At 44.8% G+C, this 56,281-nt stretch overlaps 2 protein-coding genes across 2 annotated transcripts; one reads left to right on the top strand and one right to left on the bottom strand.

Moving 5' to 3' along the window:
- Nucleotides 1-15,686: 15,686 nt before the first annotated feature.
- On the bottom strand, nt 15,687-34,306 carry wasla (WASP like actin nucleation promoting factor a). Its single transcript, XM_038276774.1, is given in 11 exon segments — nt 15,687-16,656; nt 18,618-18,726; nt 20,009-20,452; nt 20,454-20,605; nt 21,180-21,333; nt 22,809-22,851; nt 25,724-25,925; nt 29,609-29,705; nt 29,797-29,883; nt 31,812-31,946; nt 33,706-34,306. Coding segments are annotated over 11 exon segments (1,590 nt in total). The 5' UTR covers nt 33,811-34,306; the 3' UTR covers nt 15,687-16,594.
- Nucleotides 34,307-44,951: 10,645 nt separating this feature from the next.
- On the top strand, nt 44,952-55,002 carry hyal6 (hyaluronoglucosaminidase 6). The gene is made up of 4 exons (XM_038276775.1): nt 44,952-45,101; nt 49,057-50,018; nt 53,757-53,846; nt 54,026-55,002. Exons 2-4 carry the CDS (start codon nt 49,083-49,085, stop codon nt 54,479-54,481), a joined length of 1,482 nt encoding a protein of 493 aa, XP_038132703.1. The 5' UTR covers nt 44,952-45,101; nt 49,057-49,082; the 3' UTR covers nt 54,482-55,002.
- Nucleotides 55,003-56,281: the final 1,279 nt, after the last annotated feature.

Below are 56,281 nucleotides of genomic sequence, written 5' to 3' on the forward strand. Positions count from 1 at the left end.
AAAAGGGAAACAAAAAAAAAAGGAAACCCCAAAAACTTTATTGTTTTTAAAAAATTGGGGGCAAAGTTGAGTTGAAAATTTGCAGTTAAAAGAAAAACCTTGCTTTTGTGGACAGTTCCAGCATCAGCTTGGGCCCTTACACCGGAGCTTATGGAATATCTGTGATGATACGTTGCAGAAATAAGAAAAACAAAATGGGAACAAACAGGAACAGACACTTAAGAGTCATAAACTGTCAGATGCAGCCTGCTACAGAGACAACATCAACCACTAATTCGTATAAACTGGCTTTATTAAACATTAGATCTCTGTCAGGAAAATCCCTTTTAATTAATGACTTTATTATTGACAATAATGTTGATGTTATGTTTTTAACAGAAACGTGGTTACATGGACTTAATGAAGCACATATTCTGTTGGAGTCTTCTCCTCCAAACTATAATGTTCTTTGCGAGAGCAGACAGCAAAGGAAAGGTGGAGGAGTGGCAACATTGTGGCAACATTCCCTTTAATGACTCACTGAAGTATAAAAAGGTGTTTTTGGGAAAATTTGACTCTTTTGAACATTTGGCTCCTCAGGTAAAGAGCCTGGTACAAACTATGTTTCTAAATGTTTACAGGCCTCCTAAGTCCACGTCAAACTTTTTTAATGATTTTAGTGACCTCCTGTCTGTGATATGCGTTGATTATGACTGTTTAATTATAGTGGGAGACTTTAACTTTCATGTTGACAACCCTGAAGACAGAAGTGCAAAAGAACTGTGTGACACACTTAGAAACTTTGGTTTAATCCAACATGTTAAACAACCAACGCACAAACAGGGACATATTTTAGACTTGATCATCACTAAAGGTCTGAAGATTTCTAAAGTCAGTGTTACTGATGTTGCCCTATCCCATCACTTTTCTGTTACCTTTGAGGGCATAGTTTCCAGTGACTCATTTAACCAAAGGGACATCATAAGAAAACGCACCTTTAAGGAAAATGCCACAGAAACTTTTATTCAAGCTTACTCTGCTACTTCAACCTTGGGGTGCAACTCAGTAGATGAGCTAGTAGATAACTTTCAGTCTAAAGTCTCAGACATCATTAGCTGCATTGCTCCAATTAAAGTGAAAGTCTTTTCCGGAAAGAAAAAATCTCCTTGGAGAAGTGCTCCAGCAGTTAGAAGTGAAAAAAAGGGAGTGTCGAAAAGCTGAACGCAGGTGGAGAAAGACGAGACTCCTGGTTCACTATGACATCTATAAAGAGAGACTTTACAAATATAACTTACAACTGAAAAATGCAAGAGAATCTTTCGTCTCTGAAATCATTAACAAGAACATTAATAATACTTGTGCGTTATTTGCCACAGTCGACAAGCTAACAAATCCTCCTGTGTCCGTGGCTCCTGAACTCCACTCCACCAGGGCCTGCAATGAATTTGCTAATGTCTTTACTGAGAAAATCCTAAAGATCAGAGGATCAGTTTATACATCCATATCAAGTTCAGTACCAAAGTTGTCTCCAACGGGAATTAATCTTGACCAAATGTCCCAATTCAGCCAAATAAACTATAAAAGCTTAGAGGAAATTATTCAACAGCTAAGTTCCTCCTCCTGCTGCCTTGATGTTCTACCCACAGCTTTGTTTAAGAAAGTTTTGCCTGTCATAGCGTCTGATTTGACTCAGATAATAAACACGTCCCTTCTGTCAGGTGTTTTCCCGCAGTCTCTAAAAACAGCAAATATCAAACCACTACTGAAAAAGAACAGTTTAGACAAACTACTACTCCAGAACTACAGGCCCATATCAAACCTCCCCTTTATCAGTAAGATTATTGAGAAAGCAGTGTTTCAACAGTTAAACACTTTCTTAGATATGACCAGCCGCTTTGACGTGTTCCAGTCAGGTTTCCATGCTCACCACAGTACAGAGACCGCCCTTATCAAGGTGTTTAATGACATCCGTATAAATACAGACTGCGGAAGAACAACAGTGCTGGTACTATTGGACCTCCGTGCAGCATTCGATACTGTAGATCACTCCATCCTGTTAGAGCACCTGGAAAACTGGTCGGCCTCTCTGGTACAGCTCTCAACTGGTTTAAATCCTACCTAAAGGACAGGGACTTTTTTGTGTCAGTAGGCAACTTTACATCAGAGATGACAAAAATCACATGTGGGGTTCCCCAAGGGTCCATCCTGGGTCCCCTCCTATTCAATATCTACATGCTCCCTCTTGCTCAGTTAATAAAAAACAACAACATCAGCTACCATAACTATGCAGACAACACACAGCTTTACATCACCATGTCACCAGGTGACTATGAACCAATTCAAGCACTGAGGAAATGCTTAGAAGAAATTAATGCCTGGATGTGCCATAATTTTCTTCAACTGAATAAAAACAAAACTGAAGTAATAATCTTTGGACCAATAGAGGAGAGATCTAAAGTTAGCACACAGCTTCAGTCGCTTCAGCTAGTAACCACTGATCAGGCCCGAAATCTAGGTGTAGTACTGGATTCAGACTTGAACCTCCAAAAGCATTTAAAGACAATTACAAGGTCATCTTTCTATCACCTGAAGAACATTTCCAGGATTAAAGGACTAATGTCTCTGCATGATCTGGAAAAACTAATCCATGCGTTTATTTTTAGTCGAGTTGATTACTGCAACGGTGTTTTCACAGGTCTGCCTAAAAAGTGGATCAGACAGCTGCAGCTGATCCAGAACGCTGCTGCCCGTGTCCTCAGTAAGACTAAGAAAGTAGAGCACATCACCCCGGTTCTAAAGTCCTTACCCTGGCTCCCTGTATTAAGAGAATAGACTTTAAAATACTTCTGTTAGTCTATAAATCTCTGAATGGCTTAGCACCTAAATACATCACAGACTTGCTATCAGTGTATCAACCCTCCAGACCACTCAGGTCTTCTGGCTCCAGCCTGCTCTGCATACCTAGAACCAGAACTAAACACGGAGAAGCAGCATTTAGTTCCTATGCTCCACTTATCTGGAACAAACTTCCAGAAAACTGTAAAAGTGCAGAAATCCTGAGTTCCTTTAAATCAAGACTAAAAACACATTTTTTTGGGATTGCCTTCGACTGTTCTAGTTAAACAGTTCATCCATCCATCCATCCATCCATCCATCCATCCATCCATCTTCCTCCGCTTATCCGGGGTCGGGTCGCGGGGGCAGCAGCTTAAGAAGGGAGGCCCAGACTTCCCTCTCCCCAGCCACTTCTTCCAGCTCTTCAGGAGGAACCCCAAGGCGTTCCCAGGCCAGCCGAGAAACATAGTCTCTCCAGCGTGTCCTGGGTCTTCCCCGGGGCCTCCCCCCGGTGGGACGTGCCCGGAACACCTCACCAGGGAGGCGTCCAGGAGGCAACTGGCTCCTCTCGACGTGGAGGAGCAGCGGCTCTACTCCGAGTCCCTCCCGGATGACCGAGCTTCTCACCCTATCTCTATGGGAGAGCCCAGCCACCCTACGGAGGAAACCCATTTCGGCCGCTTGTATCCGCGATCTCGTTCTTTCGGTCATGACCCAGAGTTCATGACCATAGGAACGTAGATCGACCGGTAAATTGAGAGCTTCGCTTTTTGACTCAGCTCTCTCTTCACCACAGTTCAACTAAAACATATTTTCTTTAATCCAACTGTTTTTAATATTCTTTTTTTGTTTCTGCATTTTTTATTGTATTTTATTTATTTTTAATTTTTTTATTTTTTCCTACTTGCTTTGATTCTGTTTTATCTTCCTGTATTTTAATCATGTAAAGCACTTTGCATTGTCTTTGTACTTAATTGGGCTATACAAATAAATTTGCCTTGCCTTGCCTTGACGCTATCCTAACTGTTGTAATTACATAGTAATGGATCAAACACACAACTGTAATTGTAAAACATAGTGAAAAGTTGAGTTGACTGCAGTGTAAATGAAAACCTTGACCTTTGTGCTCAACTGTCCTACTGTAATCAAGGCCTCTTTTTACCATTTGAGGTGCAGTAAAGTCAATGAGATACTTAAATCCATTTGGAACAATCCAGTAATAAGCCACAAAATAAACAACATGCCAGGCCTCTGGACCAGGGACCTTCAGTTCTTCAGTCTGACGCTGTCCCAACTGTTGAAATGACATATTAATGGATCAAAGACCTAGCTGTATTTGTAAAATATAGTGTAAAGGTGAGTTGACTGCAGTGTAAATGAAAACCTTGACTTTTGTGCTCAACTGTCCTTGTATGTTAAAAGTTCTGTTTTTGCCATTTCAGGTGAAGCAAAGCCCTTGAGATACTTAGGCCCCTTTGGAAGTGCAAGTACTCGGCTACATCCGGAAGTGCAACATTGACATTTGCCAAAACCCGGGATTGAACCAGGGACCTTCAGATCGCCGCTCTCCCAACTGAGCTATTTTGACACGTGTGCTTTGATCAAAGGACTGCCAGCGCACTCGTCACATCAATATCATGTACATATCGGATTTCTCCTATCCTACACATTGTGCAGAATCCTTCATTGTATTTTGGATTAGAAAGGTGATGACAGAAGCTGGGTTCCTTTCCTTGTTTTGATGAATTCTGATATGAATGATGAAAAAGTGACAATTTCAAAGTGTAGCTATCACTGCAGGGCTTAATCTTTATCAACTAAATGTGGGGATTTAATACCTGATCTGATTTAATACCTGAATATGACATGTTACCAATTAGCACCCCCTCCTTGAACCGCCACATTAACGTGGTGGAGGGGTTTCAGTGCCTGGGTGATCCCAGAGGCTATGTTGTCGGGGGCTAAATGCCCCTGGTAGGGTCTCCCAAGGCAAACAGGCTGTGGGTGACAGGTCAGACGAACAGCAGTTCAAAAACCCTTATGACAAGGACTACAACGAGGCAATTGACGTCGCCCGGTATGGCCAGGCCTGGGGTTGGGGTTCGTCGGCGAGCGCCTGGTGGTCGGGTTCTTCCTCGCGGGACCCGCCCGGGCCCAGCCCGAAGGAGCGACGGAGGCTATCCCCCAGTGGGCCCACCACCTGCAGGGGGAACCATGAGGGACTGGTGCAGAGGATTAGGCGGCAGCCAGAGGTGGAGACCTTGGTGACCTGATCTGCGGGCACTTAGACTGGCTCTGGGGACGTGGAATGTCACCTCACTGGCGGGGAAGGAGCCCGAGCTTGTGCAGGAGGTGGAGTGATACCAGCTAGAAATAGTTGGGCTCGCCTCTACGCACAGACAGGGCTTTGGAACCCAGCTCCTTGAGAGAGGCTGGACTCTCTTCTACTCCGGAGTTACCTGCGGGGAGAGGCGGAGGGCGGGGGTGGGGCTGCTGGTCTCCCCCCAGCTCAGCCGTTTCGTGTTGGAGTTCACCCCAGTAGACGAGAGGTTCGCATCCCTTCACCTTCGGGTTGAAGGGAGGACTCTGACAGTTGTTTCAGCCTATGGGCCGAACGGCAGTATGGAATACTTGGCCTTGTTAGCATCCCTGGGGAGAGCATTAGAAAGTGCCCCTCCCGGGGATTCCATCATTCTACTGGGAGACTTTAATGCCTACGTGGGAAACGACAGTGATACCTGGAGGAACGGGCCCTCAGCTCTGAACCCGGGTGGTGTCTCATTATTGGACTTCTGTGGAAGTCACGGATTGTCCATAATGAACACCATGTTCAAGCATAAGGATGTCCATCGGTGCACTTGGCACCAGGACACCCTAGGCCGAAGGTCGATGATCGACTTTGTAGTCGTATCTTCTGATCTTCAGCCGCATGTCCTGGACACTCTGGTGAAGAGAGGGGTGTCCACCGACCACCATCTGGTGGTGAGCTGGATACGCTGTAAGAGGAGGAAGCCTGAAAGACTCGGCAGGCCCAAACGTGTAGTGAGGGTCTGCTGGGAACGTCTGGTGGAACCCTCGGTCAGGGACGAATTCAACTCCCACCTCCGGGAGAGCTTCTCTCAGGTTTCGAGGGAGGTTTGAGACATAGAGTCCGAATGGGCTGTGTTCTCTGCCTCTATTGTCGATGCGGCTGCCCGTAGCTGTGGCCGTAAGGTTTGCGGTGCCTGTCGTGGTGGTAATCCCCGAACCCGGTGGTGGACACCGATAGTTAGGGATGCTGTCAAGCTGAAGAAGGAGTCCTATCGAGCTTGGCTGGTGTTAGGGTCTTGGTCTGTTTGTTCCTGTTTTCCTTGGTTATCCATTTGTTGTCCTCTGCTGCCCTCTTGTGTCCTCCCTTGCTCTGTTTCTCTGTCCTGCCAGCACCTGTTGCCAATTTCCTCGTCAGCTCTCTCTTTGTCTCTGTCCCCTTTAAAAGCCCTCCCTCTTCAGTTCCTGTTTGCTGGATCCTCGTCAAACATCTCGTCTTACTTCCCGTCTGTCATCTGCCTGCCTTGTCTCGTCTCTCCCTGACTTCTGATTTTGGTTAATCCCTGATGTCTCCTGGTTCTGGTACGTCTGTAATTTTCTGTTGGACTCTGATTCCTGCCCCTGGATCTGTTAACCTGAATACACAGACTTTATTTCACCTCTGCCTACCAGTCTCTGCATTTGGGTCCTCCATACAAACACCTCGTTCATGACAGAAGGATCCAGCCGCAACATGGACCCAGCAGAGAACCAGGCATGTGAACTCCTCAGCCCTCCCCAAATATACAGGAGTCTGACCTTTGGAGCTTTTTTTTATGGGGAGAGACATAATTTTTTGGTGCCTGCCACCTCCATCAGCTCCAAGAGCCCCTCGGCGGGGGCTCCAAGCCTCCAAGGCCCCTCAGCGGGCGCTCCAAGCCTCTAAGGCCCCTCAGCGGGCGCTCCAAGCCCCCAAGGCACCTCAGCGGGCGCTCCAAGCCTTCAAGCCCCCCTCCATGGTGGTTCCTGAGCCGCATTGGGCGGCCCCGTCTGAGTCTGTTCCTGATCCGGAGCCGCAATCAGCGGGCTCCTCTGTTCCTGATTCGGAGCCGCGATTGGCGGGCTCCTCTGTTCCTGATTCGGAGCCGCGATCGGCAGGCTCCTCTGTTCCTGATTCAGAGCCGCGATCGGCGGGCTCCTCTGTTCCTGATTCGGAGCCGCAATCGGTGGGCTCCTCTGTTCCTGATTTGGAGCCGCAGTCAGCGGGCTCCTCTGTTCCTGATTCGGAGCCGCAGTCAGCTGGCTCCTCTGTTCCTGATTCGGATCCGCAATCGGCGGTCCCCTCTGTTCCTGATTCGGAGCCGCAATCGGCGGGCTCCTCTGTTCCTGATTCGGAGCCGTGGTCGGCGGCCTCCTCTGTACCTGATTCGGAGCCACAGTCGGTGGTCTCCTCTGTTCCTGATCTGGAGCCACAGTGGGCGGCCCTCTCTGAGCCTGTTGCAGAGCAGCAAAAGCGGAGGCGGCTTCCTCCTCGGTGCATCCTGCTGAAGCGGAGGCAGCGTCCTCCTCGGTGCTTCCTGCTGAAGCGGAGGCGGCGTCCTCCTCAGTGCATCCTGCTGAGGCGGAGGCGGCGTCCTCCTCCTAGGTTCCTGCAGTATTGGAGACGCCGGCCTCCAGAGCGTCTGCCTCAGCTCCGGCCCCACGGCCGGCCTCCAGAGACTTTCCGTTGCCCTCGCCCACCCTGGGTGGGTTGTTTTGGTTTTCGGACTCTGATCTGTTTTCGTGACTGCCTCCCTGGTTCCCCCTCCGCCCACCCTGGGTGGGTTGTTTTCTGTTTCTGGACATTTTAGGACGTCTGGGATAAACAGAAGCTGCTGTCTGACCCATCTGCTAGATTCCTAGGTCTAACGTTCTATGAGACCCTCAGAGAAAATCTGCTCTCCTACTAGGACTGAACTACTCAGAGACTGGCCTTCCTTTACTATCAGGCTCCAGTTGGGTGGTTCTGGTCTTTCAATGGATATGTGATGCTCAGAGATTGTGTTAGAAGATCAAATATAATTCATTTAATATAAACACTGTCCTTCCTAAATAACTGCACGTGCTGGAGATCTGTCACCTCAGCTACCATCAGTTAACTTGCTCTTTTTATTGGGTAGAAACAGCAAACCAGTTTCCACTCACAGCTTCCAGCCTCCGGCCATGATACTCGGCAGCAGTGGTGTATTTCCCAGGAATGATCAACCTGTCCCTCAGACAGGACACATAGCAGCCAATGCCGGTCATCTGAGTGGACGCGTCCACTGAGCACTGCTGGAGCGTTGACCGCAGGTCCACTGTCTGTTTGGAAGAAATCAAGACAATCCGTTACGGGGGGTGGGGGTTTCAGTCATTAAGATATGTGATAGTTTTAGTTGGCTAAAACTCTAAAAGGTTTTAGTCTAGTTTTAGTCAGTTTTATGTTGCACTTCATAAAAAAGTGAACCTTTATAAATAAACAACAAGATTATTTCCCAGAATAACTGCTCTATCCTAGATGCTACAATAGCTGGGTATAGAATGTTCATCATTGCTGTTGGACAGAAAACCTTGATTCATAGATCCATCCATCAATGCATCCATTCATCCATCCATCCATCCATCCATCCATCTTCTTCCGCTTATCCGGGGTGGGGTCACGGGGGTAGCAGCTTCAGTAGGGAGGCCCAGACGTCCCTCTCCCTAGCCACTTGGGCCAGCTCCTCTCGGGGAATCCCAAGTCGCTCCCAGTCCAGCCGAGACACATAGTCCTTCCAGTGTGTCCTGGGTCTCCTCCCAGTGGGACATGCCTGCAGCACCTCACCAGGGATTAGTCCAGGAGGCATCCTAACCAGATCCCCAAGCCACCTCAACTTTCTCCTCTCGATGTGGAGGAGCAGTGGCTCTACTCTGAGTCCTCCCCGGATGACTGAGCTTCTCACTCTATCTCTAAGGGAGAGCCCAGACACACTACGGAGAAAACTCATTTCAGCCGCTTGTATCCGGGATGTCATTCTTTCGGTCATGACCCAAAGCTCATGACCATAGATGAGGGTAGGAACATAGATCAATTGGTAAATCGAGAAATTTGCTTTTTGGCTCAGCTCTCTCTTCACCACAACAGACCAGCGCAGGGCCCATTTCACACAGACACCGCACTAATCCACCTATCGAACTCCCGCTCCATCTTCCCCTCATTCTTCAACAAGACCACAAGATACTTAAACTCCTCCACTAGGGGCAGTACATCCTCCCCACAGGACCCCCCGAGGGACACGGTTGAATGCCTTCTCCAGGTCTACAAAGCACATACACTTTCCAGAATCATGCTGAGGGTGCAGAGCTGATCCAGTGTTCCATGGCCAGGACCAAAAACACCAGTCCAAGAGAACTGGGAACTGGCATCCATCCATCCATCCATCATCAACCCCATCAACAAAATCATCAACCTGTGAAGGGAAATAAGCTATGCTTTTGCACTCTGCAGCACTGCTCAGCGACACAGAGGAGAGAGAAAGTGAAGCAGATTCTTTAAAATTTATAACTGCACTATCTGATAAAGATCTACTAAAATTGAACCTTCTTTTGGGGGAGGAGAACTCTGTTAAAGTAATCCTGAAGGTTATTAGAAAGTGGTCAGAGAGGACAGGGTTGTGAGGAAATACTGTTATTTCTTCACATTCTATGCCGTATGTCAGCACAAGATCCAAAGTATGAAGATGAGAATGCGTGGGACTATTCACATTTTGAACAAAGCCAATAGTGTCTAAGATAGCATTAAAGGCTGCTCTTAAGCTATCGCCTTCAATGTCAGCATGGATGTTAAAATGTCCCACTATGATGACCCTGTCAGTATTTAATACCAAATCAGAAAGGAACTCTGAAAACTCATCTAAAAATTCAGAGTAAGGACCTGGTGGACGATACAAAGTTACAAAAAGAAGAGGTTTTCTTGCCTTGAAATTTGGATCAGGGAAATTAAGGGTTAAATGTTCAAAAGAGTTGTAGGTATTAATTGTTTTGGGAGTAATCAGTAAGTCAGACTGGAAGATTGTTGCTACTCCTCCTCCTCGCCCAGAACCTCTGGGTATGTGAAAATTTAAATAGCTTGAAGGAGTTGCCTCATTTATGCTCACATAATCCTCTTGCTGCAGCCAGGTTTCTGTAAGGCAAAACAAGTCAATGTGATTATCACGAATCAAGTCATTAACTAGTAGACTTTTAGAGGAAAGCGATCTTATGTTAAACAGACCGCATTTAATTGTTTTAACTTTTTCCCCAATTGGAGTTATTTTGATTTTAATTAGATTATCATGATTTACTCCTTTGGGAATCTTTGCTAATTTATTAGATTTTGGTTGTGGGCAAGACACTGTCTGGATGGAGTAAAGAGTGGGTAACAGTAGAGAAGCTGCAGAGATGTGTGTTAAACTACAACTCTGCTTCCTGGTCTGCACCCTGGGTGGTCAGGGTTTTGGAGGACTAATAAATGTGGCCAGATTCCTAGAAAGAAGAGCTGCACCATCCAAAGTGGGATGGATGCCGTCTCTCCGAATCAGACCAGGCTTTCCCCAAAAGGATTGCCAATTATTAATGTAGCCCACGTTGTTTTCAGGACACCACCTAGACAACCAGCGGTTGAATGACGACATGCGGCTAAACATGTCATCACTGGTCAGATCAGAAGCTGCTGTCTGACCCATCTGCTAGATTCCTGGGTCTAACGTTCTCTGAGGCCCCTTAGAGAAAGTCTGCTCTCCTACTAGGACTGAACTACTCAGAGACTGGCCTTCCTTTACTATCAGGCTCCAGTTGGGTGGTTCTGGTCTTTCAATGGATATGTGATGCTCAGAGATTGTGTTAGATGATCAAATGTAATTCATTTAATATACAGGTGCTGGTCATAAAATTAGAATATCATGAAAAAGTAGATTGATTTCAGTAATTCCATTTAAAAAGTGAAACTTGTATATTATATTCATACATTACATACAAACTCATATATTTCAGATGTTTATTTTGTTTAATTTTGATGATTACAAATGACAACAAATGAAAATCTCAAATTCATCATATCAGAAAATTAGAATATTGTGAAAAGGTTCAAAATTGATGGCCCCTGGTGCCACACTCTAATCAGCTAATTAACTCAAACCACCTGCAAAAGCCTTTAAATGGTCTTTCAGTCTAGTTCTATAGGCTACACAATCATGGGGAAGACTGCTGACTTGACAGTTGTCCAAAAGACGACCATCGACACCTTGCACAAGGAGGGCAAGACACAAAAGGTCATCGCTAAAGAGGCTGGCTGTTCACAGAGCTCAGTGTCCAAGCACATTAATAGAGAGGCGAAGGGAAGGAAAAGATGTGGTCGAAAAAAGTGTACAAGCAAGAGAGATAACCGCACCCTGGAGAGGATTGTGAAACAAAACCCATTCAAAAATGTGGGGGAGATTCACAAAGAGTGGACTGCAGCTGGAGTGAGTGCTTCAAGAACCACCACACACAGACGTATGAAAGACATGGGTTTCTGCTGTCGCATTCCTTGTGTCAAGCCACTCTTGAACCACAGACAGCGTCAGAAGCGTCTTGCCTGGGCTAAAGAGAAACAGGACTGGACTGCTGGTGAGTGGTCCAAAGTCATGTTCTCTGATGAAAGTAAATTTTGCATTTCCTTTGGAAATCAAGGTCCCAGAGTCTGGAGGAAAAGAAGAGAGGCACTTCATCCACGTTGCTTGAAGTCCAGTGTAAAGTTTCCACAGTCAGTGATGGTTTGGGGTGCCATGTCATCTGCTGGTGTTGGTCCATTGTGTTTTCTGAGGTCCAGGGTCAACGCAGCCACATACCAGGAAGTTTTAGAGCACTTCATGCTTCCTGCAGCTGACCAACTTTTTGGAGATGCAGATTTCATTTTCCAACAGGACTTGGCACCTGCACACAGTGCCAAAGCTACCAGTACCTGGTTGAAGGACCATGGTATCCCTGTTCTTAATTGGCCAGCAAACTCTCCTGACCTTAACCCCATAGAAAATCTATGGGGTATTGTGAAGAAGAAGATGCAATACACCAGACCCAACAATTCAGACGAGCTAAAAGCCACTATTAGAGCAACCTGGGCTATCATAACACCTGAGCAGTGCCACAGACTGATCGACTCCATGCCACGCCGCATTGCTGCAGTAATACAGGCCAAAGAAGGCCCAACTAAATACTGAGTGCTGTACATGCTCATACTTTTCATGTTCATACTTTTCAGTTGGCCAACATTTCTATAAATCCTTTGTTTTTATTGGTCTTCAGTAATATTCTAATTTTCTGATATGATGAATTTGAGATTTTCATTTGTTGTCATTTGTAATCATCAAAATTAAACAAAATAAACATCTGAAATATATGAGTTTGTATGTAATGTATGAATATAATATACAAGTTTCACTTTTTAAATGGAATTACTGAAATCAATCTACTTTTTCATGATATTCTAATTTTATGACCAGCACCTGTAAACACTCTGCCCTTCCTGACTAACTGCACCTGCTGGAGATCTGTCACCTCAGCTACCATCAGTTAACTTGCTCTTTTTATTGGGTAGAAACAGCAAACCAGTTTCCACTCACAGCTTCCAACCTCCGGCCATGATACTCAGCAGCAGTGGTGTATTTCCCAGGAATGATCAACCTGTCCCTCAGACAGGACACATAGCAGCCAATGCCGGTCATCTGAGTGGACGCGCCCACTGAGCACTGCTGGAGCGTCGACCGCAGGTCCACTGTCTGTTTGGAAGAAATCAAGACAATCCGTTACGGGGGGTGGGGTGGGGGTTTCAGTCATTAAGATATGTGATAGTTTTAGTCGGCTAAAACTCTAAAAGGTTTTAGTCTAGTTTTAGTCAGTTTTATGTTGCACTTCATAAAAAAGTGAACCTTTATAAATAAACAACAAGATTATTTCCAAGACTAACTGCTCTATCCTAGATGCTACAATAGCTGGGTATAGAATGTTCATCATTGCTGTTGGACAGAAAACCTTGATTCATAGATCCATCCATCAATGCATCCATCCATCCATCCATCCATCCATCCATCCATCCATCCATCTTCTTCCGCTTATCCGGGGTCGGGTCACGGGGGTAGCAGCTTCAGTAGGGAGGCCAAGACGTCCCTCTCACTAACCACTTGGGCCAGCTCCTCTCGGGGAATCCCAAGTCGCTCCCAGTCCAGCCGAGACACATAGTCCTTCCAGTGTGTCCTGGGTCTCCTCCCAGTGGGACATGCCTGCAGTACCTCACCAGGGATAAGTCCAGGAGGCATCCTAACCAGATCCCCAAGCCACCTCAACTTTCTCCTCTCGATGTGGAGGAGCAGCGGCTCTACTCTGAGTCCTCCCCGGATGACTGAGCTTCTCACTCTATCTCTAAGGGAGAGCCCGGACACACTACGGAGAAAACTCATTTCAGCCGCTTGTATCCGGGATGTCATTCTTTCGGTCATGACCCAAAGCTCATGACCATAGATGAGGGTAGGAACATAGATCAATTGGTAAATCGAGAAATTTGCTTTTTGGCTCAGCTCTCTCTTCACCACAACAGACCAGCACAGGGCCCATTTCACACAGACACCGCACCAATCCACCTATCAAACTCCCGCTCCATCTTCCCCTCATTCTTCAACAAGACCACAAGATACTTAAACTCCTCCACTAGGGGCAGTACATCCTCCCCAACCCGGAGAAGGTACTCTACCCTTTTCCGGCTCAAGACCATGGTCTCGGATTTGGAGGCACTGATCCTCATCCTGGCCTCTTCACACTCGGCTGCGAACCGCTCCAGTGAGAGCTGTAGATCACGCCCTGATGAAGCCAGCAGGACCACATCATCTGCGAATAACAGAGATGCAATCCTAAGGCCACCAAGACAGATCTCCTCAACACCTTGGCTGCGCCTAGAAATTCTGTCCATAAAAGTTATGAACAGTGACAAAGGGCAACATGGCGGAGTCCAAACCTCACCGGAAACAAGTCCGACTTACTGCCCATCAATGTGGACCAGGCTCTGACACCGGTCATACAGAGACCTAACAGCCCCTATTAAAGGGCCATACTCCCCTCACAGGACCCCCCGAGGGACACGGTTGAATGGCTTCTCCAGGTCTACAAAACACATACACTTTCCAGAATCCTGCTGAGGGTGCAGAGCTGATCCAGTGTTCCATGGCCAGGACCAAAAACACCAGTCCAAGAGAACTGGGAACTGGCATCCATCCACCCATCTGTCCATCAATCCATCTATTCATCCACCCATCTGTCCATCAATCCATCCATCCACCCATCCGTCCTTCATACGTCCATCCACCCATCCGTCCACCATCCATCCATCCATCCACCCATCCGTCCACCATCCATCCATCCACCCATCTGTCCATCATCCATCTATCCCTCAATCATCCATCCATACATCCATCCACCCGTCCGTCCATCATCTATCTGTCCATCCATCCATCCATTTATCTGTCCACCATCCATCCACCCATCCGTCCATCATCCATCTATCCGTCCACCATCCATCCACCCATCCGTCCATCATTCATCAGCCATCCATCTGTCCATCCAACCACCCATCCATCCATCATGTTAAACCAAATGTTTAATCTAGGGATTGAGTCCAAATTCCTTTCGATCATAGATTGTACATGATCTATACTACCCATTTATATTTGTTTCCACTTTGTCATGTGGTCAGAATCTATTATAGACTCTAGCTTCACTGCATAGAAATAGTCTTCTAGACTGAGTGAAGGCAGCCCGTCCTCATCTTTAGGAATTTGAAGTGTCGAAAATTTTATTCTGTGTTTAGCTTCATTCTACATTCATGTAGATTTTTTGTTCCACTCTATGGATTTATTGGAGGAAAGATTTTGCTTGAATATCATAAAAACAAGAGGAAGTGTTAGAAACTAATACTGAGTCGGTGAAGATTCTCAGTCATCCAGGTCATAGAGATTCCAAAAACGTAAAAAAAAAAAAAAAATAAAAAAATATCCACTGGACTTTGTTTCCAAGTTTGAAGACGGTTCTCTTCCATCCAGGAAGCCTTTTCAATTCAAAGTGTCAGAAATAGCGTTGAGTTCCAGGCTTTATAGAGTGGACCAACAAAGCATTGTTTTGTCTAAACAAAATGTCTACAAACTTGGAATATAAAGCCTAGTGGTTTGTTTGACTTTATTGGAATTCTGAAGTTCTCATCATCTTCCTGAATTACAGAGAATCTGTAGTTAAACCCATTAAAGGTTAATCAAGTTATCAAGCTCCCCTCCAGTGGAACCAACTACCAGTTTTAGTCCGTGACACAGATACAAGATTGGCCTTTTTTTCAGTGTAGTCCTGTTTCTCTGACTGTGACTAACTCGATGTGCTCTCTTCATCCTCTGACATGGGAGCTGGCTCGGAGATCGTCTGCCTGGCTGTGTGTTTCCTGGACGGGGCCGCCTGTGGAGCTGATTGACAGTTGCCTTTTGCATCTATGCTTCTTTTTCTATGTCTGCTTCTGTCTCCTTGAACCCCAGTCGGCCTCAGCAGATGGCCGCTCACACTGAGCCTGGTTCTGCTGGAGGTTTCTTCCTGTTCAAAGGGAGTTTTTCCTCTCCACTGTCTCTACTGTACAAGCATGCTTAGTGTGAGGGATTGCTGAGGAGTCAATGCAATCAGCTGGTTTCCCTTAGAAACCTTTGAATCCATCTGACTGGATGATCTGGTGAACTGGAAAGTGCCTTGAGATGACATGATGTGAATCGGTGCTATAGAAATAAAACTGAATTGTATCGAATAAAGAAAAAATCCAGCAGAGCGGCTGATCTCTGTAAATAATAACATTTATTCAGGTATACAATTCAACCCCCCCCAACCTTTTCACAGGTTTCTCTGTCAGTATCTTGGCTTGTTGATGCAGCATTAGGCCTCGCTGGAGGACAGACGGTTTGCAGACAAACGATCACAGGCATCGCTAAAGCAACAAGCTTCCTTAAAATGCCTCATTTGGTTCAGGATTATTTGCTTTGTCTCATATTTGCAATAGGAGGACATTTACAATTGCATTGCATAAAATCATAGTTCACTGAAAGAAACAACATTTTTCCTTCTTTTAACAGTGTGACAGACTGACTGTGCTACTTCCTGCACAGAAAGGAATGTTTGGGAAAACAAAGGTCATCATGTCAGCTCTAAATTACTGAGACGCCCAGAGGAAACTAAAAACATTGTCTGGTTACGTTAACAGCCGCGGCGTAAAAACACACAAAACAAAACTACGTCAGAAACTGTGCAAAAAAAACAAAAACGGCTTTAAATCACATGAGAAAGTTAAAGATCCACACAGTTTGGTCGCAGAGTCAGAGCTCTGAGTCAGACGCCAAGAAGAAGAACAAGCGGGAGGAGAAGGATTTTCCTGCCCGGACAACAGATGATGAAATGGAGTAGATGAGCTCAGCCGAAGCAGGGAGCAGCTCGACCTCCTCCCTGCTGCTCAGTGGAGGAGGAAAGCAGCCGGCCCAGTCCCAGCTCCGGGTTAGTGGTGCCTTCAGGTGCCTCCCAGTGAGCGGGACAGTTCCTCCCAGCAGGGTTTTGGGTGGAGGGAACGGCTGAGGTATTGCACAGATTACATGGAAGAAAATAAATATGGAGGAAAGTCAAACGTTTCCATTTCTGGGTGAATTTAGGGTCTGGAAGATTTAGTGTAGGCATGGGAGCAAGGCGGACGGCTCTACTAGTCATCCCACTCTTCATCATCCTCAAAGTCATCATCCTCTTCTTCATCCTCGTCATCATCTGAGAAAACAAACAGGAAGGGTTAGAAAGCCAGCAGGACAGAGCAGGAGGCCATCAGCTGCTGGTCTGATGCAGGAAAGTAGGGGAAGAGCCCTTTAGGTGACCAACCTAACATGCTATCCATGCTAACACTAGCCTAGCTGTGCTAATGGACGGGGTAGGTAATGGGCTAGCCTGTCCACAGCTAACCGGCTCCAGCCAATCACAGACAGTGGCGCCACCAAGGATGATGGCCAGTGCCTGTCTGATTGTGCAATTTGTGGTTAAGGAGTGTGAATTTAGGAGGTGATCTTTAAGTGAACACACTGAACCGTATTGGCCCTCATGCCTGGAGATGCTGAGGTCTTTTCCTCATTAGACGAAAGGTTCTCGCTGAGGAAACACTCTTCTCACGGTCATTATTCTTCCCCATTTTCAGGCCTGTTATTGTTGTAGAACATAGTTAGCATGATTGCAGTAATCCACTAACATGTTGAAGTCATGTTAAATGTGTTTTTGGGATATTTTAAATAGTTCAGTAGTGCTACACAGAGTTTGGTAAGGTAAATGTATGTGTGTGTGTGTGTGTGTGTGTTGCTAGCTCCCTCCTAAAATTCACTAACCAACACATGTTGTTGTGTGCGTCGCCTTTTGAGTCAGCTGTTAAAATACATGGACGCCCATGGTGGTATATTTTGCATTTATCTCAGAGGTTTTTATTTTGTGGCTTTCATTCCATTAATATTTTATGTTAACAGACCAATAAAGTTTTTTCTCTAAAGTTTGAGGAAACAGTTACCTGTTTATGAACAAAAGCTATTTACTTGCTGTTTAAGGGATATGATGTACTTCATTTCTGTTCGACTCCAAACACATGAACAGAGCTCACTGTCTTTCTTGAGCCAAAAACGGAGTTCTTACACCAAATGTTTAAACTTTGCAAAATTGATCTTCCATCACCTGTGAGAAATGCAACCTGTGAGTGTATTTTTTTATTTATTTTTTAAGTTGATCAAAACTGCCTTGAGAATAACCACGACTGCTGGGCTTTCACTGTTCGGGTGTGCTGAGTGCAGAATCCAGAAGGGCCTTGATGACTTTGTGGATGCATTTGCCAACAAGCAAAAAAAAAAACAGGCAAATAAAGCTGTTCTAATGACTGTGGATCTTTGCTGGGAAGTTCTTTTTGTAAAAGTAATTATTAATTTTGTTTCACATTAAGCAGAAATAAGACTCTTTATCTCTGTTTGGAAATTTCTGTTACATAACCAAAGACATAGTTTCTGTTCTTCCTTTTATTTTTATCTACATTTAATGCTTTTGCCCAGTATTGATCTGTTTTTGTGTTCAATAACTGAATAAATGTACATCTTGTTCCAAATATGATTAAATAATAAAAAGCAATTGCTGTTCAACTCAACATGTTAATTGGTCTGTATCTATACACATTAGATCATTAATAACATTAAGTTTTAAAATAAATGCAGATCTGAGTAGCTGTTTACTGAAGTTTTTATGATAGTTTTCTACAGGCAGGTAATAGCAGATTATAACCCTGAAATTATGGCTTTTAGTTTCAGTGGCCACCCCAGGCTTTTTAGTGGCCCCATCCGGCCCCCGTATGAAACATTTCTGGAGGCGCCACTGCTCACGGATCCCGCAGGTTGATGACAGTCTGAACTTTGGCTCCAAAGCCACGCCGTACCAAACATCTTTGAATCCTGTTGGATTTAGGTTCAGGTCCTTCATTTAGAGCCTGCAGTAGGTTTAGGGGCCAATGATTGAGGGAGTCTGGCTGATCCGGCTGCCCCTGGGCCCCCACAGCCTCCCTGGGTTCCAAACAAACACCGGTCCTAGATTAGATGATCTAGGGCTTGGTGATGGTATCAGGACCGTCTCAGTCCAGTCAGAACCAGTACATGCAGGAGGTTCTGCTGGTTCTGGTCGGGGCTCTCTTTATTTCAGGTGATGCAGAAACTTACCTGAGGAATGAATAGCTTTGCTCCTCTTTTGCATGACCTCCATGAGGGCCCCAACGATCCCTGCAGCTGGGGCTGGTGTTGGGGGGCCAGATTCTGGATGTTCAGACACCTGAAGGCACAAAAACTGTCAAATTAAACCTTTTCACCTTTTTTCTTTGCATCAAGAAAGCATTCATTTACCAAATGAAAGATTGTTCTATTGAAACAAGGTTTCTTTAATCTGTGGAGCTGGAGATGCAGAAAGAAATCACACAGACTAGTGGTCTAAGGGTGAGAAACTGATAGATCCTATATTTACTCAGATCAGTAAACACACCAAATTAGAATTAGAGTTCTTAGAACAGCACTAACAACGCTGAAGACAGCTCCTTAAGGAGACAGCTCCCGAAGGAGACAGCTCCCGAAGGAGACAGCTCCCGAAGGAGACAGCTCCCGAAGGAGACAGCTCCCGAAGGAGACAGCTCCCGAAGGAGACAGCTCCCGAAGGAGACAGCTCCCCGGGGACCCCTGCTCCTCGAGGATTGGACCCCTGACCTGCATGTTTTAGATGCGTCTCTGTTCCACCTGATTCCTGCTCAGCAATCAGCTGCTGCAGAAATCTGTTAATGATTTGTTCTTTTCTGCTGTGATGCAACAAGGAAAACCTAAAACATGTGGGACCAGGTCCCCGAGGATCAGGATGGGGGTCCCTGAGGATCAGGACCGCGTCCCTGAGGAGCCCCTGGCCTAAACTCATTCTACATTTGGAGCCTTTCTGGGTTGAAGGGCTGCCTGCTGAGAATCGTCTCTGACCCTGCTAGCTTTAAATCTGCTAACACTAATGTAACTTGCTAATTAATCCTTCTAATGCTAACCTTGCTAACTCTAAGCCCTGCTAACCTCAAGTTTATAAACTCTTACCCTGCTAATGCTAACTTTGCTAATGCTAACCCTTTCTAATGCTAATCCCTGCCAATGCTAACCGTGCTAAGGCTAAACTTCCCAATGCTAACCTTGCTAATTCTAACACCGCTAACTCTAGCCTTGTAAACTCTAACCCTGCTATTGCTAACCCTGCTAAAGCCCACCTTGCTAATGCTAAACCTGCTAACCCTTACCTCCTAAACTATAACCCTACTAATGCTAACCCCTGTTAAAGTTAACTCCCACTAATGCTAACTCCTGCTAATGCTCCCTGAACCGTTTCCTTCGGCGGACCAGTGCCGGACCTTTCGTCGGCTCCTGATGTTTCCGATTGATAATTTTACCTAAACAGGAGCCATAGCTCAGAGCTCAGCAGAAATGCGTCTATCAGAACCAGAACCAGAACCCTTCCTACTACAGGTGGACCTTAAACCTGAAGCACAAAAATCTGATTGTCCTGCATGTGTTTGTGCGAAATAGCTGCTCACAGTCTTGAGCTGGATTCCCTGTCGGATCTGGTCCAGCAGAGCATCCCGTCCAGAACCCGACACCGGAGCTCTGTTGTTCTGTTCCACCCTCTTCAGCTGGGTTCCTCCTCTGATCTGCTCCAGCAGCGCAGACTTCCCACCTGGGTTTGGAGAACTGGGAGAGTGTTCACCGCTGCCGACTCCATCCAGGTCTGGGGGAGGAGGGGGGGCAGGAGGGGGAGGGGTGGGGGCTGCTGGTGCAGAGCTTGCAGGAGCTGGTTGCGGCAGAATGGGAGGAGGAGGGGGAGGAGCTTGAGGGGCGGACGATGATGATGGAGGGGGAGGAGGGGGGCACTGCTGGTGGTGATGGTGAGGAGGGGGAGGAGGCTGGGGGCCTCCCCTTGAGGGGGGAGGAGGAGGAGGAGCACCAAGAGCTCCTGGTCTGGAGGGAGGAGGGGGGGGGGGGAGCTGAAACAGGTGCTCTGGATGGGGGGGGTGGGGGAGGTGCTCCTCTGCTCACTCTGGACGGTGGAGGGGGGGGTGGAGGTGGGGCTGTGCTGTGTGGAGGAGGAGGAGGGGGAGGGGGGGCACCACCCCGGGAAGGAGGTGGAGGAGGAGCTGCAAAGGGAGAAGAAATCCGAATCAGAACAGAATCAACATTCTTCATCTGGACTGAGACCCGAACCGAGTCAGAACCAGCACCCCCCCCCCCACGGGAGACTCGAACCGAGTCAGAACCCGCTCCCCCCCCCCCACGGGAGACCAGACCTTAGTCAGAACCAGCCGCCCCCAAGGGAGCACATCTAGTGAGACTAGCTCTACAGAAATATCAATCTCCTCTGAAGGGAAACAGGAAGAGTCTAGCTAACAAACTCGGAAATTCCCGCCTCCTTCACCGACCCAGGAAGCAAACTTCCCACCTCCTTCACCGACCCGGGTGATCTTTATTCAACTCTTTAACTGGAAGAAAGAAACAGAGTCTGTTTTTCTAACTCTACAGCAGTGGGCTGCTGGTTCACAGTAGATGAGGAACCAGAACCAGCCGGGCCTAATATTCAGCCGAGGCAGGACCATTAGAACCAGCCACAGGAAGGACGTCCCTCCAGCCACCTTTTCTAGGCCGGCTGCTGGTTCTGCTCAGTTCTAGCGGTACCTGGACCGACCCGTGATGGGTCGATGTGTCTGCTCTCACCCTGCCTCCTCAGCTCGTTCTTCACCGCCTCCATCCCACCCTTCTTCTCGATGAAGTCGTAGATGACTTTGGACGTCTCTCTGTCCTTCAGCTGGGCCTCGGAGATGCCGCACATGTCAAACAGGTTCTTCAGCTCCGGGTCCAGGTTGTTCAACTGGTGGAACAAAAAGAAGATGGTTAGAGATGCAACCAGAGCTTCACCCTGAGATGTTCCATCAGCACGCTGACCATCGCCTGGTTCTTCTCTAGTCCTGCTGGTTCTGTAGTTCTGATGTTGGACCTGAACCAGTAGCAGGCTTCTGGTTTTACTGGGAGCTGCTGCTGCTTCCGATATGAAACATTAGTCTGACCAGATTTTAGGTCAATATTAGCATTTTCCTCTACCAACAGCTAGCAGCAGCAAAGCCTGGAGGTCAGCTGAACTGCAAGAATCGCTGCTCCCTCCAGGATCTAATGTTCTCATGGGTTGTTTCTTTTAATTTATTTCATTTATTATTTAGTCATTTCTAATGATCTAAAAGTAGGAAGAGGAAGATCATCAGCTCCAAAAAAAGGGGAGCACATCTCAGCAGTCAGTCTGTTAGAGTCATTAATAATTATTGGTATAAGCATAAAAGAAAAAAATGACTGGTTGATCTCTGGGACTGTATGAAGCCTCCCTGAACACCAGAGGAGATAAAGCCGATGTAGATCTGATAGAGCAGACCGTCGCCCAGAACCCTTCAGGCTGAACTCTCAGTTCAGGATTGTTATCCTGATAGAAACTCACTGAATTTAGTTCAGAAACTCAAAAAGTTCTGGAAAGATTCTGTCCGACTCATGAGGCCAAGATGGAGCTTCTCCATGTGGAACCTCCTGAATAAAACCAGTTAATCTAGGATCATAGATCATCTTCCCTGGAATCAATTCAGAGCGTCCACGTGTGGCACCATCATGTTTATCCTCCCTCCTCTAGTTCTTCTTCTCTATGATCATCGTGTCCACTAGGGGTGGGTATTGCCACAGAAGTCACGATTCGATTCGGATCGCGATTCACAAGCCACGATGCGATTCTATCACGATGCATCACGATACTTGAATTATTGCGATGCATTGCAATATTTTCTCCTCCATGTTTTGTTTTTGAATGATTCGGCGCAGTAGAAATGCTTGTGACACAAGGCAGTGTGCATCAACACATCCGCAGCGACATCTACTGGACTGGAAGTTGTATTACACTTGTTTTTGGCTGATGTTCGCCAACCATTCATGCAATTTTATTTACTCATTTTTTTAAATTAATAATCGATACTTGGTGTCAAGAATCGATGCAGTAGATCATGAAAATTAGAATCACGATGCATCATCATGATGATTATTTTGCACACCCCTAGTGTCCACAGGGCCCCACCTGAGCACCTAAACCCAGATTAGGGTGAGAGTCTTAAGGGCAGAGTCAATCTAGCTTTTCTATGTCTAAATGATAGCCGTCTATATTTCCTCCCAGCAGCCATGGGGAGAACAAAGCGACTCTGTTAGCTCCAATGGTTGATCTGACGCAGCAGGAGGCTAAGAGCGACCTCAGTTAGCGTGTGATGACATCATGCGGCCAGCGGAGAACTCGCCATTGTGTCGTAGTTTCGTACTCACATCAAAGCCCGTGTTTGGATCCCAGCCCACGTGGCCGATGTGCCTGAGGAAGAGGAAGAGAGATGAGGTCAGATGGCGGACATGTTTACATGCATTAAATCCAGATCAGCTGGTCAGAAACAACAGAGATCCGATCTGACAGGGCAGAGCGTTACATCACTGCTCGGTCACTGGTGGAACCAGGTCCAAAGGTTCTGAAAGGATCTGGAAACACTGGGTCAGCGTCTGCAGCAGGATCTGGATGGGCTGGTTTCTATGGCTGAAGCTCATCCGAACTGACAAAGCTTTGAGATCTAATATCACTCAGCAGAACAGTCTAAGAGGCCAGGAAAAGAGCTCTACCACCTGCACACTGCTGGCCAGCTGTCTGACACAAGGCTACTTAGCTAACAGGAAACCCTGCTGGTCCAAAGTCCAGCACTTCATCTGCTAACGGGACCAGAATCTAGGATCTGGTACCCGGACCGGCCCCTGGAAGATTTCCCAATCAGCTGATGGTCTGATGGAAGGACAGTGAAGCGTCGCCATGCTACGGCGACAGCTGCATGTCTGTGGAGCAGCGTAGCTCACTGCGCCGCAGGGTTACCCCATCAGGGAGGTGCTCTGTAATCACTACAACAGTTCAAGGCAGAGTTTAAATCAATAACTAATCAATAATGTCTGTTTAAGATGATTTATACATTCTGGAATTTACTGCAAAAAAACCCAGTTTTTTTGAGTGGGTCAGTAAAATGATACCAACAGAATAAGATGGTTGCTCCTGGATTAGAATAAACATGTTTGTATATAAATAAGGAATTTAAACAAATTAACTTACTGTTTATTGTTGATTAATGAATTATTAGATTAATTCCTCAGACTTAAGTGTTGTGATGTTACCGCCGTCCACTAGAGGTCGTTTGTAAAACATTTATTACATCATAGATAAAGGCATGTTGGCAATAAGCAGGGTAAATGGGGAAAGCTTTATTTAAAGTTGTTGCACATCAAGGGACCCAGTTTTAACAGTTATCTGAGAGCAACCTGAACACCCTGTTCTATTTCATCCCTACTGATGAAATATAACGGCGTGAAGGTACCGTAAAGGGGGATAAACTAAGCTTTCGCCTTCTGCACTGCTAAGCAACACAAAGGAGAGAGAAAGTGAAACAGATTATTTAACATTTATAACTGCACTCTGATAATGATCTTCTAAAGTGGAACCTTCTTTTGGGGGAGGAGAACTCTGTTAAAGTAATCCTGAAGGTTATTAGAAAGTGATCAGAGAGGACAGGGTTGTGAGGAAATACTGTCATTTCTTCACATTCTATGCCGTATGTCAGCACAGGATCCAAAGTATGAAGATGAGAATGTGTGGGACTATTCACATTTTGAAAAAAGCCAATAGTGTCTAAGATAGCATTAAAGGCTTCTCTTAAGCTATCGCCTTCAATGTCAGCATGGATGTTAAAATCTCCCACTATGATGACCCTGTCAGTTTTTAAAACCAAATCAGAAAGGAACTCTGAAAACTCATCTAAAAATCCAGAGTAAAGACCTGGTGGACGATACAAAGTTACAAAAAGAAGAGGTTTTCTTGCCTTGAAATTTGGATGAGGGAAACTAAGGGTTAAATGTTTTTAAAAGAGCTGTAATTATTAGGGATGCACGATATTGGGATTTTGGCCGATATCCGATATGCCGATATTTTAAAACTCATGTAGCCGATAACCGATACCGATGTTAAAGCTGGACAAAAATAAGTAGTCATTGAAAATAGCAGTTTTGTTATCCATTTCTGACACTTTGAAAAATAATATACTCAAATATATTTTCATATGCTGATATCAAATTGATTTTTAAAAACGCGGTATCGATCTATTTTACTTTCAAAATCTCGTGAAATTTCATCGTTCTGTTACAAACTCTCATGATATTTTGCAAATTCTTGTGAGATTTTGTTAGTAAGATAGATCGATATATCAACATATAAAAATATGGCAAAATTTCGTGAATTTTCGGGGTATTTCGTAGCATAACGATGACATATAGCAATATTTCATTAGTAAATGAGATTGATATGGTGTTTTTAAATGGCAATATATCAGCATATGAAGATATTGTGATATTTTATTGTATCAATATTTTTTCCCTCGTCTTTAGAAGTTTTTAAGTCTGTAAAAAAGAAGTTTTTGAGGAAGAAGAAGAACTAGTATTTTATTTTTATTTTTTAGACTTTAGAAACTCAGAAGCTGATCAAATATCGGGTTAAATATCGGTGGGGTGGCCGATGTCCGATATTCAGTTTTAAGGCCGATACCGATAGGGGGCCGATTATATCGTACATCCCTAGTAATTATTAACTGCTTTTGGAGTAATCAGTAAGTCAGACTGAAAGACTGATGAATTAAATAAGGGTAGAAGGTATTCTGCCCTCATGTTAACATCAAAGTTAACATTTATTAAAATAAATTGGAAAACAATCTGACACCTAATATTGCCTCTAAATGAGACACATATTTTATTAACCCTTTTTACACTTCGTAACCTAAAGCCTGGTATATCTTATAAATAAGTTTAATAATGTGTTTATAATAATAACTGCTTATTCAGCCACTATTTAATACAGATAGCACAATAACAGGTTAAGTTATAATGAAGTACTAGTTTTTTTTTAATTCTGCATACTTTAAATATTTAGCCCTCAATATTTTTGGAAAAAACATCTTTATACAAGAGAAGGAAGTTTATTAATGAATTAATTGTTAGTGGATTAGATCAATTAACTTTAGATAGATTCTCAATGCTGATCTTATTCTAAGGGCCAAATAGTGGTTCCACTGGTAGATCCCTCTGCTTTAGATGGAGTATTTTTACTGGAGGTGAGAAGCTGAACCAGTGGCTGAAGGTCAAAACCTGCAGAGGATGCAACTCACTGGAAGTTGCTGGGTGTGCCGATGTCAGCCTTGGTCAGCTTCTTCTTCTTGCTTTTGCTCTTCTTGTCCCTGCGGACCAGGCCGCTGTGGCTCAGCATGTTGTTGAGGTGGTAGGGCTGATGGTGGCTGTGGGAGTTCTGGAAGCGGAGGCTGGTGATCTCTGGGTTCTTGATGTCCACCGTGGCCATAGGCAGAGCTGGACCTGAGAAGATCCAGAGAAACGTATGAGTGGGTTGGCTATCAGAGCGAGCCACTGAGGCTTCATCAACGGAGGGACTTCCTCTGGACAGTCAGCAGGTCCATCATACATCTACTCAGCTCCAATCAGATCAAAACTACTGAGGTGAATTTCTCTTCCTGTGAGCAGATGTAGCTCTGGGACTGAAATAAGGAACGTTGATTATCGTTCCAGCCTCACATGATGCATGAGGCCCTCGACCCAAAGCACAGAGAAACAGAAACATTTCTTCCAAATCGATACAGAGGAAACGTTCAGCATCCCCCAATTCTTCATCAGTTCCTTCCTCATAATCTGAGGAAACCAACAACAACCAGCAACATCTGACATAAGCACTAATCCACTCCTAATCCCGGGCTAATCCCTGGTCTCCCCCCTAGGATACTGGGGTTCTACTACTAGACCAAGAGGCTTTCCTTCAATCTGTCAACTCTGCAGCAGGCCTGATTACAGAACACAGGCGTCTGAGAGCACAGACTGGGACTCACTGGGAACACTGGTTTCCTAATCAGTGGAACCAAACAGGGATGGATCCAAAGTTTGAAGTTTCTAGAGGTTTTACTGGAAGGTGGTTTTATTACTTCAAGGTGGATCCTGAGCCGGTTAGAGAGGAATCCAATGTTTCCGGATTACAGTCAACGGCTATTCTTAATCACTACATTTAATCATTACGGCAATAAAAAAAGATGACTTTAAGACAATTCACAGCAGAATAAATGGCATGTTGCCGCAGCAACCATGGGATACGCCACAGCAACGCAGCAGTCATCCCAGCTGCTCAGTCCCCGCCGGGATGATCAGGGTTTCTCCCTTTTTATTATTTTATACCTGATGGGCAGCCAGATTTTACTGCCCCTTTGTTAAACTAATTCAGTTTATTTCTATAGCACCAATTCACCACATGTCATTTCAAGGCACTTTCCAGTTCACCACATCATCCAATCAGATTGATTCAAAGTTTTCTATCGAAGGAAAACCAGTTGATTGCATCAACTCTTCAGCAATCCCTCACACTAAGAGTGCTTGTAGCGACAGTGGAGAAGAAAAACTCCCTTTGAACAGGAAGAAACCTCCAGCAGAACCAGGCTCAGTGTGAGCGGCCATCTGCTGAGGCCCACTGGGGTTCAAGGAGACAGAAGCAGACATAGAAAAAGAAGCATAGATACAAAAGGCAACTGTCAACCAGCTCCACAGGCGGCCCCATCCAGGAAACACACAGCCAGGCAGACAAGCTCCGAGCCAGCTCCCATGCCAGAGGATGAAGAGAGCACATCCAGTTAGTCACAGTCAGAGAAACAGGACCACACTGGAAAACAGGCCAAGCTCCAACATCTATAAACAAAGGTGTTGATGGCAGCAGCACAGTTGATATTTCTCTCCAGGATGGAGTCACAGCCAAACAGGAACAGACCAGATGAAGCTACTATGAGAAAAAGCAGAGAGAGCAGAATGTTAGAGATTGAACTAACAGATTCTGCAGAGTGGGAGAATAGAGATAGAATGAAGCAGAATGATGAAAAAGGGGTTCCTATGTCCTGCAGAATTCTAAGCCTAACTAAGAAGTTTATATATATTAAAGTCATTATACTGGTAAAAGTGATACAAAGGATAGTATGAAGAGTTGGCAGCACCTTCTGGCTGGCATGTGAACACACAGAAAGCCACTTAAGTGTCACTTAAGCAGTGGAGGAAACTGCACGATAATCTGATGACCACCAGAGGGCGCCACAGCTGGACGGACCTCATTAAGGTTAGCCAACATCAAACCAGTGGATTTAACCACAAGTGGTTTAAAGAGCGAGTTTGGCTCTGTGGGAGCGAGCGCGGTAAACGGCTTTACTACAACATGAAACATTAATATTACACAAAATAGTTTCTATTAAAACAGAGATGCTTTATTTCAAAGCTCTGGCTGTTTGTGGTCTGTTCTGTATATCGACCTGATATGTAATAGTTGCAACCAACGCAGCCCAGTCTTCTTCATTTTAATAAACATCTCTGTTCAACATACAGGAGAGAAATGTGTCCAGCTGTGATGGCAGCACCCACAACCAATGGTATGAGGTACAGATATTACATTGAGGAATGCAACATTTTTATTGTTCTCAATTCTGTCAACAGTCTCTGATTATCTTGTTGGTTCCTCGTTTTTCCTTTATTTACATGTTTTTGTAAATATTTTCTGCTTTTTATAAATTCACAGGCTGATTCCTAAATCAGGGTGTTTTGGACAGATAGTTGGTGTTTTAGTATCGTCAATAATATCCTCGAATATTACAATATAATGCTCGCATTTTTCTGGATGACTACCAGTCGCCCGGAGGAGCCCTGACCTTTGACCTGGAGCTAGTTTTTTCCCGACGGAACCCTTTGGTGCAGAAACTTTGGTTCCATTTAACTAGTAGCTAAGTGTAAAGAGTTCTCCCTGATGGACATACTGATGGACGACCAGTAAGACTCAAAACTATGAACCCGCAGCGGGACCATGTGGGTGGCCTCCTTCTGGACTGGGGGGGTGGGGGGGCAGACACATCCTCACCACATCAACAGAGAGGTTCTGGTTCTGATGACCTCAGTAGCTCCTATACATGAAGATCAATGAACAGATAATCTGTTATTAAACCTTCTGATCAGTCAGAGCTTGGTTCCATTTATGAACAATTAAAAAAAATCTTCTGGTAAATTTTGCCTTGAAGACGAAACCAGCTCCAATCTGAAGGGATTACAGATTAGGCTTAAAGTGGCTTAAATGTGTTCTACATATGGCCCGGTCCAGGTTGCCGCTGACCAGGTCAACCTGCAGCAGGACGTCACCATCTGGGGGGAAACACTGCGTCTGCTTCTGATTGGTCGCTCAGCACCTCCGTCCATCAGCCACCAAAACCAGAAAAGCTGAAAGTGTTACCGTTTCTGGACAGGACGCCGTCATCCAGTCATCATCTGTGGGCAAACTCCAGACAGACACAGTGGCTCTAGAACAGCTGGTTCTACCGGGGCGCTCCTGCAGAGCTCCCTCAGAGACCGTGAAAGGATCCAGACAGAGAGCGGCCCAGAGTTCACCAGCAGAGCTGCGTCTGACTGTTAGCATGTAAACTGATGATACGGCTCCTGGAAACCATTTCAGATGCTCCGCTTTGTTCCTCATATTCACTCAGTCTGGAACAAATTCTTTCTACTCTTCTTTAACAGCTCTCCAACTGAGCTTTGCTGCTCTGCAGCTCCTCCAGATCCCTATTCTTCTCTGACCAACATCCAAGTAGGCCATCTGGCCTAGTTGTTCAGGTGTGTTGGGATGCAGGATGCATCCGATAGCTGCAGTACTGTGGTTCTAGAGGACCCACGCTGCAGGTTTATCCATTCTGATGTAAATTAGAGCAGAAACGCAACCCTGACCCGTCAGCTGTGGTTCCTGTGTAAAAGTTTTGAAAACCATTTTTTTTAAGTTTAGTGGCGTCCAAACATCTGAGATCAGAGAAAGCAAAGAGTCCATCCAGCGACCTGCTGGTCTGCAGCCCAGGTGGGGGTGTACAAAAGCTGCTGCCTCAGAATGGGAGGGGCACTGCTGCACCGCTTCTGTTTGCTGAAAACAGTGGAAACAGCAGCAACCAGCAGCAGTTGGGGAGGGGGGACGGAAAGCAGAGACTAACCCGTTTTCCGTTGCCTCCGGTTCAGCAGGTCGTTGACCGCCACCCTGAAGCGCTTGGCTTCTTCTTCGCTGGCAAAGTTCAGACCGACCTGACAGCTCTGAGGAAGAGAAGGAGGAAGAGGCGGCTGAAACAGAGCTGCGTTCAGGAAACATTGGCTTTGAAAACAACAAAAAAAGGCTGAAACTTACGTCTCCTGCAAAAGTGATGAAGTAGGGCCTGGGGCTGCTGATGAAGAAGCTGTGGTAGAGCTCCTGTTCAAACATCGTTTTTCCTTCCTGCAAAAAGGTCAAACAGGCTGTAGGTTCTGACCCACTGAGGGAGGGGATCAAAGCAGGGACCAAATAGAGCAGCTAGGTTAGGTTAGCGTAGCTAAACTAGATCAAATACTAAAGATTTTCAGAGACATTTCAGAAAAACAAAGAATCTCCAAAGGGTGTTTTCTCCCAATAAAACCAACCAGTTCATCAACTTTCTTTATCTCCTTACAGTTTTTGTATGTTTAAACTTTGTACAATGCAGCAGATGCTAGATGATAACAGTTAGCATTCTTCCCTCAGTGTCCAGGAGAGAGACTAACCCTGAGCTTCAGGAATGAAGAAGCTTATTTTCTGCTTCTCTCAAACGATGTAACGTTTGTTTAAACATTGAAGTAAAACCTTAATTCCTCATTCTCTCCTTTGATAACTTCAGATGTTTCTCCAGGCCTATTTTTCTTCACATGTGCTCAAAGTTGGGTTTTAGGTGGGAATCCCTCTGTGTAAATGAACTGTAATGAATAAGCTGAAAACTTGAGGGGAAAGACTCTGAATGTTCTAGGATTCTATCTCTACAGAAAGAGAGAGAAGTAAACATCAAATAGTGTTCACTGCGTTAGCTTAGCATAGCATGGCAGGCTATTTCGTGAACTTGGCAGATGGTAAAGGATCAGGAAATGAAGGGTTCTGGGGGGATGAGTGGGTTCTGTGGTTTTGGAAGGATTAGTGGGTTCTGTGGTACTGGGAGGATGAGTGGATTCTGTCGTACTGGCAGGATGAGTGGGTTCTGTGGTTGTGGAAGGATCAGTGGGTTCAGTGGTACTGGGAGGATGAGTGGGTTCTGAAAGGATCACTGGGTTCTGTGGTTCTGGAAGGATGAGTGGGTTCTGTGGTACTGGAAGGATGAGTTGGTTCTGTGGTTCTGAGAGGATGAGTGGGTTTTGTGGGTCTTGGAGGATGAGTCGGGTCTGTGGTACTGGGAGCATGAGTGGGTTCTGGAAGGATCAGTGGGTTTCTCTGGTTCTGGAAGGATGAGTGGGTTCTGTGGTTCTGGAAGGATGAGTGGGTTCTGTGGTTCTGGAAGGATGAGTGGGCTGTGGGAGGATGAGTGGGGTCTGTTGGTCTGTGGTGGGAGAATGACTGGGTTCTGTGGGAATGTGATTCTGGGAGAATGAGTGGGTTCTGTGGGTCTGTGATTCTGGAAGGATGAGTGGGTTCTGTGGTTCTGGAAGGATGAGTGGGCTGTGGGAGGATGAGTGGGGTCTGTTGGTCTGTGGTGGGAGAATGACTGGGTTCTGTGGGAATGTGGTTCTGGGAGAATGAGTGGGTTCTGTGGGTCTGTGATTCTGGAAGGATGAGTGGGTTCTGTGGTTCTGAGAGAATGGGTGGGTTCTGTGGTTCTGGAAGGATCACTGGGTTCTGTGGTTCTGGAAGGATCAGTGGGTTATGTGGTTCTGGAAGGATCAGTGGGTTATGTGGTTCTGGAAGGATCAGTGGGTTCTGTGGTACTGGGAGGATCAGTGGGTTCTGGGAGGATGAGTGGCTTCTGTCTGTCTGTGGTTCTGGGAGAATGAGTGGGTTCTGTGGGTCTGTGGTTCTGGGAGGATCAGTGAGTTCTGTGGTTCTGGAAGGATCAGTGGGTTCTGTGGTACTGGGAGGATGAGTGGGTTCTGGGAGGATGAGCAGGTTCTGTGGGTCTGTGGTTCTGGGAGGATGAGTGGGTTATGTGGGTCTGTGGTTCTGGGAGGATGAGTGGGTTCTGGGAGGATGAGTGGGTTCTGTGGGTCTGGCTATAGTTTGTTTTGCAGATTTTTAGCTGAAGACTGAAAAAAAATAGTTTCTGCAGGTTTGAATTAAGAGGAATCGACTGATAAACGTCCCTTTTTGTCGGATCAGAACCACCCGGCTGCAGAAAGGTTCTGATGAAGACTGCGGTGAGTCCGACTCACCTTGATGTCGAACACCCTGATGAAATAGGACCTCTGAGGATTGTCTTTGACCAGGCAGACCACCCCGCAGCACCTCTTCATCCAGCAGCCGCTCCGCTCGGCCCGGTACACCTGCACCACGGCCGAACACAGCGTCTGAACACACAGGGAAAAACCAGGTTAGCTTCTTGAGGGCCAGCAGAACTTAGTGGGCCATCAGTGGATTGGAGCGTCGGGAGAACAGAGCACGTCCTTCATCTCTGATAATCAGATCAGATGCAAATATTCTACCAGGAAGAAGAATATTCAGGTGCAGGCGGCTGAGGGGCCAAACATGCTGCAGACGACCCTAAATGACACAACAACTTTGGGAGGAGCCAAGCAGATGGTTTCTCCCCATCGGTGGATCAGAGGTTCTGTTAAAGTGCTTTACTCTGGACACTGAGAGAGGAAACGCTGAGGAATACTTCCCCGTTGGGTCAGAGCAGCTCCAGGAAGTCAGTTTGACTGTGAAATCAGCACTCTAAAGCCGGGCCAGAGGACAGAAACTTCCGGATTCTCACTGACAGGGATGAGGGCTCAGCTAAAGTCCACCTGGACTTCGACTAGGCCATTCTAGGCCTTCTACCTGGTCCTCAGCTGCCTCTAACCTCCACCTTCACAGAAAAACATCCCCACAGCATGACACTGCCACCACTATGTTCGATGAGATGTTTTTAATGAAAAGAATTAATTTCCTGAACTCCCTCATGGCTAGCAGTGCTAATCCTACCCTGACCCCTCCTCTGGAGCAGAACCTCTGCTAACATCAGGTTGGCAGGTTCTCTAACAGGTGTCTGCTGATGAAGGTGGATAAAGAATCCATCCTGTCCTTCCTGGGACTGCTGAGCATGAGAGATTAAAGCCCAGGAGGCGGAGCATGGCAGCAGGAGGAGCCCATGGACAAGACAGGGGGGACCTCTGGAACTCAGCGTCATGTTGATCTGCAAACCCTGCCACAAAAATTGAATCTAAAACTTTTCTCTTCTAAACCTAGGAAACAGTTTGGATGCACGGTTTCCAACAACCACCGCATCCAAAATGGTTCTGATGAGGTGATGCTGAATGGCTGCTACAAACAGCTGTACCCAGACCAGCTGTTTACAGGTGAAACATGGAGCAGATCTGCTACCTGATACCAGCTGACTGACCGTCTGTCTGCTGGCAAAACATCACAATGATTCCCATCTAAACAACAAGGCTGGAAACCTGCTTCTGCTAAAGGGTCAGCTGGTTCCCGCAGCACACCTCCCTCCCATGCAATTCCAGACCAGATCCTCTGCAGATCCAGGCCTCTGCAGATCCAGATCCTCTGCAGATCCAGACCTCTGCAGATCCACATCCTCTGCAGATCCAGACCTCTGCAGATCCACATCCTCTGCAGATCCACATCCTCTGCAGATCCACATCCTCTGCAGATCCAGACCTCTGCAGATCCACATCCTCTGCAGATCCACATCCTCTGCAGATCCACATCCTCTGCAGATCCACATCCTCTGCAGATCCACATCCTCTGCAGATCCAGACCTCTGCAGATCCACATCCTCTGCAGATCCACATCCTCTGCAGATCCACATCCTCTGCAGATCCACATCCTCTGCAGATCCACATCCTCTGCAGATCTAGGTCTCTGCTGAAGGAGGGAATAGAAACCAGATCCCGATTCATGGATATGCTTCCTGAAGTCTGGACTAAAACCTTTGGGGATTAAAGTAAATTTGTTCCCAGCAGCTCCTGGTCAGTCAGTACAGCTGCAGCCATGATGGATGTGATCTAAGGTCATGCTGAGGAAGAGGAGGAGGTTCACATGCTCCTGCCTGCAGAGGAGTAGGAAGAGGAGGTGCACCTGCTCCTGCCAGCAGAGGAGTAAACTTACAGCGCATTTTCTGCCCAGGTAGCCGAACAGACAGTCGTTCTCCTGCGGGGTGAGGAGCAGGGAGCCCACGTTCCCAGCCCTGCGGGGCGGAGGGTGGCTGTTCATGGCTCCGAACTTGATCCGGTTCCCCGGGAGAGGCGCGTTTCGGGAGGACCTGGTCTTAAGCGTCCCTCCTCAGGACAGACATCCATGCGGGCTCCGGCGGCTGTGGCCTGCGACCATCTCCGCTCAGGAGGAGCGAGCAGGGAAGGCTGCTGGATTCCAGGAAACTTCCTGCTTCAGGAAAAGCTCCTTTTCTTCTCCGCCCGGTGAAAATATCCAGCTACGCAGTCTGCGAATGTCCGCAGGTGGATAAACACGCAACTTTGATGCGGGAGGTCCAGCAGCGGGCTGGGATCTGTGGATGGATCCAACATGGAGGAGGAGGGAGGGGTCCACTCCAGCCAGGCAGCGGGGGAGAGAGCTGCCTCAGAAAGCCTCCTCCCAGCCTCACCCCCCGCTCTCATCAGACGCAAACCGGATCCTAGCAGCGGCGGTACAGACCGGCTGATAATAAAGCTGAAAGACCGACTGATTGCGGCTGCTGCTACATGCGGGGCGAAGCGGCCCTGAATGCCCCCCTACCAGATGGTACAGGCCGCTGAAGCAGGAGGAATGCTGCTTTGCGGAGGAAACGGGTGGGAGGGGGAGAGGGGGGATGCTGGAGGGTGACGTTGCCTAGTGACGTTTACATGGCGCACATGACGCGTTTCACGTTTTGTACACAAAGCAGAACGCAGGGTCAGCAAGGTTCAGCCGCTCACCCTTATGTAACATTAGCTTTACTAGAATATTATTATTATTATTATTTTTATTATTATTATTATTATTATTATTATTATCACATGGTTTAATGTCAGGATCACACACTGTATAAACAAAAGTAATACTATTTCATGTTTTCAGAATCCAATCATTTTCAAGAAGGTTTGATTTTCACTTCACAGGTCGCTGTGTGAGAAGATTCACTTTGGACAGGTAACCCTGATGAGACAGGAAACAATCTAACAGACACCATCACAGTGTTTGACTGTGACCACCTTCACGCAGATGATCCACAGATATGGATATCCATGGAGAGAATCCACACACAGACATGGAGATCCACTAAGAGGAACCACAGACATGGAGATCCATGGAGAGGATCCACAGACATGGAGAACCTGAGGAGAGGATCCACAGACAGACATGGAGATACTTGGAGAGGATCCACAGACATTGAGATCCACGGTAAGGATCCACAGATGTGGAGATCCACAGAGACGATCCACAGACATGGAGATCCTGAGGATAGGATCCACAGACAATCATGGAGATCCACGGAGAGGATCCATGCAAACACATGGAAATCCATGGAGGAGATCCACAGACATGGAGATCCACAGAGAGGATCCACATACAGACATGGAGATTCATGGAGAGGATCCACACAAAGACACAGAGATCCTGAGGAGAGGATTAACAGACAGACATGGAGATCCATGAAGAGGATCCACAGACATGGGGATCCATGGAGAATCAAATATTTTTTGTACAGATTTTTTATTATTATATGTTAGAGATAGAGTTTTATGAGTTGTATATTTTTAAATTGTGTTTATGGGCCCAGCTGACGGAATTCATCTTCACTCCTTCCTGCAGAGGAAAGCATTAAATAGCATGTCATTTGTACAACATAATTTTAAAGAATGCAGTTTCTGAAACTATATAGTACAAAAAAGAATAAAAAACTTGTAATATCCTTTAATATATTTACCATAGATATAAAAATATCTGCATAGTAGAGAGCTAAGGAGAGACTGTGGTCCCTAAGGGACCTACGTATCTCAGGGGCCACAGCTCTTAAGGAGCTGAGTGCCTTCAGCCTGGAAAACTGGAATGTTTTATCGTTTACCTTAATGATGATTTAAGGAGCTGAAGGATTGATACTAGAGCTATGAGATTATCCGATGCAGATCCGCTTTCATCTAATTTAAATAACACATTAATTCATTCCAACTAATCTGATCTTTATATATATATATATATATATATATATATATATATATATATATATATATATATATATATATATATATATATATATATATATATATATATTTTACATTTAACCTGCAACATCATCATGGCACCACTAGGTGGCAGTAAAACATCATTACCATATCAACTAATGCAATTGTATAGCACGTCAGAGTTTCATTTTATTTAATTTCCATCATTCCACTCTGAAAGACTCTCACAGACTTTGAGCTTTCAATAAGCAGGAAACAATAGATGGATTTAAACCAGATTTAGAATTCAGAAAAAGGATATTTGTTCTCTTTAGTTGTTGTGACACATCATCATGCTTTGATCTGAACCAGTGGTCCTCTGGATTTTATTACCTGCTGCTCATCAATGACTCTAGAAACCCGCAGATCAGCCAGCTGATTCATCTGGGCTTCAGGGATGCAGGACATGGGCCCCTCAGGACCAAAGCTAAAATGCAGGACAGTCTGCAGATCACCACTGCTGCACAGACTGATCCAAGCTTTCTGTAAAGCTCCGATCTTGGTTTGGAAATGTGAGGGAAAATGTTTATTGGATTAGTCCTCAGTGCAGTTTTAAGAATTATTTTAGTTTTAGGCTGATAGTTAGCCATAAACAAAGAAAGAAAATAATCATCAACCCTGTTTAGCATTAGGAAGGTCCAGATTTAGGGAATTATTTCAATTATTTAAATTCAAGTCTTTCTATCTGAGGTAAGTAAGGATGAATCAAATCCCTCTCTGCTTGATGTCAGAGGAATGGGAGAGAGACTGAGAGAAAGTCCTTTGTAGATTTGGTTTGATGGGTTTTATGGTTTTTATGGCTTCCTTCAATCAGAGGTTTCTATAAACTCAGACAGTTTTCCATTATAGAAATTCTGGAAATGATGTCTAATAGTACTATGGATAGCAATAATAGCATGGATAGCTATGATAGCATTGAGAGCAATGATAGCATGACGCTGAAAGCTTCTGAGGTGAAGTTAGATGGATGATTACCAGAGGAAGTCTTTGAAGGCAACTCATCCAAAATGCTGCTGTCATTAAGAAAGCAAGCAAAATATAACAATTCTGTAACTCAGAATGTTTATGGCAAATGTTTACATTTGATCACTACTGCACTTTAATGAATGGAAATGTCATGAGAGCCGTACTAAACTAAACTTTATTCAGTATTCACTGAAAATGACTATAAATGTATAAGTCTAATAAAGTTAAAGTCTGTTCCTCTGCTCTGATGTCCAGATGTTTAAAGGCCTCATGTCCATCTAGTTACCATAACATGGTTTGGCTTAAAATGTGTGAAAAGTGTCCTTTAGTGAGGAGAAGTGCCACTCAGAGTAGAAGAAGCCTTGGAGAGAAGCCTGATCACAGTGTTCTTATGTCATTTTTATTTTTTACCAGTTTGTTTTTCTTGCTATAAAAATATTATAGATCAATCAATAAACGGACAGATGAATGAGATGGAAAAGAGGCAGTGTTCTGTTTTTCTGGTCTCTATCTTGTGTTTCTAACACAAAATTCTGGAGAAAGGATGGAAATTAACTTGGGAGTCAAAGACAGCCTTGGCAGAACCCAAAGAGCCCAGCCAGCTGCCTTTACCTGTAGAGAGAACGTTTCGTTAAAGATGCTTCCGGTTTCCTGGGTGTAAAAATGGAGCCGGGTCAAGCTAAACGGGCAAAATGGGGCTAAAGGGAGCGCTGGTGCATGGGAACAACTCAAAGGACAAACTACCCCACTGTGACAGAACGGTTGCTTCTTCACAGAAGAAAACAAACCAAGGCTGAACCATAGAGGAGCTGTAGGAGCTGTCTTCCTCGACTAAAGTAAATTAGCTTTATAATCAGCAAATAAATAACTTTGGACTGTCTAAACACAATACATATCATCCCAAAGTGGAAGTTCACATTGCATCAAAAACAGAAATATCATTACATCAGAACCACTTTTCCAACACGCAGCCAGAGCAACAAAGATGCTTCAGTCGAGCATCAGAACTAAACTTGTACAAGAATCAAAAATTAAGCAGCATGCAGGTTTTTGCTGCTCTTGCTGCTTTAAGTGTGAACGTAGCATAACAGTGGCTAGCTTCCAGCCATTGAGTCCTGCACAAGCATTGGGGGTCGATTTGTTCATGTGTCAGGGTACGCGCACCGGGGGAGGACAAGCAGACGACCATGATTGACGTGTCAGGAACCAGTCGTGTACAATAGACCTTGTTTTGTGATTGGTAGACATTACTCATTGATTTTCACTGTAGCAGGGACCATTTATTTTTGTTTCACTTCAAGGCCTTCTATTTCACTGCTTGCTACGCGGCTATGGGGAGATCTTCAAGCTGCATGGTAAAAAATGCATTAGAAAATATCTCCTACTGCACCTTTAATTGTTTAAATAGTTACACATCTAAACAAATACTGACTCCATCTATCCGCCTTGTGATGTATTCCTATCTCCTGCTAGGGGAATCTAATAATCCAACCAGAAATGGTCACAATAGAGAAAAAAAAAAGCTGCAGTGGAAAGGAACCATAAAGCAGAGATTATGAAGTTTAGAACTGAGCCTCATTTTCAGGGTAATCTAATCTAAACGTTCCGCCTAATGGCCACCATCCTGTCTGGCTGGGATGTTTCCGGTCCATATATCCAGATCTGCAACCACAGCTATTCGACGTTCACATCCATTAGATCACTCCTGATCCTGCCAGAACCACACCGACAGAAAGAAACAAAAAGTGGAAATATTCTGTTGAATCACATCAGGTTAACATAGATCTATACATAGCAGATAAGCCCCTCTATTAAAGTATAATATTATCTAGTTTATTTCTGCTCTAATTTTAGGCATAAAGGAAATGTTAGTTAACTGAAGAATAAACATTTATCTGTTTTCAAATGAGAAATGAGATTAAAAAATAATCACCCCCTTTGAACATAACCCATTCATCATCCAACCCATCTTCTCCTGCTTCATCGGTGGGGCTGGTGCAGTATACGGGTGAGAAGCGGGGTCACTCTGGACAGGTCGCCATTCTGTCAACACAGAGACACACAACCACCCACCCTCATTTACCTTAACCCTACCCTTTAAACAAGCCAGTTAACCTAACAGCTAATTTTTGGGGGCTGTGGGAGGAAGCCAGAGTACCCAGAGAGAACCCACGCATGCTCAGGGAGAACATGCAAACTCCCTGCAGAAAGACCCTGGGCCGGGAATCGAACCCATTCGTCTTTCATTCACAGTATTACACTGTGATTCAAAGTGCCTGATGAGGAAACGATATGGAAGAAATCATTGATATCCAACTATCTGCCCTGAGATAAGCCATTCCTCATCCTCAGAGAACCGCAGCGATTCCCCGAAAGAGACCAGAGACCCGGATGAGAACCGGGAGAGACCAGAGACCTGGATGACATCCGGGAGAGACCAGAGACCCGGGTGAGAACCGGGCGAGACCAGAGACCCCTATGAGATCTGGGAGAGACCAGAGACCGGATGAGAACTGTGAGAGACCAGAGACGCGGATGAGCTTCGGGAGAGACCAGAGAGCTGGATGAGATCCAGGAGAGACCAAAGACCCGGATGAGCTTCGGGAAAGACTAGAGACCTGGATGAGAACCGTGAGAGACCAGAGACGCGGATGAGCTTCGGCAGAGACCAGAGACCCCTATGAGATCTGGGAGAGACCAGAGACCCGGGTGAGAACCGGGCGAGACCAGAGACCCCTATGATATCTGGGGGAGAGACCAGAGACAGGATGAGAACTGTGAGAGCCCAGAGACGTGGATGAGCTTCGGGAGAGACCAGAGACCCGGATGAGATCCAGGAGAGACCAAAGACCCGAATGAGCTTTGGGAGAGGCCAGAGACCTGGATGAGAACCGTGAGAGACCAGAGACGCGGATGAGCTTCGGCAGAGACCAGAGACCCCTATGAGATCTGGGAGAGACCAGAGACCCGAATGAGCTTCAGGAGAGACCAGGAACCCAGATGAGAACCGGGAGAGACCAGAGACCCGGATGAGAACTGTGAGAGACCAGAGACGCGGATGAGCTTCGGGAGAGACCAGAGACCCGGATGAGATCCAGGAGAGACCAAAGACCCGGATGAGCTTCGGGAGAGACCAGAGACCTTGATGAGAACCATGAGAGACCAGAGACGCGGATGAGCTTCGGCAGAGACCAGAGAACCCTATGAGATCTGGGAGAGACCAGAGACCCGCATGAGCTTCGGGAGAGACCAGGAACCCAGATGAGAACCGGGAGAGACCAGAGACCCGGATGAGAACTGTGAGAGACCAGAGACGCGGATGAGCTTTGGGAAAGACCAGAGACCCGAATGAGATCCAGGAGAGACCAAAGACCCGGATGAGCTTCGGGAGAGACCAGAGACCCGGATGAGAACCATGAGAGACCAGACACGCGGATGAGCTTCGGGAGAGACCAGAGACCCGGATGAGATCCGGGAAAGGCCAGAGACCCGGAGGAGAACCGTGGGAGACCAGAGACACAGATGAGATCCGGGAGAGAGCAGCCGACAAACATCACTCCAAAAGCTCATTAATGTCTCATCCATAAAACGACGGGAAAACTCATAACAACAATTAAAGCTTGATCTCTCTTTAACTATCAGAAAGAGACTAGAGACCTCCAGGGAACATCCCCCCATCCCCACCCCGACCCAAACCACAAGAACACAAGGCCTGTCTCGAAGTTACCAAACACATCTCCAACATGATGGATGGTCTGTGTGCTCGTTTGATCCTGTCTCCTGAGTGAAGTGACCTGAGATCAGAGGGATTGCACATTTTTACTAACATGATGGTGCCCTCCTGGAGCACGCTTTCTGACCCGGGTTCTAAATTTGCTGGTTCAGGGTCTCTTTTAGGGCTCTGAATAGCCAGTCAGTGTGAAGGACTCTGCTTCTTTAGCAGACCAGCTCACTTTATGAATGTCTATTAAAATCTTTCAACGATGTGCCACTCTCACAGTACTGACAGGTCCAAATAATGGTTCTTAGAGCTGTAAATGAGGGGCTTTACTCTGGTGTCAGGAACAGGGGAAAGGAGTCAGGGTGTCCTCGGTGCAGGGAGGGTTTGCAGGTCCTGTTAAAGTTGGTGTAGACCTGATGTTGTGTTTTGCTTCTCCTGGTTTTAATCTCCATGTTCGTTCATATTGTCTTTAGATTTGGTTGAATTCTCCAGTAAAGATAGAGAAGCTGTCAAGGTGCTGATCTTCATCTATCCACTCTAACATTAGCCTACATGTGTTTGTTTACATCAGCAATAAAAGCATCAGTCCTTTTCCCTGGGCGCACTGAGATGTCTGCCATTTCAAAGTAACAGTTCCAGTTCTCAGCAGCAGCGTCCCTGTTCACCAACTGGTGTTAATGCCGATAATCTGCCTTTTATTGTTAGCATTGTCCTCCTCCTTGCTGATTCCAAGTCAGATGGATACCAACGACTCGACCTGCTGTTCTCCAGCGACGTGGGGTCTGTTGTCTGGTGGGAGATTTGTACTTGAGTCTGCTTATTGTGACAGCTTCACAATAAGCAGGAAAGCAGGGGAACCTGTGGATCCAGGAGAGTTAATCAAAGCCATGATCTGAAGGCCAGTCCAAGGTCGACATCAGGCGGAATCCAGGCAAAACAGAGCACAGGATGAGTGACCAAAAGTCAGAAAAACAGATAGAACTAAACACAGGGAAATCTAGAGTTAGTCTCGCTAGAAGCTAGAATAATATGGCACCAGAGGCTGGGATAAAGAGGCATAAATAGCAGCAGGAAGAGGAGGATCTGATAGGAGATAATGAGCACAGGGTGGAGCAAAGCAGATGAGAGAAAAATGAGGAAACCCAGCCTGAAGGTGCCAAGATGTCATGACAGATTAATCCAAAGTCAGATAATACAAATCTTTTGAATATCTAATGCTTAGTTTCCCTCATCCAAATTGCAGAGCCAAAAAACCTCTTCTTTTTGTAACTTTGTATCGTCCACCAGATCCTTACTCTGAATTTTTAGATGAGTTTTCAGAGTTCCTCTCTCTTATTTGGTATTAAAAACTGACAGGGTCATCATAGTGGGAGATTTTAACATCCATGCTGACATTGAAAGCGATAGCTTAAGAGCAGCCTTTAATGCTATCTTAGACACTATTGGCTTTGTTCAAAATGTGAATAGTCCCACACATTCTCATCTTCATACTTTGGACATTGTGCTGACATACGGCATAGAATGTGAAGAAATAACAGTATTTCCTCACAACCCTGTCCTCTCTGACCACATTTTAATAACCTTCAGGATTGCTTTAACAGAGTTCTCCTCCCCCAAAAGAAGGTTTCACTTTAGCAGATCATTATCAGATAGTGCAGTTATAAATTTTAAATAATCTGTTTCACTTTCTCTCTCCTCTGTGTCGCAGAGCAGTGCTGCAGAGTGCAAAAGTTTAGCTTATTCCCCTTCACAGGTTGATGATTTTGTTTATGGGGTTGCTAGTTCTCTGCGTACTGCCTTAGACAACGCAGCTCCTTTGAAAATGAAAAACTTTAAAAAATAGAAACTGGCTCCTTGGTTTAATGCAGAGCTGCACACTCTGGGAATCCTACCTAGTCTGGAAAATTAGATTACTGCTGTATAAGAGGACCTTTTGTAAAGCAAGAGCAGCATATTTCTCCTGAAAGGAGAATAAGAATTATCCTAAATATCTTTTTAATAATCCTAGATATCTTTTTAAATCCAGTTGCCAAACTCACCGTCCATCCCACCTGCTCTTAGCAATAATGACTTTATGGGATTCCTTATAAATAAGATTGATCTTATTAAAAATTAGATAGTTAGCACTCCTCTAACTATGATTGGTTTATCTCTGGAAGGTGAGACAGCATCTGAGATTGTCATGGAATCTGAACTGGGTTTAGACTGCTTTGATCCAGTTGAACTTTCTGAGTTAGCAAAATTATTGTCTTCATCTAAGCCTTCAACTTGTATGTTAGATCCAGTTCCAACCAGGTTATTTAAAGGAGAAGTCCGGTTTTTAACACTTTTAGCCCATTTTCTGTAGTGTCCAGGATGAAATCGAATGATCGACACCAAAATTTTGACAATTGGTCCTGTCTCTGCTTTTTGGCTCATTTAGAATCAACCCCTGGCTGCTTTAGAATGGCTTTCATAGAGCATGTCCGATAATGTCCTTAAAACAACCTTAAACGTTCTTTTTTTAAAATCTGCTACTCACCGTGTCGTCAGCGCTGTTCAATGACGTTCCAAAAAAAGTTTCGTGAAGAAAAAACGTTCCTGTAGTGTTTTATTTAGCATTTTGTAAATCCCATTGAGTTCTGTTGGAATAGTCAATATTCCGCTGCCACCGGAAACGGAAATGGGGCCTGTTTACACAGTTGTAGTCTTTTCGCTTCACTCTGTGTACTCCGACGTCGAGAATCAAGAATCCACCTTTCGTATTCCATTTTCAGAGTTTTTTAAGTGTTTAACAGAGACGTTAGCACCTCGACGTCGGAGTACACAGAGTGAAGCGAAAAGACTACAACTGTGTAAACAGGCCCCATTTCCGTTTCCGGTGGCAGCGGAATATTGACTATTCCTACAGAACTCAATGGGATTTACAAAATGCTAAATAAAACACTACAGGAACGTTTTTTCTTTATGAAACTTTTTTTGGAACGTCATTGAACAGCGCTGACGACCCGGTGAGTAGCATATTTAAAAAAAAAGAACGTTTAAGGTTGTTTTAAGGACATTATCGGACATGCTCTATGCAAGCCATTCTAAAGCAGCCAGGGGGTGATTCTAAATGAGCCAAAAAGCAGAGACAGGAGCAATTGTCAAACTTTTGGTGTCGATCATTCGATTTCATCCTGGACACTACAGAAAATGGGCTTAAAGTGTAAAAAACCGAACTTCTCCTTTAAATAGCACTGAAAGAATAGCTCTGGTGAAAGTCACTAATGATATTTTCATGGCCTCAGATAATGGACTTGTACCTGCACTTGTCCTGTTATATCTCAGTGCTGCATTTGATACAGTTGATCATAGTATTATTTTAGAAAGATTTGAATATTTTATTAAGAATTAAAGGAACAGCTCTAGACCAGACTTAAATCCTATCTATCTGACCGATTTTAGTTTGTTCACGTCAATGATAAATCTTCCTCATGCTCCAGGGTTACCTGTGGAGTACCACAGGGATCAATGCTAGGAACAATTCTCGTTACTATATATATGCTCCCAACTGGTAGAGTTATTAGACAGCATGGGATTAATTTCCACTGTTATGCTGATTCTACCCAGCTATATCTGTTTATAAATCCTCAAACCTCATCCACAATCATTTGGCTATGTTTTATTAATATATTTAGGCTGAAATACATAGGGACCCCTTTTTCATCATTCTGCTTCATTCTATCTCTATTCTCCCACTCTGCAGAATCTGTTAGTTCAATCTCTAACGTTCTGCTCTCTCTGCTTTTTCTCATAATAGCTTCATCTGGTCTGTTCCTGTTTGGCTGTGACTCCATCCTGGAGAGAAATATCAACTGTGCTGCTGCCATCAACACCTTTGTTTCTAGATGTTGGAGCTTGGCCTGTTTTCCAGTGTAGTCCTGTTTCTCTGACTGTGACTAACTGGCTGTGCTCTCTTCATCCTCTGACATGGGAGCTGGCTCGGAGCTCGTCTGCCTGGCTGTGTGTTTTCTGGACGGGGCCGCCTGTGGAGCTGGTTGACAGTTGCCTTTTGCATCTATGCTTCTTTTTCTATGTCTGCTTCTGTCTCCTTGAACCCCAGTCAGCCTCAGAAGATGGCCGCTAACACTGGGCCTGGTTCTGCTGGAGGTTTCTTCATGTTAAAAGGGAGTTTTTCCTCTCTACTGTTGCTACAAGCATGCTGAGAGTGTGGCGGATTGCTGAGTAGTCAATGAGACAATGCAATCAACTGGTTTTCCTTAGATAGAAAACTTTGAATTGATCTGACTGGATGATGTGGTGAACTGTAAAGTGCATTGAGATAACATGTGCTGCGAATTGGTGCTATAGAAATAAACTGAATAGAATTGCTTCTCATCTCCTGCTCCTGTTTGGTCCAAAAAATGATCACTGATGTGCAGCAAGGAGGAGCCAGTGCAACAATAGAGGGGCATCTCTGTCCTGAAAAGCCTCAGGGAACCTGGGAAGCAGGGGACAGAGACACAGACCAGGGCCGGCTGCTTATCAATGAACATTTGTTTTTATTTATTGGAGCTTTAAAACCCTCAAAATAATAAAACTAAGCCTCCAAAGAGCAGAGAAACCACTGTGGGAGGGAATCCAGAGGGGAGGAACAGGTACGTAATCCTTATAGCAGAATAAAAGCTTTTATTTTGTGCATTCTAACGTATAGATTCACTAATGTCTTTAGAGTTTAGATATTTCCTCCCAACTTTTCCTCAACAAAATGTTTTTACAGTAGCTAAAAGTCAGACAATGACCTCTGCAGGGGAAACATGCGGTTACGTTCAGCTGGTGATTGTTGACCTTTTTGCTCAACAGCCATTTTAACATATGTAGGAAAGCATGGTCTAACATTTCAACAAAGGTCTGAGAACATTTCCCTCACTGGATCGGTCCTGAACGCAGACATTCAACGTCAGGGTCAGGTTAGAGGCGCCCTGCACAACGCAGCAATACAGAGGAGAAATGAGGGAGGAGGCCAAGATGACAGACCTGAAGCTTTGAACAGACAAAAACATGAGTTTAGAAGTTTAGGAGCACAGAAAGATAACAGCATCACAGCTTGCCTAAAACACCACGTCAGATGGGAACAAGCTTTGAAGGCTGGATCAAACTCAGCTGCATGAACAAAATGACCAAATATTCAGTGTGGCAGCAATCACAGCATTTAAACATGCACACATGTGGAACCACACAGGCTGAAACTGCCAACGTTCCCTCTGCCAAACACCAGCGTGATGCATTAGGATGAATGAGCTGCTCTGGAGCCACTGAAGGAAAAAAAAAAAACGTCTGATTGATGCAAAATGTTCTGTTTTTTATTCAGCCTTTAATGGATTGTTCCTAAAAACCTTTCTACACATTTTAGCTCTAAAGTTGAGGCCAGAGGAGCAACGATCTCTCAGGGACTGAAGGCAAAATACATCCTGCTGTTCTAGCAGCTTGTTTCTGATCAGAGGTTTTTCTCTCATTCTGAGGGCGAGAAAGGAAAAGTTATGAAGACTTCCTGCACCTCAGTTGATGCAAAGTAGGAAATATTCTGGCCAGATGTTTTTAATCATGTTTCAGTTGCAAAAATATACAGCAATGAAAAAAATTATCTTTATTGTTTTAGAGTTGAAACAAGTTGAAAGAGGCAGAATAAAATTAAAAACATTATTGATGCTGTTAGGGTCATCATAGTGGGAGCAGAGACCCCCCCACACACACCTTAAGGTGACCAACACCTCTCATCCCGCTGCAGTACCATGACTATTTAGGCACAGTCGGAGTTCTGGCTGAGTCTGACTGAACCATAAACGGAGCTTAGATTAGTGCTAATAATAATAAAATAAAGAACATTTCTTCCTCTATAAAGGTCTGCATTGCTTTGATGCCAATGGGAGGATGGACAAATGTCAGCATAGATTAAATGATTTTAAAAACTCCTTTTAGATTATTTTATTATCGATTTATAATAAGCAGATGCTTAACTTTACATATTTGGTATTTTCAGTATTCGGATTAATATGAAACTGATAATGTGATGTTGACAGATCCGACCAGCTTCAGCTTCTCCACAGCCTCCATGGTCATGGTCTTCTCTTATTAATGTTCTCCTGTTTTGTTTTTGCGGCCACTAGTGCCGCAAAAACAAACAAAAAAAAGAGATATTTAAATATTTCAGATTGTTATAGAACCAAACCCTTTTGGACCAGGACTTCTTGGAGTTCAGAAATGTGTTACTGATGCTAAGTGCTCGACTCTCCACCTGGATCAAAGCTCCTCACACTAAACTTTTAGTACTTTAGCTGCAGTTTTCCACATTCAGCATATCGACATGTGCTGAGAGGCAGTGCTGTTTGGCCATTTCCATTTGGGTTTCTGAAGGCTTTAGCATCAGGACACAATGGCTCGTCTGCTGTGGGGAAAGATCAGAACATTCCCACATCTCATCTGGTTCCAATCAGTCAGCCTGGACTGCCCTGTACTGCTCCGTTGTGTTTGTGTAAAACAAATCATTGAAAGGAGTCTCTAATGTTGCTGTGAACTGGGACTCGGCGTTTGGGGGGTCTGTCTTGTGGTCTGACTCATGATTTTTCCAGAGGCTCCTTTCTTTCTGTGGTTTTGTGGGACGCCAGGGTGGCTTCACCACATTTTGCTTGTTTTGGATTAGCTTTAGCATGAAAACTATTCAGCATCGAGGATCATTGAAGCTCCCAGCCTGAAGACAGCCTGCCGTCAGAAAGCCAGACAAACATGAGAAAGATCCCAGTAAACAAAAAAAACATTTAATCATTTTAGAAAAAAATAATGTAGTCCTTTTTTTCTGGTTAACCCGCTGACTGATACACGATCGAGGTTTCTATGATCCCAGAGATCCCATCCTATTAAAAATGATTAGATGACCTCAGTCTCATGCTAGTTCTTCTGTAGATCCATGAAAGCCTGAGTTCCCTCAGCCCATCAGTGGTTTATTCCCACTCTGCTCTGGAAAAGAAATGGTGGGAGATTTTCCATGACATTCCCGGAGGAAACCTCTGTGGCTTTGTTTCTAAAGAGCTGGGTCACTATGAGTTTTTCTCTGACCTCAGAAAACATGAGATTTGAATTACTTACATATGAGAGAACGGGGATGGGGGGGCTGAAAATACATTATGGACAGACTAAAAGAACTAAAAACTTTAGACTTTCTATTGACTAAGATGATGGATGGATGGATGGATGGATGGATGGATGGATGGATGGATGGATGGATGGATGGATGGATGGATGGATGGATGAATGGATGGATGGATGGATGGATGGATGGATGGATGCATGGTGGCTGGTGGATGAATGGATGGATGGAGGGATGGATGGATGACGGATGGATGGTGGCTGGTGGATGGATGGATGGATGGATGGATGGATGATGGATGGATGGATGGATGATGGTTGATGGATGATGGATGGATGGATGGATGGATGATGGATGGATGGATGGATGGATGGATGATGGATGATGGATGGATGGATGGATGGATGATGGATGGATGGATGGATGGATGGATGATGGATGGATGATGGATGGATGGATGGATGGATGGATGACGGATGGATGGTGGCTGGTGGATGGATGGATGGATGGATGGATGGATGATGGATGGATGGATGGATGGATGGATGATGGTTGATGGATGATGGATGGATGGATGGATGGATGATGGATGGATGGATGGATGGATGATGGATGATGGATGGATGGATGGATGATGGATGGATGGATGGATGGATGGATGATGGATGGATGATGGATGAATGGATGGATGGATGGATGGATGGATGATGGATGGATGGATGATGGATGGATGGATGGATGGATGATGGATGGATGGATGGATGGATGGATGGATGGATGGATGGATGATGGATGGATGGATGGATGGATGGATGGATGGATGGATGGATGGATGGATGGATGATGGATGGATGGATGGATGGATGGATGGATTTAATCTTGAAACTTACCTTATTAGATCAAACATCTATAAATTCTATTTCAATCTTTAATAAATCTTATTTAGGTGACGTAATTCTTCTTTAATCCTTTTAAATCCTGTTTCTTCTCCTCACTCTCAGTAATCTGACAGATCAGGGAGATAAAAAGGAAATCTGACAAGTAGGCATTTATTTCCAAAATTCATATCTATACAATGTTTTCTACGTTTGGGCTATAGATAGTCATAAATGATGACATCAGCTGCCATGCTTTAAACCAGACCACCACTGCAGACTGCAGGTCTAACTGCTGAGAGGTCATAAGTCAGAGCAGACTTCTTCACATTGACTCCACTGATGCGCCGTTATAAGGAGAGAATGGTGATAATAAATAGTGAGCTGGGGAGAGCCTCACACTTTTTTTTGCCATATTCTTTCTCTGCCAGAGAACAGAGCAGCTTTGTGTTGTTGTGGAATTTGGAGCATTCACTTCAATGACCATAGAGCACCATGTCTCTGTTTATTGGCTCACCCATTATCCTTATTCACTGAGGCTTACATTAGCTCTCTATTTTATAAACATCTAATTTCTTTCTCATTCCTGTGTAGGACATCTAATTGCTCCATCTCTGGCCATGCTACTAACAGGTCTCCACCTCCTGCCCGTCGTCCTCTGGATTGGCACTGAAGGAAAGGTCAAAGTTCAAGACCACAAAACAAAACCAGCCAGAGCACCTTTGATCCCTCATCGGCCGTTTGTGGTTGTCTGGAACGCCCCTACAGAGTCGTGTCGCCTGCGTTTTAGGGTGGACTTGGACCTCAGCATTTTTGACATAGTAGCGAACCTTAACGAGACCTTAAGTGGACCAAATGTCACAATATTCTACCACAGTCATCTGGGATACTACCCATACTACTCCAGCTCAGGAGCTGCTATCAATGGTGGTCTACCACAGAACCAGAGCCTTTCCAAACATCTGAACAAGGCCAGAGTAGACATTGATAAGCTAATACCACACAAAGATTTCCGAGGCCTTGGAGTCATTGACTGGGAAAACTGGAGGCCTCAGTGGGTGCGAAATTGGGGTTCCAAAGACATTTACCGTCAAAAGTCTAAGGAACAGATCCATAAACTTCACCCACACTGGCCAGAGAGCAAAGTGGAAAAGGAGGCAAAAGAACGCTTTGAGAAGTCAGGGCGAGCTTTCATGAATCTAACCCTGGCTCTCGCTGAGGCTCGCAGACCACACGGTCTCTGGGGGTTTTATCTTTTCCCAGACTGTTACAATTATGGCTACAAACAACATCCCCAATGCTACACGGGGGAGTGTCCTAATGTTGAACATGTTCGCAATGACCATTTGATGTGGCTCTGGAAGGAAAGCACTGCGCTCTACCCGTCCATCTACCTGGACTTTGAGCTGAAGTCTTCCACCAACACGGTCAAGTTTGTTCACTATCGAGTAAAGGAAGCGATGAGGATCGCATCCATTGCACGGGCAGACTACACATTGCCTGTATTTGTCTACTCCAGACCTTTTTACGCCTATACTTTTGTTGTTCTTTCAGAGGTATGTTTTGAACAAAGCCAATGGTTAAACTGCATTAAAATTTTAAAGCTTCTTTAACTGATCAACTCCAACTAAGCCATTTTAATGATGTGATCCATTCTGTCCCTATGCCTAACCATTCTTGTCTGGTAAATGGCTGACCAGCCACCAGTGGCGAATGGCTAATAGAGGGTGCTAGGGCCTCCACCCACTCAACCAATTATCTTGATAAAGACATAAAAAAAAATATATATATATATATAAGTAAAGTGGTTTGGTTTGTCATTGGATTGGTGATGTATTTCCATAAATCTTCATCAATAGACCCACAGGTTAAAAGTTGTCGATGCGCAGTAGGTCCTCTGCAGTGCTAAAGATTGGACCATCCTGGGGAGCAGCTCTCCTGCATGACGGAGTATTAGGGCCCGGCTAGAAATGTTTTTTTTCTCTTTGGAGAGTAAAGTCGTAAAATTACGAGAATAAAGCAGTAATATTAAAAGAATAAAGTTCTACAATTACGAGAAACAAGTTGTATTTTATGACAACTCTTACTAGAAGCACTTTCTTCCCTAAAATGAGGAATGTCTAGCATCATGTGAAATGATGTTACATTCACACCAAAAGCAGAAAGAGCAGCAAAAACACACGTGCTGCATCATTTTTGATTAGTTTATTTTTTGACAAGTTTAGTTGTGACGGAGCAGTAAAGCTGCTTCAGCTGCGCGGTGGAAAAGTGGTTCTGCTGCGCGTTTGGCAGAGCTACAGTATCCTTTCTTTGCCTGTAACAATGGCAGCTACATTTGCTGTGATTAGTGGGACTAAAGTAGTTTTAATATGTTTTTAAGTGAGAAAGTCCGTATGAAAATTTCATCCTTGCAGTCAGTTCATTAGGATTAAGATCTTTTATTCAAATATTATTTCGCTGTTGGAGCTGCACAGACCCCCACATACCAGTGCTCTGTCATTGGAAATCCCATTCAACAGCAGCCTCCGGCCCGGTTTCCTCTTTGTCCGTAATCCAAACTGCAGGCACCAGGATAATAAAAGTGAACATGTTTTGCCAGCAGAGTTCGGCATTTTAAGTTAATTTAGGTGTTAATAAACTGTTTCAGTGGAGTGATCATTGTAATCTGCATCAGCAGCGATGTATCTGTCTCCCTGCCAGCTCCCAGATCAGCTTCTCTAATTGGTTGACAGGGCGCGTTGAGCAGCAAAAGTTCAATTTTTACCAACTCCAGCAGCAGGTGCGTTTACAGCGTGTTGCACGCGTCAGATGCTCCAACTCTCACGGCGCGCTGCTTCAGCTGCTAAGATGTCCTGCGCCTGCGGTTCAAAATGCGCTGTGGGACCTTACGCTGCACCTTGATGCGTGTCAACCATTGACTTTGCATGTAAACTAGCTGCTTCTGCTGCCTTTGTTGCTTTTGGTGTGAATGTAGCATTATACTTTGGTATCTGTTTGACAAATAAGTAAATCTTTTAGCACTAGCATCAAACACGGGGATACCTTTCTGAATCTTGAAGGAGGCAGTCGCATTTCTTGCTGCTTTGCAACTCCCTGATCGCCCTGCTCTGTCTCTGCTTTGCTTAGCCTCGTCTTTTCTGAGCCCTCTCTTCATATCACCTGAACTTATACAACAGATCTAGTCAGCTGGTCTCTCAATGCAATTGATCAAATTTTGTCAACTGGAAGGCAAGGAAAAGGGGACCTGTCCTGTCCTGCCGGGACATACTTCATGGGATATATATTAGACTCCTGGAAAGCTTGGTTGATGGTGTATGGATTTTTGCTTTAATGATACTAGGATTTCTCCTGTTTGGATTTGGAGGATACCTGATGTATCTACAATTACAGAGGATGTCGGCGGCTGTTTGGGCATTGATCAGGCGGCCGGCAGCGGTTCACGCCCTTACAAAGAACAAATAAAAAAAATAAAAAAAAGTTTTTTGGTGGCAGCAGATTGATTGTCATGTCTGCTAGGAAGTTTGTTGGTGGTGGGCGTGAACGCAGGGAGGATCCATCACACTCACCTTCTGGCTCACCCTATGATGGGGATGAAGCCTGGATGAGAACTGACGGTTTCCTCCTGTGAACTTCCTTTATACCAAAACGCTGCCAATACGCCATTATACAGTAGCTGGAAGTTAGAAACACGTTCAGCGCTCGTCTGGAACACGTCAGATACGTTGATATGCGTTGGAGAGAAGTTCTGGATAAGTTAGGCAGAAGTTATGCACAAGTTACCCAGAGGTTTAGGATAAGCTAGACGCCACGACTGATGAGGAACTGACACTGAACGTATGTCAACCATCAGAGAACTGACCTGGAACTGACGGCCCACGGATGGCAGACGAATTTCCTGTCGTTTCAGTGTGCTTCAGTGTACCCATAACTTTTCAAACATATGGTAGTGTTATTGCCAGATTTTCCGTACATCAGGCAAAGTAGTCAAGGTTTTACAGGAGCTTCAGCAGGCAATCTTTATCTTCAGCTACCCATCTATACATTCAGTATTCAGTATTGATTAATACTGTATAGACTATTGTTGCTGCATTCTATCTGTAGTTCTATATCAGTTGGTTGTTTTCTTCTTTTGCAGATGATGTTCTTCTCTATGCAGATGATGAATTTTTGTTAATCTCTCTCTTTCTCTTCTCTTTTTTCTTTCACTTTTCTCCCTTTTCTTCTCTTGTCATTTCTCTACTCTTCTACTTTTACAATGTAGTGTCCAAATAACAGGAATCGTAAATCATAAGAACCACTGAAACCGCTGGTCCAGAACCACTGGTCTAGAAATACAAGTCCAGAACCGCTGGTCCAGAACCACTGGTCCAGAATCACTGGTAGCGCTGTCTGACAGCTACATATGTGCTCATAAATAGCTGAACCAAGCACTCTTGATAAACAAGAAATAATATCTTTGAAGTCTTGCGACCCACAGAAACACGGAGAATGCGATAAAGACTTTTTTATAATCTGCATTTTCTCCAGTTTGATCGACTTTCTTTTCTTTGATCATTTGCCTCTTCCAATGAATGTTTTTATCTGTTAGCTTTGATGTAATTTTGCTGACCGACACAAAACTAATGAAATATCAATAAAGTAGCCCGGACAGATACTGCAAGGTTATTTATCTAATTTGAATGCATTTCTCATACTTTCTATAGATATATAGGAATGGAAAATCATTATCATTTATTTTTACCTTATTTTAAATGAAAATCACTGAATTTATTGTACGTAAGGAAACCACTGCTGCCCATGGAAGAGCTGCTGACGTCAGTTCTGCCTCGCCGAGGTCACATCCAGGATGAGCCAATTGCCACAGAGAGCCAGTCAGCCATTTTTAACCCAAACCGACGGATTTCTAAATGCTGCCTGGTACTTAGGCTGTAAGGCATCTATTTATACGGTTTAAAAAGCAAAAAGGTTTGTTCAGGGTTAAGCGGTCTGTTCAATGTTCACATTATTCTATTTATTGTTTTCTGGCTGATTGTTTTTCACTCTATACTACTTCTCTTCTCTTTGGAGGAATCTTAAGTACTGGATGAATACATTTGGAGTAGATTAGATTTTCTTCCCATTAAAAGGGAAACATTTTCTCCTGTTATTCTCCCTCCCAGCTTAGTTTGAGGAATTGCTGCAAATAACCTCTAAAGGAGAAATTGCTACAGGTCAAAGCAATCTGCTAGATTTCCTGAGATTATATTAAAATTAATCATGAGCTGAAGCAAACTGAATCTTTCTTTCTGTTAAAGAGGGACTTGGTTCATACCATCGGGGAGAGCGCTGCCTTGGGAGCATCAGGTGTTGTCCTGTGGGGGTCATCAGAGTACGCTCGATCAAAGGTAAAGGTTGAAAAATGTGAAACAGATTCTTAAATTGATGGCTTGGAACAAAGCATTTTTATTAGTATTTGTCCAAATCTGATATTGTGTTGTGCATTGAGAAGACATGTGTTTGAATTGACCTGAATGATTCAAAGTGAAGTAAAGGATCTGGATTCTCTGTTTCTGCTGCTCCTTAGAGGAACTGCCTGACTGTGAAGCGGTACATCGATGGTCCTTTGGGACATTATGTCATCAACGTCACCTCAGCAGCTAAACTCTGCAGCAAAGCACTTTGCAAGAAGAATGGACGATGCGTCCGCAAGAGCTTGGACTCCGATTCTTACCTTCACCTGAACCCACGCTACTTTCATATTCACCACAATCCGGCACCCGAGGGCCCCCGCTTTGAGGTACGGGGCCACCTCAACAGCCAAGACATTATGGACATGAGGCAAAAGTTTACCTGCCAGTGCTACCAGGGCTGGACTGGCGTTTACTGTGAGATTCCACAAACAGCTCCGTCACCTGACCTGCTTCCACGGAGGATTGGCCTGATGACCTGCCTTAAGCTCCTCCTTTCCCTCCACTTCCCCTGTCTTTGCATCGTCCTGTTTTTGGTCTCATGTCTAATCATAAAAGGTCTCCTACTGTAGCCTGCAGACCTCAGAGGGAGAATAATTCCCAGATTAAACAATGTTCCCATCATTGGAGAGATTATTGCAATGGGTTATAGGTGCGGTTGCCCATGGCAACATTAGATGAGGGGGATACGTCTGTTCATTGCATGTCAAATAAGCCTCCTGTGGTTTTCATGTACATCCGATAGGTTGATACCCTGTGTGCTAACTGGGTGTTTTCTCCGGCTGCTGATAATTAGTGTTGTTTCTGACAGCCATCTTAAATTTAGTCTTAGTTTTAGTCTTCAGGACAAAAACGATTAGTTTTAGTCATGTTTTAATCTCTACGATATGTGATAGTTTTAGTTAGTTTCAGTCAACTAAAACTCTAGAAGGTTTTAGTCTAGTTTTAGTCAGTTTTATGTTGCACTTCATAAAAAAGTGCTACAATAGCTTGGTATAGAATGCTGCAGTGCAGTTCATTGTTGTTGTTGGGCAGAAAACTTTGATTTATGGAATTCAAATGAACTTTTTTATGAATTAATGCCCTACTTTATACAAAACTGTCTCAAAGCTGTGAAAACAGCAGATCTAGTTCAACACATCATATTGGTTAATATAGCAGATAGACAAGCTAACAAAATGTACAATAAAGGAATGGCTTTAGACATACAAGGTTTCCATCCCAAAGCAAACACTTCCTGATCTACTATGAATTCTGCATTACACACAGATCAATAAAATCTGCATCGCTATGAAAAGCAAAGAACAAAAACATTCTTCTTTCTACTTTGGCAATTTTGGTTTTATTTCTGAGAATTTCACCCTTAGTTACTGCTGTGCAGGGGTCAAAGTAGATTTAAATAAAAGGGTTTGATATAAAAAAGATACAGAGAGAACCTACATAATTGCCTTGTAATCCCACGGCAAGCTAGACCTAACTGAAGGAATATGTGAACTAAAATGTTGAAATATTTAAAGGAAACAGACAAAATGTTTTAATGAAAATACAAGGAAATATTTACATCATATTTAAATAGAAATGAGAAAAATGAGAGAGAAATATTCAAAGATCTATGAACCTTTTCATCAGTGGCGGCCGGCCCATAGGGGGCGCTGGGGCACCGCCCTCCCTGATAAGAAGAGAGAAACGTAAAATATATTTTTAGAAATTAACTCATAAATGTCAGTTTTACTCTCTAGACTGTGTACCTATAAGCAAAACAAATTATATAAACTACATTTCCCTATCTACTGTCATTAATTTGTGGATTTCCACAGACAGACTCCTACCGTCTCTGTTCTGGGGGCTGTGATCAGACTGACCCACATTTGCAGAGAATCTGTCAATCATGTATTATTGCTAGGTGAATTTAATGGCCAATCAGCGTCTCGGAACTTTATGGTCTTGGGGCGCTGAAAATACCAAACCCAAGCGCAGGTGCAGACAATTAGAGGGAAGATGGTGAATGTAAGGAACGAGATGCAGCTTCCACCAAATTCGGTGAGATCCTTATTTATCTACCCGTTTGCCAGAAGAACATCCCTGTTGTAGGATATGAACATTTCATGTCATGGTTATTGGGACTGTGACGAATCCACCTCGTCGCTTAAAACAACCTCTCTAACTTTGCGCGCCACACACACATTCCTGTTATACTGTGTTTGTGAGGACCAATACACTCGCGCTGAGACCAGTAGCTCCATGAACTTAAAACACACAAGCTGTTCCTGGTTACCTGCTGGCATATTGAGGGTGCACACTTAATATTTCAGTGGGGTTAGCCGTGTGTGTGTGTGTGTGTGTGTGTGTGTGTGTGTGTGTGTGTGTGTGTG

The sequence above is a fragment of the Cyprinodon tularosa genome, unplaced genomic scaffold (genome assembly GCF_016077235.1).
Source record: "Cyprinodon tularosa strain WSP-4 unplaced genomic scaffold, ASM1607723v1 ctg1270, whole genome shotgun sequence".
Taxonomy (NCBI): domain Eukaryota; kingdom Metazoa; phylum Chordata; class Actinopteri; order Cyprinodontiformes; family Cyprinodontidae; genus Cyprinodon; species Cyprinodon tularosa.

Excerpts from the sequence above, each read along its gene's own strand:
- hyal6 (XM_038276775.1), top strand. The coding sequence starts at position 49,083 with ATGCTACTAACAGGTCTCCACCTCCTGCCCGTCGTCCTCTGGATTGGC. Across the intron at positions 50,019-53,756 it reads CTTTTGTTGTTCTTTCAGAG|AGGGACTTGGTTCATACCAT; the intron begins GTATGTTTTGAA and ends TTTCTGTTAAAG. Across the intron at positions 53,847-54,025 it reads CAGAGTACGCTCGATCAAAG|AGGAACTGCCTGACTGTGAA; the intron begins GTAAAGGTTGAA and ends GCTGCTCCTTAG.